The sequence below is a fragment of the Biomphalaria glabrata genome, chromosome 14, assembly GCF_947242115.1.
Source record: "Biomphalaria glabrata chromosome 14, xgBioGlab47.1, whole genome shotgun sequence".
NCBI classification, from domain to species: domain Eukaryota; kingdom Metazoa; phylum Mollusca; class Gastropoda; family Planorbidae; genus Biomphalaria; species Biomphalaria glabrata.
The window spans coordinates 37421874-37482821 of NC_074724.1; the positions used below are offsets into that span (position 1 = coordinate 37421874).

At 35.6% G+C, this 60948-nt stretch overlaps 1 protein-coding gene and 1 long non-coding RNA gene across 15 annotated transcripts; both read left to right on the forward strand.

Moving 5' to 3' along the window:
• Positions 1–12977: 12977 nt before the first annotated feature.
• Positions 12978–33146, forward strand: LOC129922797 (uncharacterized). 4 transcript variants are annotated; one of them, XR_008774684.1, is made up of 12 exons: positions 12978–13292; positions 22611–22752; positions 23030–23102; positions 23213–23321; positions 24057–24149; positions 24384–24497; positions 26792–26946; positions 27802–27988; positions 28615–28747; positions 30042–30108; positions 30310–30443; positions 31967–33146. It is a non-coding gene; the product is annotated as an uncharacterized LOC129922797 (long non-coding RNA). The 4 variants fall into 4 exon arrangements; XR_008774683.1 differs by having other exon boundaries at positions 12978–13167; XR_008774685.1 differs by lacking the exon at positions 12978–13292 and adding an exon at positions 13414–13721.
• Positions 33147–38762: 5616 nt separating this feature from the next.
• On the forward strand, positions 38763–58602 carry LOC129922792 (peptidyl-glycine alpha-amidating monooxygenase B-like). 11 transcript variants are annotated; one of them, XR_008774650.1, is made up of 13 exons: positions 43806–43935; positions 44696–44876; positions 46264–46347; positions 48793–48939; positions 51434–51592; positions 52706–52778; positions 53019–53159; positions 53341–53426; positions 53933–54051; positions 54243–54375; positions 54888–55024; positions 55353–55558; positions 55745–58602. XR_008774650.1 is itself a non-coding variant. In XM_056010104.1 (12 exons), the coding sequence occupies exons 7-12, from the start codon at positions 53080–53082 to the stop codon at positions 55485–55487; spliced, it is 690 nt and encodes a 229-aa protein (XP_055866079.1). In that variant the 5' UTR covers positions 43797–43907; positions 44693–44876; positions 46264–46347; positions 48793–48939; positions 51434–51592; positions 52706–52778; positions 53019–53079; the 3' UTR covers positions 55488–58602. The 11 variants fall into 11 exon arrangements, 10 of the variants coding, with proteins under 10 accessions (XP_055866086.1, XP_055866084.1, XP_055866085.1 ...); XM_056010104.1 differs by having other exon boundaries at positions 43797–43907; positions 44693–44876; positions 55353–58602; XM_056010106.1 differs by having other exon boundaries at positions 43797–43907; positions 55353–58602.
• The last annotated feature ends 2346 nt before the right edge of the window (positions 58603–60948 follow it).

Below are 60948 nucleotides of genomic sequence, written 5' to 3' on the forward strand. Positions count from 1 at the left end.
ATCAGTAGGCCGCACACACATTAACCCTTTCAGTCCGCCACTGGATTTACTACAGTATAATAAATAAATATTTATATCTATTTATATTCAACTTGATGGAGATGACACAGAAGTCGACTCTCTGATAATATTATTATAGACCGCACAAACTAGTAAGCTTCAGGCAGATGGGGCTCGTTAGCCTTGGTGAACAGGATACTGTATAGAGACTTGAATTGATGCATTCATGACTACATAACTTATTGTATTTAAAGGCTGGTATAATAGAAATATGGAGTGTCCCGGCTTGGCCTCCGGTCTTTGCATAAAAGAAGGTGTATCATGGTTCCAGTTAAAAATCTTACCTTTCCTAATTTTTATATTGAGGATTAACAAAACTCCCACGGGATGTCAGGAAAGGTTTGAACCCGGGATTTTCCAGACCACATATCACTAGACAATATCCCACGACCAGGCAGCCATCCGTAGTTTCATAGCTCACACTATGCACAATAATAAATGTGATATATTATTTATTGCATATGTATGTTTGTGTTTCACATATGTTGGCTTGAGCTTAGACTTAGACTTACTTAGACTTAGGTCCTCCCGCGCCGTTCGGCGCATTGGGCGGCAAGCTGTCTCCATAATGATCTGTCACTGGCAATGTCTGAAGCCTCTTCCCATCTGGTGTCCACTGTTCTGAGGTCCTCCATGAAGGTGTGTCGCCAGGTAATACGAGGACGTCCCTGTTTGCGCTTTCCTCGTTTTGGCTTCCATGTTATCGCAACTCTTGGTGTGCGTAATTCATTTTGACGTAGAACATGTCCCGCAAACCTCATGCGACGCTCAGTCACAACCTCACTAAGTGTTCGACTCCCAGTTCGGCAAAGGATTTCCTTGTTTGAGATCCGGTCTGTGTAACTGACTCCCAAAATCCGTCTCAGCCATCTCTGTTGAGCCACATTTAGTCTTTTCTCAATTTTGACAGATGACTTCCACGTCTCACATGCATATGTAGCAGTTGGAATGACGATTGTGTTGAGAAGGTGTATTTTTGTCTCGAGTCCAATGGCTTGGCTAGTCCAAATAGGCTGCAGCCTTTGGAAAATGCTCCCTGCCTTTCCTATTCGACATGCTACATCATGGTAAGCATCTCCATCATTTGTTATGATGCTGCCAAGGTACGTGAACTTGTCCAGCTCTTCAAGCTTTGACTCGCCAAGTCTGACGGGGACACCCTTTGCCTTATATCCCACTCGCATAATTTTAGTCTTATCCAAGTTTATGCGGAGGCCAATTTTGGGTGCCTCTCTGTCTAGGCTCTCCGTCATTTCTTGAATGCATTTATTTGTAGCCCCGAGTAGTGCAACATCATCAGCAAAGTCCAAGTCCGTCAATCGGCTTGAGCATGTTTGTTTATTAAGTGGAACATTTTTTAAATGGTTAATTTAATTTTATTAATTTATGGACTATCCAGCTATATATAGGCCTGCTACATTTAGTGAGGTCTTGTCTTCAATTGTTTGCCTTTATCTGTGCCAATAGAAATTCCTGTTACCAAAATCGTCCTTACCCAAAATAATTTTTTTTCAATTAAATCTACCTTTTAAAAGTTTCTTAGCTTTTACAGACATTTTAGCCTAAAAGTCTTTTGGAAATAGAAATCAATGGATCTAATTTAATGCGCTTGGCAGAGCTCGAAAATAATATAGGGGGGAGTGAAGCTTGATCCTAATAAAATGACCATATGTCCATGCGACCCAAAAAAATTAATGCAACATTACCAATACCAGGCAAGGTTGACTCATCCAGCTGCACAGCCATAGAATAGGTCAGCTTGTGTGTGTGTGTGTGTGTACTGTATCGTTATGAACTGTTTTGTCATTCGTATGTAAAAAGCCTTAGTGTTCTATATATATGTCAGCGATGATAAAAATGTAAAAAAACAAACAAAAGGAACATGAAAGGTCATCTGACGTCATCGAGACGTACATAGAAGTCTAACTTATAGAGCGCTGGTTGTAAGTATGTATGTGTTCCGTGTGCGAATCTTATTCGTATTTGCATCTATATTATTATGGTTACAGTAGTTACTTGAGGTGGTCAGTTCTAGACAAACAATTTTCATTTGATTGGGTCTATAAAAATTATCTTGTCTGAAAACAGAACATAATAAAATACTTAGAAAGACAGATGGGTAAAACACATTACTTGTTCCATATGCTAGGACAAATGTGTACTAGTGCTCCTTTTTCAATAGTGTTACTAGAGCATGGAATGGGTTGTCTGAATCAGCCAGGAAAAGCTATGACTTAGCAAATACTAAATCACTAATTAACTAGCATAACTGTATTCTCACAGGCCGTAATTATATTTTCTTTTGAAGTAACGTCTGTAATTCATCAGATAAGACAGGCGCAGTCGACGCAAAAAAAAAAAGAACTTAGACCCCAGAGAACCTGCTTTTTTGTGGCAAAATATGCAGTTCGCAACTGGGTCTACTTGGCCACTTTAAGGGCAGGAGAAACACTCAAAAATGATAGTTTTGGGGAAAAAAATGTGTATTTGTACACTTGTATTCGTATGTGTATCTATATCGTGCATCTATATTGTTATTGTTACAGTAGTTACTTGAGATGGTCAGTTCTAGACAAACAATTTTCATTTGATTGGGTCGATAAAAATTATCTTACATATTACAAACGTTACTTCAAAAAGGAAAATAATTACGTCATATCACGTGTCAATCTAGTACCAAGTGTCTGCAGTCAACCCCGCAACGTGTCATACAGCCCAAAAGTATCTCCGTGCTTCAACACAGCCATCGCGTGTGTCCATTAGCGCACGAGTTTCTCGTCAAAATAGTGTCAACATTGGCAAGACTGCACTGGGTCGGAAATAATAATAATAATAATAATTTTATTTATAAAGCGCTGTTAACAAACAAAATGTAGGCCGTGAACTGAAAAAGCACGCAGACCGTAGCTTTTGAGGGAGAAACGTGACACTACTAAAAGCGGTGAGTCCATTGAGCGCAGGGCTCTCTGGGGGACATATGGAGTAATCAGTTCGCTAAGGTACAAGGGCATCTCATTGTTATATATACACTGATGACAAAGTGTGGCGACCTTGTAATCGATTCTCGCTTTCACGGGAAGCCAATGGAGCGCGCGCAAGAGCGTAGGAAAGTAATTCAAGACATTATAATAGGTTAATGAAGGCCTGCTGACCACTGTTAAAAAATATATTATGGCAATACCATTAGGTCCTCAGTACTTGCAAAGTCCTTCATTCAGAGAACAATACCAGGAAAAAGAAGAGGCAGACAGAGAAAGCGATTAGAAAACAAACATAAAAGAATGGGAGGGGCTTGTCTCTGAAAGGATAGACAGGGATGGAGGAAGACGGTTGAGCTTCTGTCCGTTTTTTTTTTTTTTTTGTTTTGTTTTTTAGTTGTTTTTTTTTAAATGTCTTTGTAACATTGTTTTTGTTTTTTTTTTTGTTGTTGTTTTTTTTTTGTTTTTTTGTTGTTTTTTTTTTGTTGCTTTTTAAAAATGTTACTTTTATGTTTTTGTTATGTTTTTTTTTTCAATGTTTTCCAGTGCCTAAAGAGAGAAAGAGAGAATCTTTAGTCACCTTCAGCCCATTGTACAAATAAATATTCGTGCCCCTAATGCTATCTTCAATTTTTTTTTAAATACAGTTTTGTAGAAACAAAGGGAGGATACTAGAATCAAAGCATACCAAACGACGAGAGAGAGAGGAAGAGAAACACAAAGAGAAAAAATTAGAGATGTTGACATTGTGTTGATGTGTATGTGTTTGTGTGTAGAGTTATTCCCCTTGGTAAGAAACCTCCTATTGTTGTGCGTGTTATGTAAGAGTGTGTTATTAAACTAGTGTAAAGAAAGGACAGTTGAGTCCAGGACAGCAAGAGAAAAACTGTGCAGTACCTTGAGAGTCCTCGAAGATGTAGCTGTACGAGCTAGAGAGACTTGTAGAGATTAGTTAGGCAGTTCTGTTGTGAAGAAAAGCATTTCAGTTAGTGTAGCCAATTGTGTTTATTGGCTGTTGTTGTAATCTGTCATTAAACCGCCACTTTGTTTATTGAAGCTCTTGTAGTCAAGTTGTTTTAGATGTGTTGTGTTGTTGGCAGTGTTTGCAGAAGGCCTGATAGAGAAGATCGTAACAATATAAACACACACATACACAATCCATATTAAGGCCACCAAGTGAAAAACAAATAAGCGAAAAGTTTCGCTAAATACTCAGAACGTGCGAAGTGTTTGGGAAACACTGCACTAGAGACACAATAGCGCTGACTTTGATCTAGGTTTTCCTTCAGTGGACAGTGACTTGAAATTCCCATCTTAAAAATTAATATATGAACAAGAACACATAAAAAAATACTTTTTGAACAAAAAAACTACAAAACTTTTTGACCAAACAGACAGAGTTGATATAAGCTTTGTAAAAAAAAATGGGGGTGGGGGGAGGGAGTATTTGAAAATCCCCACGGGCCCCCCACTTGAGAGGACACCCAAGTTAGTGTGTATTTTACATAAAAAAAATAAATAAATATTACGCAAAATACAGAGGCCTCAAAAGAGGTCAAGCCCTCGACCCCCCAACGATGAAAAATTCCTAGCTACGCCCATGGTGGCCGCCTGTTCGAGTGATATGCACTTCAATGCTAGGGCCTGGACTAAACTATTGATCAATATTTGTTTTGTTAGTATTCCTTCATATTTAGATCGATCTCAAATTACATAATTCGAGATAATTTAAAATTTAGAGCATTTAAAACGAAGACCAGAAAGTGAGAACTTAAAATTATAAATACAAATTACAAAAAAGATTACTTCCGCAAGAAGTTTATCTTATTGACGTCTGAAATACAAACATGGCAAGCTATAGAGTCAATATTTAACCATTGGACAACTAGAGTGGCCGGGAGTCGCCGCTACTGGTAGTCAACTAGCTGGAGGAAATTCCAGCTACCCGTCGCCACAGCGTGGCCCTCCGGTGGAAACGTCTAGTGGTGGAAACTAGATAGTCTAAGTACGTGTAGCGAACCAGGCCCGGCCGGGCTTCCCTGTGTGAGCTTTTGTTTTTTCTCTCACTCGGGGTTGGGATGGAAAAAACGCCCGGAACCCATTCCAAAAAGTCCGTCACGCCGTTCCACAAGGGTGCCGTCATCAGTGTCCCGTTAGCTGGAGTGGCGGTCCTTGCATGGAACAGTGGCGGTTACAGTGTAGGAATATGAGACAAGCTCCCATCAGTTTGCACTGTTCTCGGCCACTTGTAGCGAGTGGGGCCCAGGTGCGCTGTGTACACGTCACGGTCCGGTCTGGCCCAGTCAATCGATATGGCCGTCTACCGTTGGGAGCCCTCAGACAGGACAGGGGTGAGGAGGCCCACGTAGTTAGATAAAAGCCTTTCTAACCACCAATGGGATAATGGCGCCTAGGGCGCCGACGCCCTTCTGGACTTCACTGAGGGTAGACAACTAGAGCGTGACCTCTATGTCGAAGGCGCCGACTAGAGGCGCCGATTTTGGGTTGTTTCGTTTACGAACGCACTGCTAGTTTTAAATATCTATTTATACCTTTACTAACTCTGACCTAGAAGAGCGATAGTGAAGTTATTTTTAGGTGTCTGCAGCATGTTGGAATAGATTTTTAAGATTTTTAGAAAATTACGTGTTTTTTCAAAATGGAACATGTGTAGGCTTTAATAGAATAAGATTCTAATGGGAATATTAATGTTTCAGCTGTAGAATATGGATATAAATAATGATTGAGGCAAGTAATGACTCTAGAAAAATACTCTAGATCTAGATCTAGATTCTGATCCATTTTTTTTGCCCATTACTTACTAGATCTATATAATATATTATATAGATCTAGACACAACTAGACTCTAGATTCTACTAGAATTCTAGCTAGATCTAGATCTACTAGATCTAGTAACTGTAAATACTGTAATGAGTGTAATGACGTAATGTATCACTCACACTGTATCTAGGTCAGTTTATCGAAATAATTAATATTAGATTTAGATCTAATTTAACTAATTAGTTTTTTCCTGTGAATTTAGTCATAAAATTGATTTTTTAAAATAACTGATACAAAGACGTTCAAAGTTATAAGTTATAGATCTATACTATAATTCTATATCCCTTCTCGTACGACTTAGCCTGTCTTAGGGATAGATAGTTTCTGACAACTGTTTAGTGGTGAAAGTGTTAATAATAAATAGACTAGAATCACTAGATTGTCACTAGATCGGTAATATACCATTTGGCGGGCGAGGTCGCCATTACTATGTTAGCGTCCTTAGCTGATAAAAACATTGATGAAAATATTAGGCATCATTCCTTGGAAATGATAATCAAGTTCTTCATTGTTATGTTTTGAACTTGTTTCTCAAAATAAATGGCATTTACATAAAACACATTATAAGAAGCTTGTGGATCTTCTGGAGTTGGTGACTTATTGCATGTTATTGTTTAAAGAACCATGGCCAGCCTTCTGACCTAGGCGGAAAAGAAAGACATTCTGAACAGCACAACAATGAATCATTTTATGATAACCTGAATGTCAAACAGGAAAAGCACAGTGTGCGCAATGTTATAAAAACAAAACATTTTGTTATGAATAATATGTTACCTTATTTGTGAAATCACACTCAGCAGCAGGTAATACTTTTATTTATTGTTGTAGTGGATTGCTTAGAGTTCTAATTTTGGAGCAACTCATAACTCAAAAATGGAAGAGGATACAGCTTTTTTGTTCTCTTCCAATTCATGTTTCTTAAATTTTTTCTACAAAACATATGTGAATTTCATGCAGAAAAATACTCAACACATTTCAACCTTTGGCATAAATGGGTTAATATTTAGTCCTAGAACAGTTCAGTAACACTTACCTATATACTTAAGTCTTTTATTTTTACTTTGAGTTTTAAAATAAAAAAAATCGACAAGTCTGGTTTATGTCTTCTTCTGTTTATGTTGTTATTTTAACTGTGTGCATGCATTTTGTGTTCCATTTCCTTGCACTATGTGTCTTTAAGTCTAGAGAGTTTCTAGTGTAGACTTAGTAAAAATGATTAACAACAAAACTGGACGAACAATTTAGTAGTATACAGATCTCATCTCAACATCTACTGTGGTCGTCTAAATGTGATCACGGTTCTCGCAAAACATTAATGAACATTGAAGCTTTGAGTGCTAAAACAAATTATAAATTAACATAACCTGTAACACTGTTACATATAATGATAGCAGCACTAAGGTAGCTCATTTGTGTCATTAATCTAATTACTAGCACTTCAAAAAAGTTTGTTTTTTTTTTTGGAGTGCGGGACAGAGAGTGTTAGAATGATACCTGGTCACGGCGAGACAATGGTGCCGTGTCAGTTTAGTGGTTTGACTTCTACAAGGGACATGTCTATATTTCTTCATATTTTCTTCTCTGTGATTTTTTATTTCAGTATCTTTGGGCACCTCTTGAGTCCACCCAACTCTAATGGGTACCTGACATTAGTTGGTGAAAGTAAAGGAGATTAGTCATAGTGCTGGCCACATGACACCCTTGTTAACCGTGGGCCACATATATGATATAAAGGTCATCTGTCCTATAGATTGCAAGGTCTGAAAGGAGAACTTTACTTTTTTACTCTTCTCTCAATAACCTTGGTAGCTTAGTGCTGCTTTTATCATAGGTTATGTGTCGTGATTCTTTAAATAAGTCATTCTACATTCATATAAATAATAGTATAACCAAATACAGTTGGTACAGGTGCAGGTAAATGGTAAAAACTTAAGAAGCAATAATACACAGAGCACAAATTTTAAACTAAATATGTAAGGAATATTTTTTGTAACTGAAGAACTACTGGTCTTTAAATACTTAACAATTTTCTATTTACAGCTATTTTTGAATATATAAACATACAAGCAGACAATTTAATGTTGTAGTTAATTCTGTTCATGATTAGTTACATATTCTACTAATATAAAAGGTGCACAGTAGATTAAATAGTTATAAAATATTGACTATAAATATTGAATTAAAAATCACTCCTCTGTTTCTCCAATTGAAATTGACCATTCTTTCTGAAGCTATGTGTATGCTGCCAAAGACATAATATAAAGTATTCAAGCACTTGCTATTATAAAGTGGAAATATTTTACCGCTATAATAAAGTTTGAATGCTTTACTACTATTTAGCCTGATTCCGCCCAACTCTTATAGAAGTACCTGACAATAGTTGGGGAAAAGTCATTTCAGTTGGTTGTTGTGCTGCCCACATGACACCCTTATTGTTAACCATGGGCCAGAGAAACAGATTACCTTTACATCATCTGCTCAATAGATTGCAAGATCTAAAAGGGAACTTTATTTTTATTTTTTTTACTTTAGACCACCATATTAGGCTACAATAGTTAAGTCCCACCTACTACTAATCAAGTAGATTTCTAATTATTCTAGAATTGTAGACCAAGAAATAGAATATAGACCTGCTAAAATGTAACATGCGCATCTCGTATTGGCCTCTTTTAATTATATTAAGTTTTGAAAGCGAAATATCAACTCTTGAAACATATTACTCTGCTCTTTGGAAGAGGGGAGGGGAGGATGTGATGGCCGAACGGTCATGGGCTTGACTTTCGAATCGAGGTCCCAGGTTCAAATACCAGAAAAGAATGGTAGACTATTTGAATTTTTTTTATTTTTAGGACGCCCCTGAGTCCAGCCATCTCAAAATGGGTACCTGACTTAAGTAGGAAAACGTAAAGGCAGTTTGCCCATTGATTTTGTTCACCTGCAATAGCTATGTATGTATGTAGACATCCTCGTTGTGAAATATAACTTGCACTGTTACGGATTTGTCTTCTCTTTACACATCTCGAACCGTTTGTAGCGTGTAACATGGCAGAACATTCTACAGTTGTCCCCTCGAGGGCATTACATGTAGCGTGTAACATAGCAGAACTATTCTAGAGGTGTCCCCTCGAGGGCATTACATGTAGCGTGTAACATGGCAGAACTATTCTAGAGGTGTCCCCTCGAGGGCATTACATGTAGCGTGTAACATGGCATAACTATTCTAGAGGTGTCCCCTCGAGGGCATTACATGGAGCGTGTAACATGGCAGAAAATTCTAGAATTGTCCCCTCGAGGGCATTACATGAAGCGTGTAACATGGCAGAACATTCTAGAGTTGTCCCCTCGAGTGCATTACATGAAGCGTGTAACATGGCAGAACATTCTAGAGTTGTCCCCTCTAGGGCATTACATGTAGCGTGTAACATGGCAGAACTATTCTGGAGGTGTCCCCTCGAGGGCATTACATGAAGCGTGTAACATGGCAGAACATTCTAGAGTTGTCCCCTCTAGGGCATTACATGTAGCGTGTAACATGGCAGAACTATTCTGGAGGTGTCCCCTCGAGGGCATTACATGTAGCGTGTAACATGGCAGAACTATTCTAGAGTTGTCCCCTCGAGTGCATTACATGAAGCGTTTAACATGGCAGAACATTCTAGAGTTGTCCCCTCGAGTGCATTTCATGAAGCGTGTAACATGGCAGAACATTCTAGAGTTGTCCCCTCTAGGGCATTACATGTAGCGTGTAACATGGCAGAACTATTCTAGAGGTGTCCCCTCGAGGGCATTACATGTAGCGTGTAACATGGCAGAACTATTCTAGAGGTGTCACCTCGAGGGCATTACATGTAGCGTGTAACATGGCAGAACTATTATAGAGTTGTCCCCTCGAGTGCATTACATGAACCGTGTAACATGGCAGAACATTCTAGAGTTGTCCCCTCGAGTGCATTACATGAAGCGTGTAACATGGCAGAACTATTCTAGAGGTGTCCCCTCGAGGACATTACATGTAGCGTGTAACATGGCAGAACTATTCTAGAGGTGTCACCTCGAGGGCATTACATGTAGCGTGTAACATGGCAGAACTATTCTAGAGTTGTCCCCTCGAGGGCATTACATGTAGCGTGTAACATTGCAGAACTATTCTAGAGTTGTCCCCTCGAGGGCATTACATGTAGCGTGTAACATGGCAGAACTATTCTAGAGGTGTCCCCTCGATGGCATTACATGTAGCGTGTAACATGGCAGAACTATTCTAAAGTTGTCCCCTCGAGGGCATTACATGAAGCGTGTAACATGGCAGAACATTCTAGAGTTGTCTCCTCGAGTGCATTACATGAAGCGTGTAACATGGCAGAACATTCTAGAGTTGTCCCCTCTAGGGCATTACATGTAGCGTGTAACATGGCAGAACTATTCTGGAGGTGTCCCCTCGAGGGCATTACATGTAGCGTGTAACATGGCAGAACTATTCTAGAGTTGTCCCCTCGAGTGCATTACATGAAGCGTGTAACATGGCAGAACATTCTAGAGTTGTCCCCTCTAGGGCATTACATGTAGCGTGTAACATGGCAGAACATTCTAGAGTTGTCCCCTCTAGGGCATTACATGTAGCGTGTAACATGGCAGAACTATTCTAGAGGTGTCCCCTCGAGGGCATTACATGTAGCGTGTAACATGGCAGAACTATTCTAGAGGTGTCACCTCGAGGGCATTACATGTAGCGTGTAACATGGCAGAACTATTCTAGAGTTGTCCCCTAGAGTGCATTACATGAAGCGTGTAACATGGCAGAACTATTCTAGAGGTGTCCCCTCGAGGACATTACATGTAGCGTGTAACATGGCAGAACTATTCTAGAGGTGTCACCTCGAGGGCATTACATGTAGCGTGTAACATGGCAGAACTATTCTGGAGTTGTCCCCTCGAGGGCATTACATGAAGCGTGTAACATGGCAGAACTATTCTAGAGTTGTCCCCTCGAGGGCATTACATGAAGCGTGTAACATGGCAGAACATTCTAGAGTTGTCCCCTCGAGGGCATTACATGTAGCGTGTAACATGGCAGAACATTCTAGAGTTGTCCCCTCGAGGGCATTACATGTAGCGTGTAACATGGCAGAACTATTAAAGAGTTGTCCCCTCGAAGGCATTACATGAAGCGTGTAACATGGCAGAACATTCTAGAGTTTTCCACTCGAGGGCATTACATGTAGCGTGTAACATGGCAGAACATTCTAGAGGTGTCACCTCGAGGGCATTACATGTAGCGTGTAACATGGCAGAACTATTATAGAGTTGTCCCCTCGAGGGCATTACATGTAGCGTGTAACATGGCAGAACTATTCTAGAGGTGTCCCCTCGAGGGCATTACATGTAGCGTGTAACATTGCAGAACTATTCTAGAGTTGTCCCCTCTAGGGCATTACATGTAGCGTGTAACATGGCAGAACTATTCTAGAGGTGTCCCCTCGATGGCATTACATGTAGCGTGTAACATGGCAGAACTATTCTAAAGTTGTCCCCTCGAGGGCATTACATGTAGCGTGTAACATTGCAGAACTATTCTAGAGTTGTCCCCTCGAGGGCATTACATGTAGCGTGTAACATTGCAGAACTATTCTAGAGTTGTCCCATCGAAGGCATTACATGTAGCGTGTAACATGGCAGAACTATTCTCTAGAGGTGTCCCCTCGATGGCATTACATGTAGCGTGTAACATGGCAGAACTATTCTAGAGTTGTCCCCTCGAGGGCATTACATGTAGCGTGTAACATTGCAGAACTATTCTAGAGTTGTCCCCTCGAGGGCATTACATGTAACGTGTAACATGGCAGAACTTGATCGTTGTGCTGGCCACATGACATGCTAGTTAACCGTCGGCCATAGAAACATATAACCTTTTCAACATTAGCCCAAAATAGACCACAAGGTCTGATAGGATTACTTAACTACTCTGCTCATTTCAATATTTCTCAAAATTTCTTTCATAATATTATTTTGACGGAACATGATAAATTGATAAAAAATATAAAAAGACGAGTTTTTTTTTAGGCCTATAGCTTAATTCAAATTTAATCAAGAAACAATCTATGATTTTACAATGTAGAATTTTAATTGTGACATCATTGACATATCTTGATAGATCTACAAAGAGCGGCGAAAACTTTATTCAATTTGACTTGCGTGTCCGAATGGTGTGGGTATAGAAAATGAAATCTAGATCCTTGTGATTGTCAAAAGAGTTGAGCCGAAGCCTGCTTGAACAAACCGTTCTGTCTGAAAGAGGTCCAAGTCAATGCCTATGTAAGACATTGCTGTTTCCGATCGCATGGACTAGAATACATGGCCGAAGGCCGAGCAAACCGGGAACACCCCGCCATTTCCCTATGTTTTACCAAGCTAACCGTGCAGGACTCGCCATTATTGTAACGGTCCCTTGAGGAACGGCACATGGATTATCGACAGGGACGTGGAAACTTTAAACTCCGCACCGTGCAATGGGAAAGCTCTCGCATTCCCTTGTATACTCCCACAGTTTTGTTTTGCTATTCATTTAGCCTAATTACTTCCTTAAGTAATCGTTTCCACCCAGTGTGCCACTTTGAGGCAGAATAGCGTACCCTTGGAAATCTAGATCTACTTGTTTTATAGCGCTCGTCATTCTTTATATTGATCTAAGTCAGATAGTAGTCTAGATTATGCTGACAATAAATGCGTATTATAGCCACGGGAAATATGAATTCCTCGTTAATCTTCGGACTCGAAGAGAAGCCTTATTATTGTAGAAGAAACAATTAATTGACTAGATCTAGGTTTGTCATTTATTTTTATGCTACAGGTTTAGTGAGTTTAAGTTATCAGAAGTAGATATAGTCTATATTCTCACTCTAGATCAGCGGTTCTTAACCTCTTTAGCTCCGCGACCCCCTAACACAACTTTTCACTAGGAGGCGACCCCCAACCATAACAAAAAAAATTGTCATGGATGCAAGATCGCCAGCTATCCGGCATGCCGGCAAAATCGAAGTAAAAAAAAACAACTTGCCGGCAAATGCCAGTACGACTGATTGCCGGCTCGGTATAGGACTTTTTTTTTTTTTTTCACATTCACGTTTTGATCTTTCAAACTAAAACTTAATAAGTCGAATTCAAAGAAAGACAGGAAGTTACAATTCTTAAGTTACGGCGCATGCGCTTTTTTCCGATTTTTCGCTTTTTATCAAAAACGTAAACAAAATTTAGAAACAAATCAGTAAGGCCCCGGCCTGAGACGCCTAATTTAGTAAGATCTAATTATAATAAGTTTGATCTGCCGGCATAAAAATTGAAACCAGGAAACCAAACCTAGAGGCTAAATCAAGTCTAGAGATCTAGATTCTAGATCTATTTCTACAGCGTAGATCAAAAGTAGATTATCTATTATAATGATAAATATTATTATAATCTATTATCAGATATAGATCTAAAAAAAATAAATAATATTCAATATTCTACTTTTAAAGTCTAGACTAGCTCTAATTAAATCTAGATTTTAGATCTAGACTAATTATAAAAAACGTATTTTAAAAATGCAAGACTCTAGATCAAGTAGATGATTCTAGCTAGGGCTAGTCTTCTATCATTACTAAATTAGTGTCTAGACCTAGATCAAATTTCAAGATCTAGATCTAGAACTAAATCTAAAGTAATTTGGATTTAGGTTTAGGCTAGACTGCCGCTAGACCTAACTAAATCTAGAGAAAATATAATATCTAGTTAACTAGTAGCTCTAGCAGTACTCTAGTGGCACTCTCTTCCTAGACAAGTTAAAGTCTAGACTTAGACTCAGAGACTATTGTGAGTATGTCTAGATCTCTAATACTTAATACTTACTAGATTCTAGATCTAGTTTGTTTATTAGACCTAGATATAGATAGGTGTAAATTGAAGGATCTACTCTTTTACTATTATAGAATTAAAATGACATCTTGATTAGATCTAGACTAGACATTCTTGATTATCTAGTTCTAGTATAAAAATCAGTCTAAGTACTGAAAGAGTTAGAAGATCCAGTTAATTAGCTCTATATTTGATAAGATCTACTGACTACTCTGTCAGCCAATAAATATTTATAGATCTATTAGATCTTTTATTTAAAATAGAGTTAACTTTTAACATAGGTGCTACAAAGTTTGATTTATACTAATATAGTAATATAGACTATAGTAGTAGTAGGTAGGCCTATCTATGTGAATATTATATATAAAAAAATGAAATGTTCAAACATACATGTAGATTATAGTAATTAAAGTAAAAGCTTAGAATTTATAGTTTGTATTTAAAGATATATATATATGTGTGTGTGTATATATGTTATTTATGTTGTGAAGATATGACTGCAAACAGTTGATCCAGAATTTTGTAATTGACATTGAAGAGAAATATTTAGATGCATTGCTAGATGCATTGCTATTGACGTTGCTAATATATGTCGATAAATCATACAGTGAATTAGGATGAATTCTTATGAGGACTCATTCTATACCAAAGATAGAACCTCTAGACCGACATCCAAGCATACTTAGAGCACCATCTGTTCAGATGCCACAATTATTTTTCCTAGAAGTCTTTTGCTTTTTCAAATTTAACCAACTTTGTCAATTACATCAGGTGCTGTAGAGGTCGTTTATAGAGTTTTGCATTGAAACTAATCTTTGAAAATCTCCTTTGTGTATACTGGTATATCTTACCGGAACTAGTAATTGTGAACAATTTACAACGCCTGTGGATTCATCAAGCTGGATGCTAAATATTGTAAAAGAAGCAGATATCATTTCCTTAATATCAGAAGACATGTCAACTAATCTCCTGTAAATAGTGTCATTATTTATGCAAATTACACTAAATTTATTAATAAATTTGGCTCCAATCATATCTTTAGCCACTGACAATAACTGCTTGGTAGTGGTGTGAGGTTTCAGAACTCTGGCGATTCTGACAGCTACCAAACAAGAAGATTCATAGGCTGATATGTTTCAATTATGGTACTTGCCATATGAGTCTAAACCATCTAAACTAAACCACTGTATGTCATAATTGGCAAAGTTCGGATGTTTGTTCGACCTCAATACATATGGCAGAGAGAACTTCATTACAAATGTTGCATCGGGTTTCTGCTAAAACTATACCGCAAAAAAAAAATATTAAAAAATCGTCATTCTCTTTTATTTTATTAACCTTCTTTTGTTACAAGTCCGTGTTCATGAGTTGTTACATAATGAACTTTTTTCCATTGACTATAATACGATGGCGTATTTATTAATTGAATTTTCTTCACTACGTGATTATATCTTCACCAAAGAAATGTTTGATCCCACAATGGTGTTTCGATGCATTGATAGACAGTAAATTTATTTCTTGAAAAATATATTTTGCAACAACAAAGATGTGGTCTGTAACATCGATTTTTGAATGACAATTATAAAAAAAAAGAAACACAAAGAAGAACAAATAAAAATAACAAACTACTATCAAACAAGGATGTTACATTCACTAAAAGTACCCTCTGTATCGTCTTGCAATATATAGGGTATGTCTTTGTTATATGTAGGTCACAGCTGGGACTGCGCAGCCATGGGAAATACTGCATTCCTCACTAATCTTAAAATTCAGACTCGAAGACTAGCCTTATTATTATATTTGTCACCGCCACTTTTTTTTAAAATTGAAACTTGACGATCGTTTCTAAATTTATTTGGTAATAATGCTATTTGAGTAATGTCCCATCTCTATAATTTGCAATATAAATCTATATCCACTGTGGTACAAAAATGTTACAACACATAAGAACAAAAAAAACTAGCGATAAAAATTATAAATCCCCCCCCCCCCCCCCCCCATCCAATTTTCTGATGGTCTTAGGCAACCCTGTGAAATGGTCATTTGACGTCCAAAAGGGTCGCGACCACAGGTTAAGAACCCCTGTTCTAGATCTAGGTTTATAGTTGTACAGCATTCTCAACATTTCTCAGGGGACTTTTTGCTTATACACCGTAATATTATTGTTGACAACGGTAAAAGCATCAATATGGACTATGGTGGCTCACATTGTTATGATTGTATTTTCTTTCCTTTTTTAGATAGAATCTATGTCAAAAGAAGAACGAGGTTAAATGACGTTCTTTTGTTCAACAAATGAAAAGTACCAGTATTAAATATAACTTGATTATTGTACTTTTTGTGTGTAGATTCTTTATGATTTTACATCATTGCATTGATTTCATTGAAATAACAAAACATTAGACTTGATTAGAATTAGATCTAGATCTAGACTAGTTACTAGATTGAGTAAGATTGTCTAGATCTAGTATAATAAATAGTCTAAATTTAAATAATAACGTAGACGTAGACCGAAGATATGAGTTATTAAATCACAAAAGTAATTGCTTTTTTTTTTATCAAGACTAGATTTTTTTCTAAATGTTTGATTAAAATGTATTGTACTTTATTAACAGTACAGTCACTGAACTGTAGTACAGTACAATACCGAAAATAATAGGCCTACTATGCCCTGCACCTTGCCGTAAGATGCACTACAGTCCTTATATGCACCTAATATTTTGAATTTAGGCCACATATTATATCATATAATCCATTCTATCATTATCAAAAATGTGTATAAGGCTAGTATACACTGTACATTTTATAAAAAGATCTTTAAAAAGGTAAAAGGACACCTTTTACAAAAAATATTAAAAACTTAAACAGGCCTTAATATCATTCAAAGGGCCTATTCAGTGGTCCACTGGTCCAGTTGTAGTGTCTACCCATCAGGCATTTGAACATTTGCCAGAATGCCCATTAAGCCAGTCCATCTTTGCTTTGATAGTACTAATGACCTCTCTTGTAGAAATAGCTATATGAAGAGTATTGTTAAGAATAGTATAGTTTAAATGAGCGTGTAGTTCGTTTCATGAATCAGCTGGGAAAAACAATTACTTAGCAGAGTTTAAGTCACTGATTAACATGCATGACTAGACTGACACATGAAATTCATAATTAGAAAGACATAATTATCTATTTTTTGAATAAACGTATGTAACCTATATAATTAAATAAGAGGGACACTTGGTTTACTGTGTTCTATTATACAGGAATTGAGGTACCATTTTTAAGAGCCTTGCTGTTTTCTGTATCTAATCTTTTGTATAGTTTAGACTTTATTACTGTCACTTCAATGTATTTTGTGTATGACTAGATATAGATTGTATTTATTTAATCTGCCTTTATACAGTTTGATTGGGAAGCTTCATTTCAGAATGTTAATATTCTACAATCTATCATTAATATAATACTGGAATTGCTTTATCAAGTGTGATCTTCACCGTTAAGAAGTTAATAGAACTAAGCACCTTAACACACTGCAGCTAGTTCTAATTAACCCATTCATAAGTTTTCAATTAACCAGTAATTGTAAGTTGCTTGCTTGACATAGAGCTCTAAAAAGGAAGTAAACATTAAGTAATTTTTTAATTGTATACTTCAAATTAGTTTTTAAAATAGCCCAAGAAAGCTAACTTTAGGTCAAAAAATATTTATTGTCCTCAACTTGTATAATTTTTTTTTCCTGTGGTTGCAAAGCATTGGCAAATATTTCTATTTTCTATTCTATATTTCTAGCCTGTAATGGTTTGATCAGCTAGCCCATAAACATTATAGAAAACTTATGGCTTGAAACTTTGATTTCATCTTAAGAAATTTATGCTACATGAGATCTTACAACTTTGTGTTTTAGGAATTCCTTTGTTAGTTGAAAGGAAAGATGAACAATTAGAATAAATATATCATTATATTAACTAAAAAATTACAATTATTAAAACGTGTGTGCACACTAGAACAACTCTAAGTACTTTTAGGCTATACATTATTAACATTATTAGGATTTGCTACTTTACAATATGGAATTAGGCCTGTAAAAAAAATGTTAAGATTCATTTTGTTTTGCGTATTAGGTTTTTTATAGTGACAATAACATCATCATAAAAACAAAGACTAGAGTTAGACATGAAATAAAGACAGTTCATTTGTTAGCTTCTTTGGATTCTTTTAACAGAATTTAGGACTTTTTTAAAAGCTTAGCTCACTTGGTCTGTGTCTGTCTCCCATTTCCTTTTCACGGATCAAGTTGAAATTTTAAACATATATTCCTTGTCAATGACAATACATGAATTAATGAATCCAAATATAAAATATAGAAATGATGATTACATCCTATGCATCATGCATCTAGTCATGCATGTTAACCAATGACTTAAATTCTGACAAGTCATTGGTTTTCTTGGTTGGCTCAGGCAACCCATTCCATGCTCAGTCACCACCATCTTTGTGAATGGTACTATTAGTCACCACCATCTATATAAATGGTGATTTAAGTCACCACCATCTGTGTGAATGGTACTATTAGTCACCACCATCTGTGTGAATGGTACTATTAGTCACCACCATCTATATGAATGGTGATTTAAGTCACCACCATCTGTATGAATGATACTATCAGTCAACAACATCTGTATGAATGGTACTATCAGTCACCACCATCTGTGTGGTTCAGTGTTTAATGTATAATTGCTAAGAATGGTACTGTCAGTCACCACCATATGCATGAATGGTGCTATAAGTCACCACCATCTGTTTGAATGGAGTTGTCAGTCACCGCCATCTGCATTATGATACTATTAGTCACCACCATCTGCATGTCACTATCAGTCACCACATTGTCAATGAATGGTACTATCAGTCACCACCATATGCATGAATGGTGCTATAAGTCACCACCATCTGTTTGAATGGAGTTGTCAGTCACCACCATCTGCATTAATGGTACTATCAGTCACCACCATCTATATGAATGGTACTATCAGTCACCACCATATGCATGAATGGTGCTATAGGTCACCACCATCTGTTTGAATGGAGTTGTCAGTCACCACCATCTGCATTAATGGTACTATCAGTCACCACCATTTGAATGAATGGTAATATCAGTCACCACCATGTCCATGAATAGAACTATATGAATGGTACTATCAGTCACCACCATATGCATGAATGGTGCTATAAGTCACCACCATCTGTTTGAATGGAGTTGTCAGTCACCACCATCTGCATTAATGGTACTATCAGTCACCACCATCTGCATGTCACTATCAGTCACCACATTCTGAATGAATGGTACTATCAGTCACCACCATTTGAATGAATGGTAATATCAGTCACCACCATCTGTATGAATGATACTATCAGTCACCACCATCTGTTTGAATGGTACTATCAGTCACCACCATCTATATGAATGGTACTATCAGTCACCACCATATGCATGAATGGTGCTATAGGTCACCACCATCTGTTTGAATGGAGTTGTCAGTCACCACCATCTGCATTAATGGTACTATCAGTCACCACCATTTGAATGAATGTTAATATCAGTCACCACCATCTGCATGAATAATACTATATGAATGGTACTATCAGTCACCACCATATGCATGAATGGTGCTATAAGTCACCACCATCTGTTTGAATGGAGTTGTCAGTCACCACCATCTGCATTAATGGTACTATCAGTCACCACCATTTGAATGAATGGTAATATCAGTCACCACCATGTGCATGAATAATACTATATGAATGGTACTATCAGTCACCACCATATGCATGAATGGTGCTATAAGTCACCACCATCTGTTTGAATGGAGTTGTCAGTCACCACCATCTGCATTAATGGTACTATCAGTCACCACCATCTGTGTGAATGGTACTATTAGTCACCATCATCTATATGAATGGTGATTTAAGTCACCACCATCTGTATGAATGATACTATCAGTCAACAACATCTGTATGAATGGTACTATCAGTCACCACCATCTGTGTGGTTCAGTGTTTAATGTATAATTGCTAAGAATGGTACTGTCAGTCAACACCATATGCATGAATGGTGCTATAAGTCACCACCATCTGTTTGAATGGAGTTGTCAGTCACCACCATCTGCATTAATGGTACTATCAGTCACCACCATTTGAATGAATGGTAATATCAGTCACCACCATGTCCATGAATAATACTATATGAATGGTACTATCAGTCACCACCATATGCATGAATGGTGCTATAAGTCACCACCATCTGTTTGAATGGAGTTGTCAGTCACCACCATCTGCATTAATGGTACTATCAGTCACCACCATCTGCATGTCACTATCAGTCACCACATTCTGAATGATTGGTACTATCAGTCACCACCATTTGAATAAATGGTAATATCAGTCACCACCATCTGTATGAATGATACTATCAGTCACCACCATCTGTTTGAATGGTACTATCAGTCACCACCATCTATATGAATGGTACTATCAGTCACCACCATATGCATGAATGGTGCTATAGGTCACCACCATCTGTTTGAATGGAGTTGTCAGTCACCACCATCTGCATTAATGGTACTATCAGTCACCACCATTTGAATGAATGTTAATATCAGTCACCACCATCTGCATGAATAATACTATATGAATGGTACTATCAGTCACCACCATATGCATGAATGGTGCTATAAGTCACCACCATCTGTTTGAATGGAGTTGTCAGTCACCACCATCTGCATTAATGGTACTATCAGTCACCACCATCTGCATGTCACTATCAGTCACCACATTCTGAATGAATGGTACTATCAGTCACCACCATTTGAATGAATGGTAATATCAGTCACCACCATCTGTATGAATGATACTATCAGTCACCACCATCTGTTTGAATGGTACTATCAGTCACCACCATCTGTTTGAATGGTACTATCAGTCACCACCATCTATATAAATGGTACTATCAGTCACCACCATCTATATGAATGGTACTATCAGTCACCACCATCTGTTTGAATGGAGTTGTCAGTCACCACCATCTGCATTAATGGTACTATCAGTCACCACCATCTATATGAATGGTACTATCAGTCACCACCATATGCATGAATGGTGCTATAGGTCACCACCATCTGTTTGAATGGAGTTGTCAGTCACCACCATCTGCATTAATGGTACTATCAGTCACCACCATTTGAATGAATGGTAATATCAGTCACCACCATGTGCATGAATAATACTATATGAATGGTACTATCAGTCACCACCATATGCATGAATGGTGCTATAAGTCACCACCATCTGTTTGAATGGAGTTGTCAGTCACCACCATCTGCATTAATGGTACTATCAGTCACCACCATCTGTGTGAATGGTACTATTAGTCACCACCATCTATATGAATGGTGATTTAAGTCACCACCATCTGTATGAATGATACTATCAGTCAACAACATCTGTATGAATGGTACTATCAGTCACCACCATCTGTGTGGTTCAGTGTTTAATGTATAATTGCTAAGAATGGTACTGTCAGTCACCACCATATGCATGAATGGTGCTATAAGTCACCACCATCTGTTTGAATGGAGTTGTCAGTCACCGCCATCTGCATTATGATACTATTAGTCACCACCATCTGCATGTCACTATCAGTCACCACATTGTCAATGAATGGTACTATCAGTCACCACCATATGCATGAATGGTGCTATAAGTCACCACCATCTGTTTGAATGGAGTTGTCAGTCACCACCATCTGCATTAATGGTACTATCAGTCACCACCATATGCATGAATGGTGCTATAGGTCACCACCATCTGTTTGAATGGAGTTGTCAGTCACCACCATCTGCATTAATGGTACTATCAGTCACCACCATTTGAATGAATGGTAATATCAGTCACCACCATGTCCATGAATAGAACTATATGAATGGTACTATCAGTCACCACCATATGCATGAATGGTGCTATAAGTCACCACCATCTGTTTGAATGGAGTTGTCAGTCACCACCATCTGCATTAATGGTACTATCAGTCACCACCATCTGCATGTCACTATCAGTCACCACATTCTGAATGAATGGTACTATCAGTCACCACCATCTGCATGTCACTATCAGTCACCACATTCTGATTAAAAGGTACTATCAGTCACCACCATTTGAATGAATGGTAATATCAGTCACCACTATCTGTATGAATGATACTATCAGTCACCACCATCTGTTTGAATGGTACTATCAGTCACCACCATCTATATGAATGGTACTATCAGTAACCACCATATGCATGAATGGTGCTATTAGTCACCACCATCTGTTTGAATGGAGTTGTCAGTCACCACCATCTGCATTAATGGTACTATCAGTCACCACCATCTGCATGTCACTATCAGTCACCACATTCTGAAAAATCTAAAGTGGAACCCATTCAGGTCTATAATTCAAGTTGTCATTGAACGCTCTTGCATCTAAACAAAAATTATCAAAGAATAAGAGTTACACTGACATAAAAATAGAATGCCGACCAATGAGTGGTTCTATTTTATTCTCGTTAAGATTGATTTTGATCAATTCATATTTTTTTCGCCTTATAACTATTTTGAAAATGTCTTGACCACATAGTCCTTGCGGGCCCCTAAGACCTTGTAAGGTGGCCATAGATTTTTAGCTTATGTTTTTTTACTATAGTTAGCAGGTCAGCTCCAATACTGATGCCCCTTTTAAAGTTTTAAGTTAATAAACAGATTATTGATTGTTGCATTTTCTCCATTATGTTGCCATCTATTTACTAAGTTGTACGTTTTTCAGAAAAGTGAAGACTGTGTGTGGAAGTTTGCCAGAGGCAAGCTTTGGATTTCTTTCATAGAGCAATACCTTTTGATATCATTCCAACACCTATAGCTGTGGTGAGACTATTTCGAGGTCTCAGGAATGTATTTCTTATCAATTGGTAAGTTTGTTTATTACTGTTACTAAAATAGCACTGTTGGTAAATAAAATTTTAATTGAACATGGAGACTATGTCAAATAAACATTTAGTGGGTAAAGCATCCACTCACTACATAGAAACTTAACTTTATTTGAATATTTTTTGTATTTTGTCTAAATATTGTTTATAGAAATTAACACCATAATATTTTTTAAGATGAATGTTTGCTGTTGTATTTAGAAATGGTAAATCTTCACAGACATTGCAATGTTATCTTTTGAATTTATTCCCTAATCAGGTAATCATGCATCACATGCCCTCAGATATGTACACAAAATGAAGTTTGAGGAGAAAGAGAAAGGATCAAGATGGTATACTTTGAATTCTACAAATTAAATCCTACTTTACTCAGTTAAAAAATCGAGTTTATGTGTAACTACTATGATTCTACAAATATTTTTTGTTTGTTTGCTATGCACAGATTTACAAGACACTAAAGTTATCTATCAACTATACTCAATGTATGAATGACTTGCAGCCAGACTAGAATTATAGAGAAAGATGTTTTTCTGCTGGCTAAACATGTATGGGTATGTTTGTCTGTCTTTTATTATGTCTATCTAAAAAATAATTGTTTTATAAATGCAAAAGTTTGCCTAAGAAATAGGAATGTATGTATAGAAAACAAAATAATTTGTATCTTTTTAAAACAATAATGATAGTAAGATGGGTAAACAAAAGCTACTTAGTTATGTGAGTAAATGTGTGTGAATCAGTGATTATATTACAAAAAAGCATCATTTCAATTTTTGAGACAATTTGAAGAGATCAATGGCTTGATGCTCAAAGTATTGAGTTGTGTGTTCTCTTCATCACCTTCACCTACCCCTTAGTCTGTTCAACCATTGGGACACCTAACAAGATCTGTCAAATGTCTTTCTCCATTCCTCTCTGTCCTTTGCTTTGGATAGAATTTCATTCCATGACATGCCTGTCCATTCTTTGATGTCTTCCCATCGCTTCCTCTGTCTTCCGTTTTCTTCTTTTTCTGGTATTTTTTTCCTGAAGGAAAGTCTTAGCGGGCCTGGAAGACCTGGCCATAGAGTTTGAGTTTACTTTTTTTTGACAGTGGTTAGCAGGTCATCATATAAGATAAGATAAGTTAGGTGATACTGAAGATCTTTCTGTAGCATCTTAGCTCCATTGCTAGGATCCCTTTCTCTAGATCTGAAGTCAGCATCCAATATTCGCATTCATATAAGGAATGTGGCCGTAACAACATCAGTCTGATTTTAGTGTCAAGGGCTATGCCTTTGTCTGTCCAGATTGTTTTGAGTTTTGCAAGTGCTGCTGTTGTCTAGGCAATTCTGGCCAGTAGTTCCGGTTTTGGTTTCTTCATCTGAGACAAAAACTCCAAGGTAAATACCTTGTTGCTCTCTGTAAAGAAGTTAAAATCATTAAGGCAGTGCCAGAGGTGAAGTTATGCAGTTATTCTAGAACTTTGTTACAAAAAAAAAAAAGTTCATTAGGCTTTCTTAATTGGGTTAACCTTACTTGAATGAAAAAAATATATGAAAGTGTTAAAAATTTATTGATAATCACTGTTCAGAAACCAGAAGTAAGTCCTAATCATTCTTCATTGTATTACTCAGGGTCTGTTCCATCACATCCAGTCAATAAAGGAATAATATCTATGATGTCAGACAACAATAAAGATCCATTTCTGTAGAAGAAGATCTCACTACCATGAACACTCTAGGGCTAGGGTGAGTTGTGATAAAGACCTAAACAAACATTGCAAGGATATGCTTAGTGTTAGGGTTGTGTTTTTACATATTAAAAGACCTCTTGGGGTTAGGCCTGGGCCCCCTGAAAGATGAGTTCACACAATATCAGGATAGCTCTAAACAGTAAACTTAAAAGAATATTAAATGCAATAATTTACAATAATGAGGATTAAATAGCAAAGTCATTTAAAAAAATGATATACAAGCCATTAACTATGGTTGAGAGTTTGCACTCATGCATAAATCTATTTCAAATTAAGAACCATGCATATGTCAGCATTAAGTGTGTGTTGACGTAGTATTATAATATTACACGTAAGACTGGTTACTATTAATGCAAATGTCATGGAATGCTGGGTTTGTGCTTCCTGGAGTCACACATGACAAACATAGATATTACAGACTGACTTAAATCCACTTTGGCAGGCAAAATATAAAGTTTATTTGATGACAATAATTATACTGCACTCCTTGGCAGTTACATAATCCAATACAAGACATTATCACATCCGCATAACAGCAGTATCATGTATATTCAACATGTTAAGTTTTCAGAATAGACTACAAGTAAAGTCCACATCACTTCGGGTAGCAAATACTTCAATACTACAGAACATTATCTACTAGAAATATATATACTGTCTCAAGTGACCACTGGCTTCGACTGCCCAAAGATACTACTTAACTCAAAGTTACTACTCGACTCTCTAAGTCACTACCGTGCAGACTGGACCAAAAGATACTACTGACTGAACTAAAAGTCAATTTAGTCCTTACTTCCTGTTTCTACATCAGGAATTTCATGTGTCTTTTTACCCTCTTAACCCGAGGTGAACATATAACAGGCAATGTCAACCGAGACTGTGATCATAATTTACAAAGATTTCTAAAAATATTTTAAATTTATTCATATTTTTTTTATTACATTCAGCCATCACTATACTATTTAGTAAATGAATCCTGAGGGAAAATTTCCCTACAACTAATTAATATTTTTTCGTCTCTGAGTATGTCTTAGTTTTTTTTTTTTCCCATCATTTGATATGTCATAATTTAGGCTTGAAAATAAAGTCTTTTAGTCTTTCTTCATTCAGCAATTCCAGAAGATGAGCATTAGAGCTCCACCATCTTCTTCATATGAAATATATGTGAAAAATGGTATTTGGAAGTGGCTGAAATTTTATAATCATCTTAAAATGTTACTTTACTCTCTTTGATTGTAGTAGGATACACACACACACACACAAGAAAAGTGATCCAAAACTATTAGCTAACAAATAACCACTTGGATTTGATGGTATTCAAGCTAGATTACTCAAAGAACTAGCACCAGTGTTCAAAATGCTTTTTCGGGCATCAAATTATCAGGGTAGAGTAGCAAAGTAGATAAACTGCAGACCAGTATCACTCATCAGCATCACATGTAAAATACTAGAACACATAATGTGTATGAACATCATAATTACTTAGATTAACATAATGTCCTTACTCTATGACAACATGGTTTTAGGAAATCTAGGTCATGTGTAACTCTTAATAGGTCTAATTGATGACTTTTCAAAGACTTAGATAATAGTGAGCAAACATCATTTTATTTTGACTTCTCTAAGGCATTTTGACAAAGTTCACCACCATAGTTTGCTTACAAAATTAAACAATTGACTTTACCTGTCCATTACACCAATGGATCCAGGATTTTGAAAATAGTTGTAGAATTAACTATAATAATAATGAGTCCAAATCATTACCAAGCTAACTCATGTGTACCTTAAAGAACAGTTCAAGGTCAACCTGTGTTTCTAATTTACATAAATGACCTGGGTTCTACCTAGATTTATAGTTTAAGCCCACTTTACAAGCTTTGTTTAGTTTATTTATACTATAATAAAAATGTTAAAAATCATGAACAGCATACATTTTTTTAAATTTCAGAAATATAAATGTAAACCATCTCATGGCCTCATTGAAGTGGATAGTATACTTTAACTGTTTGCTTATGACAATTATCAAAGTCTTAGCCCTGTCCCTTTTTGTACTCTGAACTATGACCTCTAATAGAGATTAGTTTTTCAAGTGAAGAGTTTTCTGACAATTCCTAACTGCCAACTAACATGATCATGATGATCATCTTTCTAACATAAACTCACATGCCAACCTATCTAGAGATATAGACATTACATAATATTATGGAGTGTAGGTTAGTTTTACAATGATGAAATCATAGGAATTGTGTATATGTTATTTTACAAACTGAAGAAATGGTTTTTCAACAGGAGACATGAACTACATGAAGACAATTTTGGGATGGAGGAAACCACACAGAGACTTCAATGGGGAACAAAAGTCAAATGGAGTGTGTTCAAAGTTAGCATTCAATTCTTGTCACTCAATTCTCCATGATATGTTTACAGGGAGACTAAACATTTTTGTAATAAAATTTATTTATTTTTCTTATTTTTAATTCATTCATTTTTTTAGCATTAATTAACATTAATTTGTGACTCCCTTGTTTTGTTTTGAAAGTTCCTTTAGAAGTGAAGATTATTACATTCAAGTCCAAACCTCCCACAGGACTTGGAGGATGGCAGCGGGTAGAGTTCAAACTTGTAATTATCATGATGACAGCCCAGAGCACATACCACACAACCAGGCAGCCCTCTACATATAACTTAGTATAACTTAAGAATACATTTAAGATTGGGTTAGCTTTTTGGAGTCACATATCAAAATTGCATCAACAAATAGCATCCAAAGGTTTTTTGAATATTTTGAAAATGCTGCTAAGGAAAATATTATTTTGTATTAGCAACTAATTATCACTAGCAGTATTATTTATGACACCTTAAAACACCAGGATGGTCTGCCTAGTCGTGTGGTTTGCACGCTGGACTGTCATTCAGATTTATCGATGATCCTGGGTTCAAACCCTGCCCGCTCCCATTCCCCATCCTCCTGCAGGAGGTTTGGACTAGGAAGTAATTATCTTCAACTCTGAAAACATTTTGCATGTCATCATTTTATTATAATCTAGATGAATATAATGAATACTTTTGACAATGGTAATAATCTGACAGCACAGAAATAACAATGGGAATCTTGTAATTATCTCCAATGACCAAGTAGAATTTTTACTACTACTTCAAAGACTTGAAAGTATTTGATAGATTTTGATGAAATGAACATGGGAATCATTGGATTAGGACCAGGGGGATTTTTTTTCATATATTGACCTTGATCATTGAGATTGAGCTGAAATTAATTTTTTTTTTTTAAATTTCCCCAGGGACATGATGCCATTAAAATGAGAAAATAGAGTGGAAGAGAGTCCATAGTTTGTTTTGCTCCCTATTCAATAGAGAACAAAGTTAAGATTAGCGATGGAGATAAAAGGAATCTCTAAAACAATAATTCTTATCAAAATCCAACAATCTCTATTCAAACTATTAATCTAAGCAGTAACATGACAACTAGTAAGTGGCTTCTTTTTTTTTATGTACAATTTAAGAGATATTTCAATAAATGATTTTAATAAAACTCCATTAAGCTTTTTAAAGTAAGTATGGCAGGATCACTATGGAACAACCAGTTAACTCTCACCCTAAGATCAATGTTAGTCAACAGTCACAAAGAGGAGTGGTTCTGCCAATGGGCATCAGGAAACACAGGCAGAGCCATGTACAAAGAAATGACCATTCCAAACTAACTGAACAATATTAACTTCCTCCCCTGCAAAGAGCAATCTACAACCTTCCAACTAAGAACAGGACAAACACCTCTGTTAAATAAATCCCACTCCCCTACCTCTTTGTAGCCACTGCACCCACCCTTATGAAACTGTAAAACACATCCTCTTTGAATGCCCCTTCCTAATCCACCTTAGGCAGACCCTACTACCATTTCAAACCAACACCCTGTATGGCAGTGCTGAACAACTGAAGACAACAAAGCACTATTTTTCCTTGGCACAGTCTGCAAAAGAGCTCTGAGCTCAGCAGCAAAAAGCTGGCTAGAAAGAAGAAGTAGTATGTAAGTATAAATAAAAGTTCATTTAAGGAAAATGTACTAATCTGATGTAAGTTTATTTATAATGTTATAGTTTGAACCAAAGAGTGAAGGTCACGTGAGGACAGTTTTCAACACTAGAGTTACAGTACTAGTCCTCGGTGGAATCAAGGAGTCATTAAAGAATCATTCTGGAAGATCAAATCAATACAAGCACTGAACAGCAGGTGAAACCTTTGACATCTGATAACTACCATGTCAATAGCAAGTTATTTTTATTAAAGACTTCTTTAGTTATCCAAAACATTGATGCTTCTTTGAACCACTTTCTGGGTAAACAAAACTACATAAATAATTAGACTTTACATTTCTTATGTGTCAAAGTGCTCTATGCATTACTTTACCTATCCCTTAGTCTATTGGACCATTGGGACACCATGCAAGACTCGTCGACCATTTTTCTCCATTCCGCTCTGTCTTTTGCCTTAGAACCTCTTTCAATGGCAGGCCTGTTCATTCTTTTATGTTATCCTCCCATCACTTTCTCTGTCTGCCTCTTCTTCTTTTTCCTGGTACTGTTCCCTGAAGGAAGTTCTTTGTGAGCCCTGAAGATCTTGTAATATGGCCATAGATTTTAAGCTTGCATTTTCTTACGATAGTTAGCAGGTCATCATGGGGTCCAATCACTGCAGTAACCCTGTCTTTAATCTCTTGGTTTGTGATGCGGTCTCTGAATGTAATACCTAGGATTCTTCTGTTGTAATACCTAGGATTCTTCTGTAGCATCTCAATTCCATTGCTAGGATCCTCCTCTCTAGCTCTGCAGTCAGCGTCCAAGACTCACAAGCATATAAAAATGTGGCCATGACCAGAGAGCGCATCAGTCTGATTTTGGTGCCGAGGGCTAAGCCTTTGTCTTTCCATATTATTTTAAGTTTTGAAAGGGCTGCTGTGGACTGTCAGTAGTTTAGGTTTCGTTCCCTCATCTGAGACAATAGCTCCTAGGTATTTGAAGTGGGCCAAAATGCTCTTTTGAATTTAATAAAGACAAGCTACAGGTTTAATTATTGTTAACTGCATTTGTCGACTGGTTGTCAGTAAAACAAAGACTTGGTAGAATTTAAGATTCTATATATATTGTTACATGGTGCAGCTTTAGTGAAATCCAGCTAGTCTGTAGATCTGGCATGTCACACATTGTCCACATATTTTTGTAATTATATATACTTCTATATATATATATGGTATATTTCTCTTCTTATAAGATTTCTAGAGCTTAATATATTCAGTTGTGTCCAAACTAGTTTAGCATGAATTCCCCTATCACTAAGACTTTAAACACATTATCTTTTATTTGTCAGCTGAATCCCTTCATTATCTCATTAACAATTGTTCTGATCAAGATGCAGACCAAGTTCTCTAAATTAGATCAGCTTATAGACTAATGAAATAATCTCCTATGAGTTACAGGCAAAACTTAAAGTCTACATCAAATTTTTTTTCTTTTGGATAATATTACAGACAGGAATGGAAAATATGGCCAACAGATCTTGTGTGGTGCCCCAATGGTCAAACAACTAAGGGATAGGTGAATATGATAATACATAATAGGTTAGCTAAAACTTACAGGTTAATTCAGGAAATTAAGTTAACTTTCTAATTATTTTTTTTTTACTAAAACTTTCTTTTTAAGTGCTAATTTGATTAAACTATATAAAAAAATAGCTTTCAGTTCCAGTGTCTACACTAATCTTCTTTGTCTAGGTCATTAATTGTAAATGTTTTTCAGATAATGATGCAGAGAATTTCCTGGTGATCAAGAATTAGGAGCTGCACACAGTTTAATGAAACTATATTTTAGGAACAGATAGAAAACAAAGAACTGCAGCAAAGATGGCCTGTTTTTATTCTTCTTCATAGCAAGTAGATTTTTTAAAGCATTATGATATAGTTTCCCTTTCAGACCTTGTGGTCCAAAGGGCAAATGATATAAAGTCATCTGTTTCTGTGGCCTACGGTTATGGTATAGCTATTTTAAATAGAACTTTCTATCTTGGAATGAATGCATAATAAAAAAAAATAGGCAACATAAGAAATTAGATAGAGCCGCATCAGTGCTTTACATTCTGACTCTGTTCTGGGCTATTCCCCATCCATTTCCATCCTGCCAACTTTCCTTCTTGGTCTGCAGGTTTGATCTATGTTTGTGTCACAGATTCCTTATTATATTTATAATAATAACTCTATAGAATCTATCTTAGTTCTCGATACGTCTAGGTGTCCCTGGTTCAGTTCTAGTTAATGAAATAAAACAATGAAAGCACTAGATCAAACACATAAACTTTAATCAGCTTTACTGCATATCACACATGCTGGTCTCTGTCTAACAACCAACACACTTACGGTCATTCACGCAGATTGTAAAAATAGATTATACATACATACACACATTCATCAGTGACAGTTTGCATGGGTCTACCAGACTTTCTCTTCCTCTCTGGGTTCCAGTCCAGTCTTGCAATGTTGTCTGCTTGTTCTTCACATTGTGTGCCCAATGCATCCCCATGTGCCTCATTTGATTTCTTGTTCTATCTCTGTTTACCTTTTTGTTTCCCATAGGCTGTAGTTTGATATTTTGGCTCAATGAATAAGGTTTATACCGTAATAATTTCAGTATTCTTCTCAAAAAGTTGGCTGATTGTTATCACAGATAATCCCAAACTAACTTATTTTATCATCAATATCATCAGCCAGGTGCTCCTGTGTATATAAAGACTGCTCCAAGTTAGCCACCCTTCCAAATCAGTCCATATTCTTGGCCCCAATATGTGTACTCCTCAAAAGTTTTATATGAAATAATTTGTTTTTAAAACAAAGCTAGACATTAAATTTCAGTTGTGATTGATTTCAGCCCACCGACACAAGGGACATACTTTTAGACTTAGATCCTCCCCCTCTGGCACATTGGGTAGCAAGCTGTCTCCAAAAAGATGTGTCATTGGCAGAAGCCTCTTCCCTCATACTTATAGAAATATAAAAATATGCTGACTTCTAGAAAAGAGAAAAATGGAAAGACAAACTAAACTTTGTCAATGTATTTAAAAAAAACAATGTTGAACCAGCTAATAGTTTATGATGAGAAATGTCATCAGCCAGCCACCTTGGCATCAGTACCAAGATTGACTGCTATCCAAAAAACTGCCAAACCAAATGTTAGGCACTATCATCTTTGTCTTGTAGATGGCATTCAAAGAGGATGCAGTTTAAAGTTTCATAAGGGTAGCTGACAAAACATTAATGGAGAAGTGGACTCAAGATATGGATACCATCATTTATATTTATTTTACTTCTGCATTATACTTTTTATATTTTGCATTTTAAAATGTAATTTTTATTTGCAATGCAATTTATCCTAACCCTATCACCTTTTTTTTTTTTTTTTTTAGATCAAAGGAATGTACATGCTGCTGATATAGAACAAGTTTCTGACTGCTTCCAGATCAGTGTTCTTAGTTCCGCTAATGATCTACTATTGCACGATAAATAAGCAAAGTCCTGAAAAGCCTGCAGAATCTGGGAGCACACTTTAGTTAATAAGCAGGGTGTCATATGGCCTGCACAATGATCAACAGTTAGCAGTAAAGACATCCTTCAATGAAGCAGCCCTATTTACGCCAAGATAACAATGTCTTTTTTAGTACTGTATTGTATATTATTTTACACCTTAATTGGTCAGTGTAAAAAAAAAAACTAAGTGAAATATTTTTAGAGCTATAGCGAGTATAATTTATTTTTTTAGAATCCAATGTAGATAATTTGTTTTTTTTAATGGGATTGTTCATGTAAATATTTTTCACAGAGTTAAAGTAAAGGCATTTTCTGCATGGATAATAAAGGTGTTATTATTAATAGTAGTAATAGTATTATGAAATAAAAACTAAAGAATTATGTTAAGACATATTTTATATGGAAGCTCTTTAATAGCATTCAACTAATTACATAATTTACTAGTAGGAATACTTTAAGTATGCAGTATATTTGCTACACTGTAGCAAATAAAGGCCTACCATTAAATATTAAAAACAAAAATAAAAAAAAAAAATGCCTTATAATATTAATAGCATTGTAACTAACTAAAAGCAATTAAACTATTATTTAATACACAACAACAGTATTGACCATCACTGTATTAGTTCACATTGTCACATTTTTAAGCTTAATTGAATACTATATCATGTTGTAACCCTATTGGCGGCGCGAAAGGGTTAACTGTAGGTTCACTTGACACAAGTGAACTCAGGCAATGGACAAGGGACAGTACTACGATGACACGCAAATATGACCAATGTTATGGTCATGTGATCGAAAGCCTGCGTGGACGAGAGACACAGTGTGTAAGAAAGCGACAGTTCAAGACCAGAGAGCGTTGAGACCGGCACTGTTAGTCAGCCATGAAGTCGGTCCTGGTGCAGTCCTCCAGTGAAACGTACGAGTCCAGGAAGAGACAGTAGAGTTATGAGTTTAGTACAATGATATACAGTCTAACATTGTAGCAGTTGATTGTGTTGCCAATTGTGTCATATTGGCTGTTTGATTTGACCATTATTAAAGTACCAGATTATTGTGGAGCTCTTGTAGTCAAGTTCTTGTTGTGTTGTGTTTAGCAGTGTTTACAGAAGGCCTGATTAGGAGAGAGAATCGTAACAATATTAATTTTTACATCCATAATAAAGCAAAGCAATTACACAAAATAGTTTCCAAGACACACACAACAAATAAGATTGTCAAAAAATTTATGGTTCTTATTTTTCTTAAAGGCTTCTCTTTAAAGTTACAAATAGCTACATTGGAACCATTGGTTACTTTTAATAAACAATTACAAGCCACTTAGGTTAACACCATTTTTAAAGATAATTCTATCAATTACAAAATGATTAATCATTACCGACATCTCAAGATAAAATAAAACATCTGACTTCATAAATAGGTTTATTTTTGTTAAAGCTTATATCAACTCACTGTGAGAAAAAGTTTGCACTTATTTGTTGCACACCCTATCTTGGATCAAGTTGAAACTTTGCACAATTATTTATTGTAGCCTACCTGAAAACAAGAATCAATTTTGTAAACTTTTGGAAATTAAATATTTTGTTTTGTATCAAACTAGGGAAAGAAATTGTACTTGATACATTTTTATTTTAAATTAAAAGCATTTTAAAAGCAACCATGGTAACATTCATAACATACCCCCTATCTAACTGGTTCAGACAAGTGATAGGATCATAACCTTCAGAAAGCATGAAATTACACTACATAAAAACAATTGTTAATATTTCTAATAGCAGATGTATTGATGTTAGTCTAGAAAAGTGATGCTCAACTTAATTCAACCTGCAGGCCATTTTAATTTCCAACATTTGTTTCACGGGACATATGACCAAAAAGGTAATAAAATAAAATTGGACTGAAAATTTTTATTAGATACCAGTGGATCTAGTACTTACATTAATCAATATTTTTACACATCAGAAAATGGCTTCATTTATCTACTTAAAATATGAGCAACATCTCTGCTAAATGAGGAAATGAAATGATTCATTGGCATTTGGAGTTACCATTTTTAGCAATTTTAATGATAGGAAATACTGGTAACTTTGCTTTCCTATGTAATGGTCTGGTTGTGCTTTTTGTTATGGCTGCTTTAGTGCCATGATATTTTGAAGTGATACCCAGATGTAGTGCCATCAGGACACAATCTGTGATTGTTATCCTGGTCAGAGCTCATCATTGAATATTAGGAGCATTTTTGGCACAGAGAGCTTAAAAATATTTTTTTTTCAATTTTGACCTTTACAATGTGTGATGCACACAGGTTCTTGTTGAAACAATGTGGACATGGAGATTATTGGACTCAACTGCATTGAGCTGGGAAAAGGTGGCACTGGATAGATCCACATGGAGAGACGAGCATAAAGGAAGGGTCTCGGATTGCAGATGCCATACACAACAGCAGCAGGAAGAAAGGTGACAATGCAATGGTGCCTGGTGATTACATGTGCTCAACCTGTGACTACAGCTGTGTTTCAAGGATTGGCCTCTCTAGCCACACCAGAAGTTGCAACGGGAAAAGATCTTTTCTCGAGAGGTAAAATGCCACAGACATGAAATCTTCAGGCAGCATCTAGATCTAATTGATGTTGTCAGCATTAGAATAGATGTAGTAAATTTAAAGGCTGTTAAGGTTATTTTTCTTTCAGCAGCACTTGCATGTAGTATTATTGGAGTTTCAGAAGTTGTTGATCTAGTTGTATTCAAAAAAGGGCTACAATCAAGAAAAAGAAATACAAAATGTTAATAAAAGAAATAATTCATTTGTCTGAAAGTAGACATCTAAATATAATGTTCTTTAAAAATCTATTGTTTATGCGTGAAGATTGTTGAACTTTTTACAAGTCTATAGATTGCATTTTAAGAATCATGTTTTATAATAATAATCAAATTAGAAAAGTCTAGATTTAGAATTAATAGATAGAGATATAGAATTTAGATCTAGCAAGTAAAAATGTAGGATACTAAACAAAAAAAGTTCAAGTCAGTTTTAGTCAGTGCAACATGAGTCATACTCTAGAAAATAGATTTAAAAGAAGCCTAGATTCGACTAAACGCCTAATCTGGGCAAAAGTCAAAGAGGAATGGAGAAAGACGGTCGACGAATCTTGCAACGGTCAATTAGACTAAGTGATAAAGCTATAAAGATCTTATATTATGTTGCTTGATAACATTGACGTCAACAACATCACAGTTTCATAACTTATGATAATCTATGGATTCGTCTCTGTAATAGGTAGGTCTACTATAGAAACTGTCTACGAACATAAATCATGATAGCAGCATACAAGGACTGTCGTTAACTTCCAACCAACAATACAGACAATTAAAGATGCTGACAACAATGTTCAGGGTAGTATCAGAATCCACAGTATTGAACCAACGATGAAATAAAAATAAAACAGTGAAACCCTATTGAAATAAATAACAGATTCTAACGTCTAAAAGTACAAAGACGAAAGAATCCGTTCAAAGAGTATCGTACAATATAAAATACAACTCACCCTAAACAGGGGTCAAATAGTCCTAACAAGAATTAATAGGCTAAAATCCAAGGCAATTGGCACAGGCTGGCCAGTAGTAAAAAAGACATGAATCATTCAGGACCACAAAAAAGTACAACTTGTCTATCAATTACAATATGACGAAAATGCTCTCAAAATAAGAGCTGATAAATTACGTCACAACAAGACTATGCGACAAGGAAAAAAATACATAAAATATTAATACAACGAATGACGTCATCGCCTATTTGATTGTGTTCATTTTTACAAAAATACTCAACAACATTACTAACTGCGACAAGCTTAATTGGACAGTCTTAACTACATTGAATCACATATGTGTATGAGCTACTGTACGTAAGCGTTTATAGTGTATATTGTCTTCTCAAGTAGATCTGTAATGAAACTTGTAAAAGGTAGATATCTCCACAAAAGTCCTGCGTAGGACCTCCTGGCTCCACTAACACAAATCTTATCTGTAGGTTCTGCGCTAGCGTTTTAGTCAAGCATTCATACAAGAAGTTTTCGTCGAGCTGACTTTGGAAGAGACTCTGACCTTGTTATAATGACCTTCAACTTACAAACACACACAAAAGGTATCAAAAACAAGGATCTACGAGGATACAATTTACATTAAACTAATACATTGAAAGACCCCTGAATAGCCTGAATAAATTTGAGGCACAAATATAGGACGCTTTGCAGACCTCAATATGACGGACTCCAATGACCAGGGTGTCGACACACAAATCGATAAGCTTAAATATAGCTGGACGCCGTAAACGAATTCTGCTATCTGGGATCCACAATTAAAGATGACCTGTCTCTAGAAGAGGAGATAAAAAAAAAACGCATAGGAAAGGCTGCCTCGACCTTCGCTAGACTCAGACCAAGACTTTGGGAAAACAATAAGCTAACTACCTTGACCAAAATGGAAGTCTACAAGGCATGCGTTATGAGTACACTGCTGTATGGCAGTGAATCATTGACCACCTACGCAAAGCAAGAGAGAAAACTGAACTCCTTCCATTTGAGATGTCTCCGTAGGATCTTGAATGTTACATGGAAAGAAAGTGTGCAATACTGAGATCCTTGCGTGATCAGGTATTCGCAGCATCTTTACAGCCCTCAGACAACGCAGTTTGCGCTGGCTTGGACATGTTCGCCGGATGGAGGACAAGCGCATCTCGAAAGTCATCCTGTATGGTCAACTCGCGACTGGCACAAGAAAAACTGGTCGCCCCCACCTCCGTTACATAGATGTAATAAAACGTGACCTCAAATCAGTGAACATCAATACTGACAATTGGGAAGACATAGCTCTGGACCGCAACAGATGGAGAGAGAGACAGTGACCAAGAAAGCTATGGACAGTGAAAGTACATGGGTCTCAGCTCAGGGAGAAAAACGTACAATCCGAAAAACGGCCAGCTCCTCTACCACCGAAGCAAAAGGCACCTTAACCTGCGCTATCTGTGGACGAAAGTGTCTCTCCAAAATAGGGCTCCACAGCCACATGAGGAAGTGTGCTCTGAGATGAATCATAGTCGTTCTACGACTGAAGGAGGCCAATGAATGAAAATATAGAAAAATAGAATAATAAACACAGATAGGCTACAGCTCTGAGGCTATTAGTGAAGTTCCACCAGTCCAAAAACAAAACAAAAAAAACAACTGGGGTAACAAAAGATACTCCAACAAGCGATAACAGCTTGAAAAATTGTATGCCTACAACTCAAAATATGCCCTCGAATACAAAAGTGTCCTTTTGATAAAGAACGAAATTTAAAAAAAAAAAGCGAAGCAGCGAATAGAAAAACAAAATGTCACGAAATTTAGGAGGGACTGAACAAAAACAACAGTAAAAAAAAAAAAAAAAAGCTTAGCGTACCAGCTGTAAAGGACCTCACACCCTCGAATAATTGTAAAACTAAAATAATACAGGCATATCGGCCAAAATTAAAACTGGCCAGTTCAGGTGTGTGGTCATTACTCGATCACTTGTAACTAAAATTGTTTATTCTACTTTGGCCGGCCACTTCGCAAAATGCCGGGTATTCCCTGGCCAATGCCCAATATGTGGATTCAAGTCTGTTAAGTAAGCATAAGGTTGCTGTAACGATAATTTTCAGCTTGCTGCTTTTTCAAGAAAATGCCCTGCCTTCGTCACATCTGTGTGTGTGTGTGTTGTTGTTTTTTTTTTTTACTGCAGTTTTATTGTTAGTATTATTCCTCGGCTCGTGCGAAGCAGAACGTTTTGACACCGGCATTTTGGTGCTCAATGTATTAGAATCATTATACATTTTCATGTATTATGTCTTTTAAAAAATGATCCTTTTCAATGCTTTGTATGTTTTCGGACGTCTCCAAGCGAGAGTGTGGCGGAAATGGAATAAATCGCCCTGGCTGTCTACATGTCAGTGTCTACCAAGAAGTGGTTCTCCCTACCCTTCTATAAAGATCGGAGAAATGGGTACTATACAGAAAGCAGATACTTCTTGAACGCTTTTCCCAATGACGTCTGCGCTCCTCCAGGAACATACGCTGGCAAGAGCCGCAAGACCGCATCACAAGCAGCGATGTTCTTGTGAATGCGATATGGACATGATAGAGGGATTGCTTATAATAGTTTGACAGCGACGTTGGGCAGGGCATGTATATCGTACGGGGGACGACCGTATGCCAAAGGCAATCTTTTGGTAAGACGAAAGATGGTTGGAGTCTTTGGAGCAAGTATACAGCCATGCTTCACGCCATTCTTTACAGAGAAATAAGCTGATATGTCACCATTGTATCTGATTTGTTTCTTTTGAGACTCGTGCTGTTGGTTCAAAATAGTAACTTGGAAGGCATCCGATCCAAGATAGTATCCTACACACGCCATCACGTACTCACTATGTGTCAGATGTTTTGGTAGTAGATTCTAGTAGTAGTAGTTTTTTGGTAGTAGATTCTATATTTATAGTAAATTTACAATAAAGGTCATTCATGCAAGAGATACCAAACATTGTATTGACCGGGTTTCTTAATGTGTTAGTTTGATTTTTACATGAATTGTTTCAGACACGGGAAAAAAGTTTGACCTATTTTTAGTGAAAGCAGACGTGTTATTGCAGTTCATGCGCGCACATATTTCTTTTCGATCATTTACTTTTTTTTATAGAAATGTGCTTCAGTGAAGTTCAGATATTGGAATAATTAGATTCTTCAACAGATTGGATTATTATAATCATACGGGTATTACAGGCAAAGTTTGGATTATATATTACGCAAAGGTAAGATTCTTTTTCTTAGAAGCTAAAAAAAAATGACATGAACCTCCAACTTCATGAAAAGATCTATTAAAAAATGTAGGCCTAAGTCAATATAAAAAAGACAACTTACAAATAATGAAAAAATAATAATACTGTATAAATGTCTCTGTCTCTCTTTCTATGTATAGGCCTATATAAAGCAATATATATACAGATCTATATACGCAGGGCTTTTTTGTGACGGAAGGCATCGATACGGCGTACCGGCACCTTTTTGAATGTGGGGAAAAAATTTTACTTTTCTTGTATTTTAACGTATATTATTAATTTATTAGTAGTTAAAAGTTAGGCAATCAATCACTCAGTGAAATGCTTATTGTTCTATTATAGTACATTATTGACACGAGACATAAATTCGAAAATTATTTGCATTACAAAGAGAGCAAAAGATTCCAAACAGATGCATATATTCTACTATTCGCATACTATGAATAACAGCACAATAAACCACTTTTTTTAAAGGCAAAACAAATCAAAGTCGATTAAAACTATTTTGTCATCTCAAAAAATTGAGAAACTATTTTAAGCTTACTTTATTTATGTATCATCATTTGTAACTGTAAGTGTTCTTACATAGCTTATATCAATTCACCCTATCTTAATGTTTTCTTGAGTTGATTGCTGAAACCTAACCCTTCCTGCCATAAATAGGCCTACTGCCAGTGGAAGTGTATTTTCAATGTACATTGACAATCAGTGAGCGAAGGCTTAATCTAAGCCTGAAACATAAAAATAGTGATATTTCTCAAATACAACATGCAGCCCTGATTGATAAACTGACAGTAGACTATAATTAGCTACTTTATTTCAATAGTCAACCCTTTTACTGCTTCGATCCTATGTGTAATTTGACTGCAGCAATTTGAATATTTCGGGTTTGATATAGCTAGTGTGTTGTTGTTTTTTTGTTTTGTTTTATCATTGTATGTGTGAAGTTTCAAGTTTTTTAACAAATAAATTGCATTGAACCCAATTACTTAGTTTTGCTATAGCTTAATTTCATAAAATCCAACTAAACTTGAAACCGAACTTTAGATCCGACCGAACCGAACATTAAATCGAATATCAGCATGTCAAAAAAATTGGGGCATCTCGATTCTTTATTCGTGGTTTTCATTCTGTGGTAATTATACGTTTCCAAAAGATTCAAAAGGGACTAATCAGCTTTTTAAGTTTCGGAAATTTTCTCTCCCGCCTTGTGTCCTTGACATCAAATGTGACACAGTCAACTTCTATCTGCATTGTGGGCAGTCTTCTTAGCCACTCGGGTGGAACCATGCTCTTAATTTAAGCATGTGTGGGTTGACCCGACGTTTTTGATTCGCAGAGAAATTGTGTCTATTTTAAGGAACTATACAAAAACATTAAACGATAATATGAAACACAACAAAGTGCGTTTATATAAGTGCTTGTAGCAGTAGTGGAGGAAATGTTGCTTGAAAGAAGAATGCAGTTAAAACAATTACAAGGCGAGTGTAAAAAAAAATAATTAAAAGTGGGGTTGGTGAATCGTGTAAAGCAACTCCGCTAAATTCTTGGTATTTGTTCGCGGTCTTTGTCAGGATTCTTTATTAATAAATCGGCTCGCAATCCCTCCCACAAAATATTTAGAGGTTTTAAGTAATTAATTAGCACCAAACTATACTTTGTTACTAACAGGAGAATCTTTGTTTTTATAGTTTCAACTTAAACAGATATATTATAGATAGGCCTAAACATTTGACAGACGGTTCGAAAGCGTTAGCCTATAGATCCTATAGTTTGCCGTATTGATATCTAGATTTATTGATCTACACAGACAGTTATATGCTCAGAGCATTCGGGTAATCAGCCCTAGGGAAAAAATGTAACACTTTCATCCACATCCCTCCCTCTCTGCTCTAAACTGAACACTAAAAGTTGGACAGTAGACCATTAGTGTGTTGGATTGGTCAGATAGGCCTAGCGTGTATAGTCGATGTCTCGATACGTTGACTAGTTGCTATAAATGATGAAAAGACTGCCTTGTATTGAGTAGCGAACAAATAACATTTGTCAAGGAAAAATCTAGATCTGGATGTAATAAAACGGTTGCCTGAGCTAGCCAGGAAAACCAGTGACTTGGTAGAATTTAGGTCACTGGTTAATATGCATGACTTAATGCATGATGTGTATGACGTAATCATCTTCTTTTTTTTTTTTTGAAGTAACGTCTGTATTGTATAAAATAAGATAAAACGGGACCTCAAAACAGTGAAAATTGATACTGGGAAGACATAGCCCTAGAACGCACTACGTGGAGAGAGATGGTGACCAAGAAAAGTATGGACAGTGAAAAATCATGAACCTCAGCTCTGGAAAAATAAATCGTGCTATACGAAAATGTCCGGCTCATCTAGATAGACCAACAAAGCGAAATATGCCACCTTAACTTGCGTAAAATGTGGACTGGAATGTCTCTCCACAATAGGGCCCCACAGGTATATACATGAAAAAGTGTTCTGCGAGAATAACCTTAGTCGTTGTACGACTGAAGGAGGCCAACACTTTTACACAGGTCAAGTGTGTCTTACCCCGCCCTATTTTTGAAAAAATGGATCTAGCGTGCAGCAGTTACGTGTGTGTAGGATTTTTGTAAATTTAAGATCTACTAGTGACTATTCTAATATAAGCTATCAGTAATACCGCGCTAAGATAATTATTTATTCTTAAACTGTATAATTATTACTGATTTTAAAAATAAAATTCGAATAAAAAAAACTGTGTGTCCTTGAAAAAAAAAAGACCACGCATTTCCCCTTTGTTAGCACCTCCTACCAGCACAGCTCTCTCTCTCTCTCTCAATATATATATATTGCCACAAAGCGCAATGTGTTGCAAAGACACTCCTTTGAAACAGATAATAATGTCATTGCAAATGGATAAAATAATACACTCAAACACAAACTCTATTATTCTGTTTACACCCCCTTTCTCCTTACACAATTTCACTTTCCAACATTTTCAGTGTAAAGTAACAAATCTCAAGACTCAATCCAGGCACAGCCATCAGACCAAGTCAAGACACACTAGAAAAAGTTCAGTGAAAGCGCAACACACAGGTATAAACCAGGCCATCTACACAGCCCCAAAACATTGCTCTAGTTTTTTTTGACAACAATGATGCTAGTGGGAGGAGCCAATTATTGATCGACCAAGTAGCTAAGGTCAAGCCGTTAATGAGGTCACAAACACTAAGCATGCTGGTACGTTGATGCTTTTTGTATGTGTGTGCGACAGACACTGAGCGTGCTCGAAGATACGTTTTTTTTTTTGGTCATCCAGGTGGCTTGGAGAAGGCGGAATTTATCTAGATTTAGATGTATAGGTAACACAGTTCACAAGCTATCATAGCTTTTTAGCCCCCCCCCCCTCCGGAAAAATATTCAGTACTGACTTTGGGGCCTTATTCTTTTGTCAGACACTGACTGTGTTTAATATATATAGACTATATAGATTATAGATACTTAGAGTAAGATAGAGCAGCCCATGTTTTGTTTTTAGGTCAACCAGGTAAACTGATGTGTCCTCGAATGCCTAGGCCTAGGGGATGGCGGGATTATCTAGATCTAAATACTTAATATAGACTATAATCTATACGTAGATCTAGATTAGATATATAGTCTATTTATAGTAGTCTAGATACTATAATACTAGATTTAGATATGTTCTTAGAATCTAGATCCAGAGCCAAATGCTACATTTAATGATTTTTAATCTAGATCTAGATGTATTGTATGTCTAAATCTAGAGCTAAATCATTCCCTTTGGGTGTCGAATGACTATTTGCGAGGGGTCGCCTAAGATAATTTTTTTTTTGGGTGGGGGGCTATTTTCATCGGAAGTTGTTTTTTTTTTAAATATATTTCTGTGTGTCTCTAACGCAGCGGTTCTCAACCTTTTAAGTTCGGCGACCCCTTTTTACAATCCCCCACTCTGCCGCGACCCCCCCCCCACACACACACATACAGCAATAATAGAGTAGACAATAACAATCCATATTTTCGATGGTCTTAGGCGACCCCTGGCAAATGGTCAATCGACCCCCAAGGGGGTGGCGACCCACAGGTTGAGAACCCCTGCTCTAACGTGTTGTAACAAGCATATGTGTTCTATAGTCGAAATACATTTATACTTTTAGATGACGTTGGTTTGGAAAATCATTCAGATTATATTATTACTGGACAAATTATGAAACGATCGTCAAGTATCAATAACATAAAAAGTGGGAGTAATAGAGATAGATCTAAGAACACTGACAAATAGCCAGGAGATACGAATGACACTTAAGTGAATGTATCATCAATGAAAGTAGTCGTGATTTTTATTGGTAGTTACTTCTTTCTTTTCTCTTTTATAATTGTTATTTGAAAATGTTTGTTGCGGACCACATCTTCGTTGTTGCAGTATACTTTTTCAACAACCGAAATTACTGTCGATTAATTGCATCGTAACGCCATTGCGGAATGAAATATTTCTATGGAGATGATCTAATCAGGTAAATCACATTTACCTCAGCCAATGAACGAAAAAGATTGTATGGTTGGGGTCGCCGTCTAGTTTAAAATTGGATTAGGGGGTCGAGGAGCTAAAAAGGTTGAGAACCGCTGGTCTAGTCTATATAGAATTATAGATCTAGATCTAGCTCTTTATCTCCCAAGCGACGATAATAGCGTCGGTCATTTTTGTAAAAGCCGATTAAGCGTCAACATTGTCGTCGGTGCAGTTAAACATCTTTGTTTCGTTCCTATTCTTGGTTAATGATTTTAAATGCTTATATTCTAAATCTACGTGATTTCCGCTTGCAGAAGAGTTCACGGTTTACTTCCTTCAACGTGGTTTTAATATTTACAGAAAGTCGTCTTTTTTTTTGTTGTTGTTTATGTTTGGAAATGGGTCGATCCTCTAAAACTTGTAGATCTAAATTATATTCAGATCAACATGTAAAAGACCTTATTGATTCAGATAACAGTGATTTGTTTTAACTGTTCATTGTGATAGTTTTACTAGTTTTAGTGTCAGTGTTACTAACTAATGACTAATCATGACTAATGAGTAGTAGATCTAATACTTTAATTAATAGTCTGTCTAACTCTAATAACTGGTGACTGGTCTAATACTTATACTACTAACTTAGTCTTAGTAACTAGTAGTACTGTTAGATCTAGATTATTCTAGATCTAGATTTTTGATCTGAATCTGATAGTTCATAAGGCTTATGATAAGCTGATGAACCTGCCACGACCCTCCTAAAAACTAGACATATTAGCGCAAAGAATACATCTAGATTTCTAGATTAATCAAGCTAGATTCTGGCCTGTTTCAACAAATTTGAAAAATGCAGAGATACGTACTAAAACAGAAAGCAATTTTACATACAGTAACATATATTCCTTCCAATAAGATTATAAGTCTAGATCTACTAATTAAGAACATTTTGCAAACTAGAACCTTGTTGATCATAGATCTAGATCCATTACTCTACTCTGGGCTACTCTTTTTTAATGTAGCCATGTCTGTGTCTGTATCACCAAACTAGAATTTAATATATTCTGGCTAGATTTATGCATGCCATATGCTTATCTGTATGTGTAAACAAAAAATATATTATTTTAAAATATTTACACTGTCTTCTTTCTTTTAAAATTTGATTATACTTGTGATAATGACATAACAGTGCATGCTATATCAAACATGATTATAGACTTTCTATATGGATTTTGCTTAGCAGATAGACTTACAATATATCAGGCTTTAAGCACTTAGCTGGATAAAAGAAGTAACAGAAATGGGCCTGTCTTTCTAAAATGAGTTTAGAGAGAAAAGTATTTTATCAGCAACTATATACCAGCTAGACCAAACTTTTTTTGTCATTAGACCAAAGATGGCCCACATTTAATTATTTATAAGAAGTAAGAATGATTATCACATTTTCTTAAACGCAACAAAAAAAAATAATTTTAAAATAAAATACCACTACAATTTTAAAACTATACACATCCAGGGGTGGACTGGCTATATAGGCATTCAGGCAAATGCCCGGTGGGCAGGAACCCAATTGGGCCAGTAGGGGCAGTGGAAGGGAAGCATGAATGCCACCAAGACTAGTAGTAAACTGTAAAAAGATTATATAATACTCTTTTATAAAAAAAAACAAAACAATCAGAGCGTCATGATTGTCTAAGCGTATTAAAGGGCTACTTGTGTAATGCATTTTCCGAAATAATGTAATAGCCTACATCTGTATACACAGTGGCGTAGCATCCATGACGTGAAACGGTTTAATGAACCTGGGCCCACGACCAATAGGGGCCCATAGCCGCAAGTCATTCATTGCGCTTGTGTCAATGACTAACAACCAAAGCCCACTAAAAGGGAAAAAAAATTAAAAGATGATTTTTGAAAAAAGCTATCCAAATATCCTCAATTTTGTATGTATGCCTAAGGAGCTGCTTTCATCCCGCTTATCTAAATGGTGACTAGCCTAATCACAATGTGCGTTAACAACAACTTAAGCTTGATCTTGAATGATTCCGTCAGCTTTGTTCAAGAAGTTGCTGCTGTCTATTCTTGGTAAAAAATGCGTATGTGTTTTATGCTCACAACATAGCAAGATGGGGTGTCTTAAATCTAATATGGAGAGTAAAGTCTCTATTACACTTTGAAAAGTTTTGTCCTACAATGTGGTCATCAAGAAAGGATGCTCTAACAAAAATGAGATTCAGTTATTTTGATGTGCTCAAGATACTATACTCCCAAAAGGAAAAAGAAGGTCATGAAGCTACAATTAGAGTGTAATTAGAAACATTCAACACCGTTGAAATGAAATGATAACGACCAGAATACCAATAACATGGCTTTATTCCACAAAATTAGACCACAGTAAACAGTGAATGAAACCAGCACGTCTCGCATAACACTGATGCAGTCTATACACACACATACACACTGGACATGAAACACACACACTGGGCATGACCTTCTGACATGCTGGACGCACGCAGAAAATCAACTCAGTTACACTACAACCTTATTTGTCAGCTTATCAAACTTAGCATAATGATTTTGAGGAGATGTATAATTCGATCTCCCTCATATGGCATGTTGGGGGCCGGATTGCATAGAAATGCCTGGGCCGGTTTTGACTTCCAGTCCGCCCCTGTACGCATCCATCAAAGACTTAACAGTTTATTAATATTCAATAATTTCCAAATTTATCAATATTGCTGATATTTATGTGTTGTTGTTTTTTTCAGTATAAAACACAATTAATGGAATTTTTAAAAACTTCTTTTACAGATGCTCAAGATGAAAGATGTCTTAAGGACAATTTACTTTTCAAACCTGAAACCTAAAAACCAAAATATAAATACTCGGAATCAGGTAATTGTAATGTATAATCAAAATAAAGTATGTTTTGAAGTTATGTCCTATTCAATTTATATGATGCATATGTCAATGTGTATTAGCAGATTGCAAACTAGAACTAAATTATGGACCGGTTTCCTTTTTCACCAGTAGTGATTTTCCTTTTATACACCATATCTGTGATCCAACCTTCAAAAGTAGCATCTTAGTCTTCGTACAAGTATTACTTCAGTCAGTACAAACACATTGTCCTTAACACAGATCAACATATTTTAATGTAAAATACAAATATTCCAAATTGCTTTCTCATCAGTAAGTTAGAAAAATATTCTACTAACATTTTGTAAAGGGATTCGATTAGGATAAGGTACTGTTATAGTCAATAGTTTTTGGCACATCAACATTTTATATAGATTGTAGAAATGATGCAGGGCTTAGAAAGGCTAAAACTGATCAAGTTTATATTCCTGTGTAAGATGCATGTCATAGAGAGGGATGTAATCTAATAGAATTGAAGTTGTTATAACAAATTAGAATAAATCCATTCTAATCTGACTTCAGAATCCTATGCAACTTGAGCAAAGATTTAACATAGTAAAAGTAGATCTGAATAAGACTGATTTGGTTGTGTTTGTCAGGGTGAGAAAGTTTTTAGTTCATAATTATCAGCTTGCAAATTCTTCATAGGGTAAAAAAACAAATACTTGGGTGGACACAGATCTTGAAAACTGCTTTAACAATTTTCGTACAAATTTGACCATTTAAGTATAACTTGGGGAAAAGAATAATCAGCTAATTGGCGCACTTGAAAACTCTGGTTTGACCTTTATATTTTTCAAAATATAAATATCTTACAATTAAATTTGGTCTGGAGGTCTAGATAATCTATATCCTGAATACACATACATCAGCAAAGTATTCCTGCATATATTCATGTTTGTTTGTAAAATGTTTTACATGTTTCGGATGTTCCTTCAGAGTTGAAGATAATTACTTCCTAGTCCAAACCTCCCGCAGGATGACGGCAGATGGGAGTGGGCAGGGTTTGAACCTGAGACCATCGATAAGTCTGAACGACAGTCCAGCGTGCAAACCACATGACCAGGCAGCCATCCATCAAAGAGTTCAATTAATAGAATATTTTGCAAACTAGAACCTTGTAGATCATAGATCTAGATCTATTAAATGCTAGTCTAGGTTACTCTTTTTTAATTTTGCCATGTCTGTCTGTATCACCAAACTTGAGTTTTATATATTCTGACTAGATTTCCTGTGACATTTTACGTCTAGAGAGACGATCTTTTCCCTTTGCAACTTCCTGTGTGACTAAAGAGGCCAATCCTTGATACACACCTGCGATTGCAGGTTGGGCATATGTAATCACCATGCGCTGTTGCATTTTCACCCTTCTTTCTGCTTCTGTTGTGTATGACATCTGCAATCTGTGACCCTTCCTTTATGCTCTCTCTCCATGTGGATCTGTCCAGTGCCACCTCTTCCCAGTTGCCAGTGTCGATTTTGAAGAGCTTCATGTCACCTTTGCATACATCCGTATAAAGTAAAAGTGGGCGACCAGCGGCTCTCCTGCCTTCTATTAGATCGCCATACAGGATGTCCTGTGGAAGTCGACCTACTGGCATTCTACGAACGTGGCCAAGCCAGCCAAGGCGTCTGCTGCTGATAACAGAGCGGATGTCCTGGCACCCTGCTCTTCGTAGCACTTTTTCATTGGTTATCTTATCTTGCCACCTTATTTTAAAGATGTGCCTTAGACCATGAGTAGGCTGACCATGTTTCACTTCCATACAGCAAGGTGCTCAACACACAGGTCCGGTAGATTAGGGCTTTTTAGTACTGTTAGTCAGCAATATGTTGTCCCAGACTCTTTTCTGCAACCGTGACATGGTGACCATTGCCTTGGCTATCCTGTTATTAATGTCTTTATCCAGTAGAGTGTTGCTGGATATGATGAAGCCAAGGTAACAAAAGTGATCAACTATTTCTAGTGGTTGGCCATTAATGCTTACTTGAGGTGCAGTGTTTGTGTTTTGGACAAGTATCTTAGTTTTGCTTTGACTGATGTTTAAGCCGAACTTCTGGCAAGCAGCAGATAGTTTGTCAACCAGAGACTGTAGCTGAATATCAGAATCAGTCACAATAGCTGCATCATCAGCATACAAGAGTTCCCTGATGAGTAACTTCTTAACCTTGACTAGATTTATGCATGTGCTTAACAAGGATTTTTCAGGTATGGGGGGGGGGGGGGTGCGCCTTGGGGCGGGTAAAAATTGTTCCTTTTTAAAAGATTTATTATCAGTAATTAAGAGCAAAGTAATTGCTCTTACAAGAAGTCATCAGCCCCATAAGAAAGAAAGTCTTTTTAAAAAAAATTGTTGTTTATTATTAAATCTCCTGTATGTGCCATGGAAGGTAATTTTTTAATTTTAACTATTTTTAAAGGTATTAACTATCCACCTCTTGTGAAAACATTGGCTACTGTCAAGGCTTACATTGAATCTCTACCACTTTTAGATGAGCCAGAAATGTTTGGGCTCCATGAGAATGCAAACATAGCCTTTCAGTTGAATGAAACCAATGCTATACTTGGTAAGTCTTTGTTTTGCTAATGCTAGTATAGAAACATAAACAGGCGCAATTTACTGCTATATTATAATATACACACACTTACACTGGTTTTGTTCTGAAATACTTTAGTTTAGAAAATAATTCATTGTCATATAATCTTTTTTATACTGCTTTATTATGGCTTACAACATTGTAGCCATTGTTACATTTATATGTGTATTTATGTTTATGTATGTTGTGTGTGTGTTTGTTTGTTTTCTTGTAGTCTACCTTGTTCTATTGTTCAGTATGTTCACGGTTTACTCTTAAGTGTGTCAGTTGTGTGTATTCACTGTGTATTAGTCTCTGCTGGTTGTTCTCTCCTTGTTTCATGTTAATAAAAATGGAGTGTAAATTTTAAACATCAGTATTGTTAGTGTATTTAACATGGAGGCAGCTTTCTAAAAGTTCTAAACTGGAAGCTGTAAGTAAAACTAACTTTAAACCAAGAATTAACCCTCCACCTCCTTTAAGTGTGAAGAAAGGGTGTGAGGAATGGAAGCTTTTCAAGCAAATGTGGCTGAACTATTGCACTATAGAGAGAATAAACAATATAGATGAAGAGTATGCCAAAGCACTGTTCTTGCACACTATTGGCCCAGAGGCATTGGCAGTATACAACAGCATCACCTTTAAACCAAAGCACAATGTTCAAGACATAATATGTGCATTTGAGCAATTTGCAATTTTTGCAACCATATGGAAGAGTCATTAATAAGAGACTGAATGGTAGTTGTTGGCATCAGAGACACAAGGACAAAGAAAGAACTCTTACAAGAACATAAACTAACACCCAAGACTTGTATAGAAATCTGCAAGGCAAATGAAGCTGCTGACTTGCAACTAAAGGTACTAGAAACAGGTACATCTGATGCCTCACCTCCTCAGGATGAGGCGTTCGCTGTTTTGTCTCGCAAAAATATTCTACAACAGAATGCTGCTCATAAACAGCGCAAATGTAAATTTTGTGGACAAAATCACCCATTTAAAAAGGAACTGTGTCCTGCATGGGGTAAAATATGTAATATCTGTAAACAAAAAAATTGTTTTGGCATTCAATGCAACCAAAAGAAACTGCAATGTGTACAGGAGGACAGTGATGATTGTTATTCATTATCTTCTAGTGATGAGGCTGTGCTTGCTGTACAAGGTGGACCAAACAATAAGATCATAAAAGCTGAAATGATCATAGCTGGTGAGAAGATTGTGTGTCAGATTGACTCAAGTGGGAAGGTACAACTCGTAGTGCAAAATCCAAAGACCAACAAGAGATATCGTGTTGATTTCGTGGTTGTGAAAGATGACTTAACTCCCCTGTTAGGGAAGAAAACGTCAGAAAAAATGGGACTAATTACAATAAACTATCATACTTTTGAAAGTGTTGATAAGCCTCTACCAAGGTTATCGACAAAAATAGTTGAACAGTTCTCTGATGTATTAGATGATCAGCAGGGTGAATTACCTGGTGTTGTACACTTAGAAGTGAATCCTGTCATAACACCAGTTACATGTCCATCTGGTCGTGTACCTTTAGCTATGCAGGCTAAAGTAAAGTCTGAGTTAGAACTGCTAACAGAAAAAGGAATCATTGTGCCTGTTGATACACTTACTGACTGGGTCAGTTGAATGTGATTGCAACTAAAAAATCTGGGAAACTCCGTATCTGTTTAGATCCTTGTCCTCTCAGCAAGGCACTTAAAAGAGAATGTTTTTCCCTTCCAGTAATGGAAGACTTGCTTCCTAGAATATCTGAAATCCTTTTCATATGTTATACTTTTATGCAAACAAGGTTTACTATATAGTAACTAAAGAATTTTATATTTACTGATTTTTAAATTCATATTAGTTAAAAGATTATTGGATATTTGTACATCAAATCCATGTCTAATTTATAGATCATCTTTTTATGAACAATTATCAATACAAAAACAGAATAGTTTCACCAACTTACACTAGAATCCAACTAAAATTCTAATCAATTTACACTAGCATCCAACTCATATTCTTATCAATTTACACTAACATCAAACATATTTTGCTTTTGATCTTACTAGAAAAGTTTTTATGAATATTTACATCTTACAAATATCCATATGTTAAGCTTTACATGTTCATTAAAGACTTACTTTGCTAAGTTATTGGTTTTCCTTGTTGATTAGGCAACTCGTTCTTTGCTGTAATGGCACTAGGGAGGAAGAGCCCTTTTTTAAAAATTCATATGGGGAAATGTGACTTTCTGTGTATTTTATTAGATTGTGTTTTTTTTTTTATCTGACAAAGCTCACAAATATAATTGCTCTATAATTTAAAAAAACAACAACAAAGACTCACATATTTTAACTAAGTGCAGTGATAAAGAAATGGTTTTAAGCCATTAACCTTAGTCACTGTCTCATATCAAGAAACTTGTCATAAGTTTTTTTCAAAGAATCTTGTAAGAATTTACTTAAGTGTCATATTACTCTTTAAATTACAGGTCTTATGGTGTTGTCTTATGGGAACTGTTGACAGAAGAAGTACCCTACAAAGATGTGGATTCTTCTGCTATCATCTGGGGAGTGGGAAGCAATATCCTTCACCTTCCTGTTCCAGGCACTTGCCCAGAGGGCTTTAAATTGCTGATGAGGCAGTGCTGGTAAAGTATTTTTATCTGCTTATGATTTAAAGAACAGTTTCTTTTAAGATAACAAGCTAGAGATTAGAATGTTATGCAGTCTTAGGGGAGATCCTTTTTCCAGAAGCATGCTTTTTTTTTTGGGGTGGGGGGCTATATATGCTTGCAATCTAGCAATTCACAATAGCAAATACATTTTTAACAGCCATCCTATCAACAATTTATCCTGCCATTATAATTTTATAATTGAGACTTTAACATGTCTAGTTTTCCCTTTTTTTTGTTTCATTTTGTCAGATTAAATAAAAACAAACAAACATTGTCTTTCACATTAGAAAAATTTCAATACATAAAGATTAGAGGCTTAGGAAGCTCTAGAAATCACATTTTAGGATCAAGTTCTAGGATCATATTTCAGATCAAGCAGGTGCTTTGTAAACAAAATTCAGATTGAATCAATTCTCAGATTTAAAATTCTAATCAAGCCCCTTTAGTTAGCTATCCAAGGGGTTTATGCCATAGAGCCACACATCCCACAATTTAGTATTAAGACATGTACATTAAAGGATGCAGCTTAGGATGAAACTTATTCATTAGTCACAAACATTATCCAAATATAAATCCCTAGTGCACCATGTCCTTCTTTCTTTTTGAAATTAATATAGATCATTGAGAAGGGATATAATGAGTAGATAGCATTGTATAAAAAAAATGTACAAGATTTAAATTCATTTATTGATTAAAATGAAAGGATATGTGAAGTGTAATCACTTTTTTTTCAATAAAATAATTTGCACACCAAACCAATGAGTAATACCAGAGAATGTAATTGTATTATCTTCCATAAAAAACATTAGCTTACAAAGATGGCAGGCTGATTCCTAATATTGTTTCATAAACTTTGCTATGAAAGTTATCAAAAAGATTTCCAAGGTTTACCTGTTTATTAATATCCTTGATTAAGAGAGAGTTAAAACAAATAATTAATAAGGGGAATATGTTATAATATGTATGAGACTAATCAGATATTAAAGAAACATCACAGATTTGAAAATTTGCCTTTTTTTTTAAATATTGTAAACTTTGTTTCAATAACCTGAATGATGACTGCAACCCAACTTGTATTATTTTCAGGTATTTTATGCCTCATGGTATTACAGCGGACCATCAAGGAAATATTTGGTTAACAGATGTAGCAATGCATCAGGTAAAACATTTCTTTGTTGTTCTTCTCAACATGTGTTAAACAAATTGAATTGATCTTATTGACAACATAAAAGCTTTAAAAAAAACACAAGAATTCTAACACTGAATATTATAGCACTTGATATCAGATGAAAAAAAATGTAACAAAATAATTAATTTGTTTTAGTTATGTAAGATTGATTTCCTTCACTACTGTACTTTCTTTTGGTCTACAAATTAATACAATTTTGTTTCTCTTTAGGTTTTTAAAATACCACCAGGTCAGACTGTACCAAAAATGACACTAGGACAGAAGTTCCAACATGGTGAAGATACAAATCTTTTTTTGTAAACCTACTGATGTAGCTGTTCTTATGTCTGGAGAGTTTTTTGTATCTGATGGGTAATACTAGGCTTTGCAATTAATTGTAATTATATATTGTGTCAGCAAATATTGCTTTAAATAAATGAGTCCATTGATACTGATTAGGCATTAAAAAATATATTTTAAATTTGAATTTTGAATTATGTAAAAATAATCAAATCTTGATTGTTTTATTACAAGCCTACTTTTTGTAAAACAGGTACTGTAATAGCAGAGTTCTGAAATTTTCCAAAGATGGAACTTTTTTGATGTCCTTTGGGAAAAGGAATGTTCAGTTTGGTGCAGGTAACTTCCTAAATATATATCTGATTATTAGTTTGATGTGCATGATTTTCAAGTCATGTTTCATGATAACAATTTAAAACTATAAAACCAGATACCATATGAATTGTATTCAATAGCCACATTTTGTGGTATGCCCTTCGAACTCATCAGGATTGTTTTGAGTTTGAACACTGCCATCCCCTGTCATCCTGCAGGAGGTTTGGGTTAGAACATAGTTATGTTTAGTTCTGAAGGAACATCCAGAACTTAAAAAAAATATTAAACAAAATAAAGATTTTAAGCTAAATAAATTAGGTTACATAAATGTGCTTAGCTTGGTTGGTTTTTCCCCTTATCAGCATTTTATAAAGTTCAAACTATGTTTCTACTGGTACATATTAATAGAAGATGAGACTTCATTATTTTGTAAACAAAGAAAAATGTGACAATATCACCATTAATATTTTATTGTAGATTTTGGTCAGTAGTTTGCTGCATTATCAAACAGCTCATTTTTTGTTCTATAGGAGGTTTACTGTATGCTGTGAATGGTCCTGCTTTTGATGGCCCCACTGATACAACTGTCCAGGGTTTCACATCAGACATAAATACTGGAGATTTGTTGGAAATGTGGAATGTACCAGATGTAAAGTTCTATTTCATGTGACAACAAAACTCAGCTTAGTTTAACTACAAATAGCTAATCTCTCTCATTGTAACATAATTTATCAAAGTTATGTTTTATTTATTTATTCTTATTCAACTTTTACAAAGTAAAAATGTTTTGAATGTATTGACCTCGTGGGAAACTACATTAAAATCTCCACTATCTTTCAGAACATGCGAAACCCACATTATGTAGCAGCAGATCCAGTAACACATAGCATCTATGTAGGGGAATTGGACCCTGAAAGTGTTTGGAAGTTTAGCAGACCTGTTACAGTACAGTCAAGTTCACAGCATAACAAAGGTAATTAAGGAAGATTGCTTTCACATTCACCTGGTAATGAATGTTGATGTGAATGTTCATTTGTAAAGTCTGTTAATAGTTTATAATTGGCTGTTAAAAAGTTTGCATCAGTATTAATCTAAATATGTACTTGTGATCTGTACTACTCTCTGAATGAAACGTCCTGGACTCTTTTATTGTCTATAATTTTATCACTTTCCTTAGAGACATGTAAAAGCAAATTGAATCCGATTAGAAGTGCAAGCGATGATTGTAATACAGAAAGAAAATCTTTTCAATAATTGAATTTATTGTGTTGAGTGGTCATTGTGAACTACTAGCTTACTCTTTATTAGAGCAAAGAAAATGGTAGAAGTAAAATAACTTAGACTTTGCTTCGGCTCAACTGAAGTTTACAAATAGCTGTGTAGATTTTTCAAGAAATTTCCTAGTTTCATAAGGTGAAAAGTAATTTGTGTAGACATCTTAGGAAAAGCTACAATGCCTTAACTTTATTCAATTTTATGCCACAGTTGAGGAAAGTACTCAGAACCAGTTACTGTCAGCAATCCATTGGACCAGAGTGAAACCAATACCACAGAGTTGTCTGAGGCTATCAAAGATAGCAGTGATGTCTCTCCCTCTGTCATCAATTGGCATCTTACTTGTGGTACCAGTCATCTTGTTGCTACTTCTATAGTCAGGGCACATCAGTCTGGTGTTATAAATTTTTTTTTAGTTTTAGTTTTTAGCTAGATTGAATGAAATTTAAAACATTTTTTATATTATTAAATTACAGAATTTTTAATCCTTTCCTCTAGTTTAATGATCAATACTATAAAATGAAATAAAAATTATTGGGCGGTTTATAATATATTCAGGTCATTTAAAAACCTTTACAACATAACAGGCATTTCATTTTTTAAATTCTTTTTGTTAAAATTTGGATGTTTTCTACAATTTAATATTTGTTCTTTCTTTTTTTTTTTTTTCATTAGGAAAATTTAAATGTTATGGACATGGAAAGAAGGGAAAGGTTTTTAACCTTAAAGGCTTTACTTGGAATTCTCATAAAGGCTTTGATAGACTTAGTACTGAGGAAAGTGATCATGAGGTTGACCCAGATGATTTAGATGATAAAGACTATTTGACACCTCCCAAGACGAATAAAGCATAGCCTCAAGTTCAAGGCTGACTAAATTGTGTAAATTAATCTTTTTTTTTCTTTGTTATTAGTTGTTCATATCATAATATTCTGCCATTACAGTCAGGGTTTAAACTTGTTTACAAGTTGAATCTGATACCAACTAAATCTCATAAACACATAATTAACCATAGACCCACCTCATGTAAAAAAAAAATGTTTTACATATTTCGGATGTTCTTTCAGAGTTGAAGATAGTTTACTTCCTAGTCCAAATCTCCCGCAGGACGACGGGGGATGGGAGCGGGCAGGGTTTGAACCCGGGACCATTGATAAATCCAAATGACAGTCCGCACGACCAGGCAGCCATATTACATGTTATTAGTTGTAAGTTGTATTACAATAACTAAGTGATTTTGAGCTCATAAAATTTCAAAATAAAATTATAAAATGCTTTTGTCATTCTAAAAAAGAAAAAAAGATTATTATGTTGGATTTTTTTTGGATAGCAAAGGCTATTTGACCTTTTTATTTCAATATGTGATATCGAAATTTTTAATTCATTAATTTGTTCAATATTTGTCGAAAGTTTGCCTTTGAATAAAATATTTATCAGCATTATTATCATTTAATAAGCATATTTTGTTTTTTAATTTTATGAATGATTTGATGTTATAATGCCAGGTCATTTACAAAGCACACGCCTGCCAACTTTCTTTTTGCAATGATTCTCAAAACTTAATTAGCTACCAAATGATTGTTTGCTCACTTGGTTGTGATGATTCAACATTCCTGTTATGTTCCACCATTTCCTTCTTCAATTCTAAAGCTGGCTTTATTTCATCTAGTGAACGTACCATTAGTGTTAGTGACCCTGGCAAACTAGCCATTTTATGCACAATTTTAAAATGTTCATATGGATAATATGGTTAGTTTTTTTATAGCATTTTTGACTACATGGAGTTCCAGACAACTTTCCATGTTGCTGGTCCCTTTCTCATGTCATTATTAAATCTTATTTAAAAAACAAAAAAAAACTTGTTAGATGGTAACATTGTCCAAATTGTTACTAGTTTTATGTAATGTGTTTGAAAACTATGACTTCCTTAGATTGACTACTAGACTCTCATTCATGTATTGCATTTCTTTATTTTAAAATCTTGTTAAGGCTTGTTTAAAATCTCTCGACACTCAACTTTTTATGCCATATTACAATGTTTATTTGTTAATTCAATTGTTTAGTCAAATGTTTGTTTTCCAAAGTGTTACTATTTGGTGCAATCAAAATATTTAGTGGCATTTTACATACAAACACTGGTAGTTGAAATCAGTAGCACATTTTAGCTAATTTCTGATGAATCAAAATAAAAATGTCATGATATAAAAATAATTTTAAATTTAAAAACCTATATGAAAAAAATTGTATTTTTTGTAAATATAGTTACAGTTATATTGAATAGAATTATTTATGTTAGCAACTTTTGAATGCATCACATAATTTTAATTTGACACAGAAACTGAAAATCATTTCAATTAAAGATTGTTGACTGTTGTTTCACCTCAGATGAATTGATTACATTTTAAGAGGTTATCAGATATTTATATTTATGACATACAATCTTTTTGTTATGTTATGAGTTGTTTTTGTTTTTATTTTCTACATGTTCAGGGTATAAAGTTCTAGTGCATACATACGTAGATTTCAACCCACATTTTTTTAGTTCTTACTTATGTATTTACATACATGTACTAAGAACTAATATGAAATTACAACTTAATCATTTTTTGTGTGATTTTTATGTATTCGAACCAATTTTTATTTTAAATTAGCACAAGTTAAATCTGTTGATCAGAATTTTTTTCCTTGGTAATAGTTATATTTATACTCAAACCCATTTGATGTTACTTCTGCAAAGATTTATAGACACTCAGAGGAAATGATATTAGCATGGTAGACACAATTAAACTTTTATTAAGGCAGAGTTTTGGAATTAAAGCTAAAATTTTAAAATAAATCAAAAACATTGATAAACAAGCTGTTTACTGCTAGTTTAGTGCATCAATCCATTGTCTGCTTTTGATTTAGTCTTTGGTTCTTGATTTCTATGCTGCACTGTGTCAATAACTTTACTTTTTTAGAGCAGTTCTATTAATCTCTTTCAAATACTATTTGCTTATACTAATCAGAATGTAAGATTTAATGGGTTTGATATTTGTTTCAACTGGTGATGGTCCCCCTAAAGTATTGTATTAGTACTTCAAAACTTACTTATGTACAGTTTCATTAATTAATTATATTTTTTAGGCTGTTGAAGGTTTATCAATTGATTTTTTTTTTATCTGGTGGAGACATTTAACCATTTTGTTTTTGCCACAAAAAAAAATTGAACTTGTCTGTTTTGAAAAATGAAATCAAAAGTGAATGAGCACCTAGTCTTTGAAAGTTCAAAATATTTGTACTACTTTATTGATGTCATGTACTCACATAATATTTGTGTGTTAGTGTTTGTCTTAACATGTTGATGTTGTTTTGTGATATCTATATCAACATTGTCTCTTGTTGGTGGGGTATGCAAGACATTGGTTCTATGCTGTTGGTAAAAATTTCTCATCCTTCATTGACTTCCAATGTACTCCACCTTGCACTTAGAGTGTTTTATGGAGTGCTAGAAATCTAAAAAGTATCCCAGTCATAATAGAAGATTTTTAAAACTTACCACATTTAGAGCATTTCATTTTTACTTTGCTCTTTTTTTTTTATTGTGTATGTTCTTAATTGTAATCAACATCTGACAGTGCTACATAATGTTTCATTTAATGACTGAGCATAATGCTTAATTTGATTTTAATGTGGCTAAGATTCAAGAAACATGTTTATAAGTTCATTGCTAAAAACACCTGGTGCAGAGTCCATGTGTATTTAATCTCTGAATGAAATGGGACTAACAATGACTTTCAAAATAGGGATGTCATTTGTTTCTCAAATGTTAGTAGCATAGAAAACATGGACTGTGTGGTCTATTTATCTTAATGTGTGTTTGATGTATTGTAAGTGATCATATGTAACAGTTATGGGTATAGAGAATAAAATACAAAATATTTAACTCATTATGTTGTTTCATTTTTCTTAAATAGATGACAAGACTTGAATTAATCCACCATTATGAAACTGCCAATCATACCTGCTTAAGCACAATTTAAGTTCCCTCAGACTGACTTTATTAAAGCTAATCTTGAGATAAAAAAAAAAACTTGATCATTTAGCTTTAAAAAAAATAATAACATGCTTCTCTTCAGGTTAAGAAATTAATATCTGATTAATAGTTAATGAATGTGAGGGTAGGTTATGTTGACAGTGCAGTGTGAATAATCAAGATCAAATAGCTCTTAGACCTGAGTGGAGTTATGTTTTGAAATTTCATACCTACATCATAATGAGAAAGTAATGTTCTCATTTCACTAATTAAATATTTGAACCACAAAGCAAGGAATCTTTAAATGCAGACAAATATCAAGTAATTTTTGTGATTATTTTACAAAAAGGAATGATAAATCTTCATTTTCATTTCTTAGTTGTAAAACATGTAAAGAGATTTAAGTCAATTTGAAACATGAGAGTTTTGATACCTGTTGCTGAAAAACCTCTTTACCTATCCCTTAGTCTGTTGGACCATTGGGGCACCATGCAAGATTTGTTCACCATCTTTCTCCTTTCCACTAGTCTTTTACCTTAGTTAGAACCTCTTTCAATGGCAGGCCCATCTATTCTTTTATGTACTTTATCTTTCCATCACTTTCTTTCTGCCTCTTCTTTTTCCTGGTAATTTTCCCTGAAGGAAGGTCTTAGCGAGCCTCGAAGACTTTGTAATATAGCCATAGATTTTTAGCTCAAGTTTTTTTATGATAGCAGGTCATCATGGGGTCTAATCGCTGCAGTAGCCCTGCCTCTAATATCTTTGTGATGCGGTTATAAATGTGATACCTAGGATCCTTCTGTAGCAGCTCAATTCCATTGCTAGGATCCTCCTCTCTAGCTCTGCAGTCAGTGTCCAAGACTCACAAGCATATTGTTATAAACCTGGTGGTGGAACAGATGGGGGTAGTGGTGTGTGTGTAGTCAGCCGACGCAAATCGCCCCAGTCCAGCGCAGGACGAGCGGTCAACTGTGACCAGTGACAGTACATGCTAGTTCGGCAACGACCTGTGTGTAAATATTACGCACGCAAGTCACGGCGATTGTGATCATTCTGAGTGGTCAAGAACGTTCCATCCGATTCTAGAAGGCCAGTAGAGACAGTATATAAGAGCGAGTGTGTCAGAAAGACTGGACTTCACGTTACCTCGCAATGTGACCAGTACGAGGCGAAGTTAGAAACAGTACGGTGTGTGAATTCAGGCGGAGCAAGGCTAGGTTTTTAGACAGTTTGTGTAATATTGTTGCCAACTGTAGAGTGTTGTATTGTATTTGAAATTAAATTGCTACTGTTACTTTGGAGCCCTGAGTTGTGAGGTTCTTTAAGTTCGTTGTGTCGTGTGGTGCAGTTTGAAGAAAGCCTGGATAGCGAGATTCGTAACAATATAAAACACTTGCAGGTAAACATTGAAAAGTAGGCATGCTGATGCCTTGGTAGTAAGGGCACCTTAATTCCCTAAGTAATGCTGCCTATAATATAGCTTTAAAAAGAAAAGGACAATGGGCATTGGTGAAATCGAAATTTTCAAAACAGGATCCTTTCTTTACATTCAGCAGCTCAAAGGTAGATCCAAAACATTTTTTATGGGTCGAAAGTCGAGAGGCACTGAAGAAAGGGTCGTCCAAAGCAAAGCTGGCTGCACAAGGAAAAAAAGGCCACTCTTTGGACATCCTGCTAATAATAATAAGGCTAGTCTTAGAGTCCGAAGATCAGTGAGGAATGCAGTATTTCCCATATTTTGCCACATCCAGGCAAAGCATAACCATTGTCCGCAGATGGTCGATTTAGATTTTCTTTTCGCCGTCTGCGTTTGTCCTCGACAGCAGATTTTCTTTTGGTTTTAAAATGTGTATCCCGCTGCCTTCGTAAGTGACCTCCAGCTGTCTCGTTCTGAGGCCGCATGCAACCAGGTGCTCTCTTCTGTCAGCCAAGGAAAGTTGACGCCCAACCTGGTCTTTGAAGCGTTTCCGCGGAAAAAAAATGGGGGTGGGGAGGATTTAGATCTAGTTGCGCCATACATCTAGAATCTATGTAAGAAGAATAGATCTACAGAAAACTGACAAAGAAAATGAAATTCGGGATATTAAAATACGTTTAATCTTTAAATTAAATAAAACCTATTGATGTATTGAAAAATATCCTTGGTAACTGATAATTTAGTTTAATTTCGTGGCTTTTAAAAAGAAAAAACTTTTTAAGCTTACATACAGTCAACTCATTTGTTTTGAAATTACGAATAGACCTAGTCTCCTACTC

Coding starts and splice junctions, on each gene's coding strand:
- LOC129922792 (XM_056010111.1), top strand. CDS start 53,080: ATGGTGAAGATACAAATCTTTTTTTGTAAACCTACTGATGTAGCTGTT. Junction 54,052..54,242: donor AAATGTGGAATGTACCAGAT/GTAAAGTTCTAT, acceptor ACTATCTTTCAG/AACATGCGAAACCCACATTA. Junction 55,025..55,352: donor CAATTGGCATCTTACTTGTG/GTACCAGTCATC, acceptor TTTTTTCATTAG/GAAAATTTAAATGTTATGGA.